The sequence below is a fragment of the Eleginops maclovinus genome, chromosome 3, assembly GCF_036324505.1.
Source record: "Eleginops maclovinus isolate JMC-PN-2008 ecotype Puerto Natales chromosome 3, JC_Emac_rtc_rv5, whole genome shotgun sequence".
Classification (NCBI taxonomy): Eukaryota; Metazoa; Chordata; class Actinopteri; order Perciformes; family Eleginopidae; genus Eleginops; species Eleginops maclovinus.
Window position 1 is genome coordinate 6,251,616 of NC_086351.1, and position 67,574 is coordinate 6,319,189.

The 67,574-nt window shown below is 43.1% G+C and overlaps 1 long non-coding RNA gene across 1 annotated transcript; it reads right to left on the minus strand.

The window, feature by feature from the left end:
* Positions 1-23,899: 23,899 nt before the first annotated feature.
* LOC134862427 (uncharacterized) lies at positions 23,900-59,440 on the minus strand. The gene is made up of 4 exons (XR_010165509.1): positions 59,378-59,440; positions 59,153-59,235; positions 24,135-24,190; positions 23,900-24,038 (listed from the first exon to the last, which is right to left on the minus strand). It is a non-coding gene; the product is annotated as an uncharacterized LOC134862427 (long non-coding RNA).
* Positions 59,441-67,574: the final 8,134 nt, after the last annotated feature.

Genomic DNA, 67,574 nt, shown 5'->3' on the forward strand with positions numbered 1-67,574 from the left:
AACATAGGAGGTCTCTTGCAAAAATATCTGCTCTATAAAAGGAAATGAGTAAAAAGGGAGCCCGGGGTGAGGGAGCAAGGAAATCATTTACAGTAGCATGATGAAGTGTCCTTTTCTTCTGGCAACAAACAACTTAACAGGTGCCTTAAGAGAAGCAGTTGTCCTATAATCGTAAAAGCTTTTTTGATCATTTAACCCGAACATCCAATCAATCAGGCCAGGAAGCAGACAAACAAGCACACATACAGATAAACTACACAGAACATGGGGAGGTATATTACACAAAAGGTTAATAGCCAAGAGAGACACCGGGGGAAGGTTGAAGAATAAGTGAAGATGTATAGAAGGTACATCGGCAGCAGGATTTCATAGAGACCAGGGCTCTACATACAATAATACCTTTTCTGTTTTCATTGAGAGTGTTTAAGATAAGAAGTAACCCATAATATGCGTGCCACATGCAGCATAAAATGACTGATACTCCTTTAAAACAACCTTTATTACTCCTGCATTTTATCTTACATTCCCACACAACTTGCTTCTGTCCACCAGTTGGTTTTAAATCAAAGCTCAATGGTTGATGTATGCCAACTCAAACTAGGTTCAACTTAATATTATTGCTTTCAATTAACCTCAAACAGTTCTGTGAAAACTGTTGACATAATACACTTAACTAAGTCAACGTTTCACTTTTCATTGCAGTGACAGTTTTATTAAACACTCATAGGTGGAGGGTGAGTCGTAGGAGTTTTGACAGATGAGCCTGATGGCCTTGAGAATGGCACACAGCCTCACCAGCTGGTAGTGGACCTGGCGCCAACTGCCCATCGAGGCTGGCAGCTTGCTCTAACATGCCAGTGGAGACCTGTGAGGGCTCAGCTCATGACCGGTGTAACGCCAGAGGGTATCAGCTGCCAAACCTTCACAGTCGCCGCTCAGACGGAGCAACTGAGGCATTAAATCTAATGAGAAAGAACTGCAAGTGAATACATAGATATTTTTACAAGAACTACATTCTAGAAACTTAAATAAACTGAAGCAACCGATTTCAAGCATTTTTAGGAGTTGGTCAACTTGGGTGAACATATTTGAGTTGGTTGAACCTACTTATGCCGTTTGCCTGAAAGTAAAGAAAATGATTAAAGCCTACAGGAAGGATATGTAAAAAATGTGTAACTTTAAAAAAAAAAGGCAAACATGGTTCCAGTGTAACCTATTTAAATGCACATAGAAACAAATATGTTTGTAGTAATATAGATGTACATAAAAGCATTTGGCCGGTACTGTTTTTTTGGATAAAATGAATCAAAAGAGATTTGCCATGTTAAACCTTTAAATGCTTTTTAAAAATCAAGTTAAGCTTTTCCCTACAACTTTAGTCTGGTTAAATAAAACACTCCTCAGTCCATCAACAATGAGAAAAATACTTGTGTGACTTCCAGTATTTTTTAAGTGCATTAAAAGTTTTTACAGAATCTTGTTCTACTCTCATGTCTGCAAATTAAAAATTAAACAATTTCTGCTTGAAATCCCACCGAACAGACGGCCTGTTGCATCACGGTGTGTCAAAAACATTAGTGGGAGTTGAAAGACATGGCATATGATTGCACGTTTTATAGTTGAGAAATGGATGGAAATGCCTTCTGCTGCACTTTGGTGATAATAGTTCAGTTAGTGTTGTCAATAAATGAAATTATTTTGTATTTATTATCTTTTAAATGATCATGCATTGCAGAAACTTTGATCGCTTTAATCTAAGGCCATTTCTGGAGACATTTTTCAAGAAGGTGGAAAGGAAATGACTTCTTAGACAAAAGAGAGGGCTACGTAAAAGTTTTAAGGTCTTCAAAATTAAGCACATTCAGGAAGGCATTGAGTTATATGTAGATGTAAAGGCCATCAACCACTTAGGCGAAAAACACATCTCATTTTGTTGCTGTAGATTGAATACAATCCACTGATATAAAATCTAGGTTAAATCAATTAAAAAGTAACTTATATTTCAAACAATTAAATGAATTTTTACGGTTTTTAAAACTCAACAGATAGCATTTTTACACTTTTTATGGTAGCCGCAGATATCCTGGAAACAGCGTGAGACTCGAGCTGACACACGCTGACAGATTCCCACTGAATTCCAGCTACACATGGAAAAGACAGACGGATCAGGAATATCGAAGGGGGCAGAGCAGCGGAGAAAAACTGAGACATGGAAAAAGAGAATGGGAGATCCAGAGACATGTCAGTCATGGCAATGAACACTGACAAGCCAACTCTGTGGATAATGTTTCTGTCACTGAGTGCTCTAATCACAGTGTTCTTAGTCAAAACCAGTCCGCTCCTATCTGCACCCTTGCAAAGTGCTGGGATGTTTATAGCAAACAGCTGAAAGAAGCATACAAAGAGAGGGTGTCAAGGCAGGCAGATCCACTCACATCTCTACCATTGTCACCCGCTAAGAGAAGCACATGGAGTATAAACTGCAGGGGGAGAGACAGAGAGGAGCTAGACGGTGTGCACCAAAGAGGAAGAAAGAAAAGAAGAAAAAGATGGCAGTTTTAAAACACACCCAACCAGGTACTGCCTGTCAGAACACATTGCCATCCTCTAATTGGGTCATTTTTGATACCCCGTACAACGCGGTGCCAGCGTATTGATGGGGAGGTGTCAGGGTGCCAAGAGCCTGCGAGGCCTCACTGGCACCGAATCAAAGCAGGCACAAATGCTGCCCGCAGACAATCTGGCAAGCCAGTGCACACACAGGCGCAAGAACATCCAAAAACATGGCCCCACAGCTCCCGCCTGTACCACCGGGGCGTAATTGGTACATGGGCATTCCGGCGCATTTTCAAAGGAGGGAACTTAATCCACATGTGTACTATGAAATTGGCTATTTTGTACCCCCACCCCCCCCCATTTTCCCCTCTTGCTCTGTTTTTCGCCTTCCCCCAGTTTGCAACCCTAACAGCGATTTAGCACTCGGAATACGTCTTGTTTCTCTCACATCCTCTCCGTCAACCATCAACTGCCAATCTATCTTTCTCTCTGAAACCGCCCCGGGTTTGACCACGACGTCTTGGGCTGTGAAGGCGGACAAGGATGCCTAATCTTCACTCGGTGCTCAGCTTGACAAGATTTCTCTCGTTTTCAGTTTGTTTGCGCCTGTACGTGTTTGTATGTTTGTCTGAACTGTAAGTATGTGAATCTGGAGAGCCTGAAAACAAATTGAATTTGTTTGTGGTGTGCTTGCGCATAAAGCTGGAGTTTGGTTTAAGGGTGTGGGTTGATGCTTACCGTTGGATGTGGGTGAGCTAAAGAGAGCACATCCCACTCCTCTCCTTAGAATCTTTACATCTTAATACTTCCAACCAGTAACATCCTCTCATGTGTCTTGTGTCGGTACATTCCTACGTAGAAGAACACTGTCGCATCTCCTCTTCCTTTGTGTGCTGGAGTGTGCCTTCCAGCCAGCCTGGCAATGACTGGCACATGGAGTAAACCGACTCCAGCTGCTTTCTGACCGAGGGGAACTTGTTTAATTAACCACGCTCTGGTTCCAATGAAAGGGGTTGCTTTGGCCCCCAGCTGTTGACCAGTCTGTGGCACCCCGGGGCCCTGATGGGGACTGGCATATCAACCCCTGGTCCGGTCCGATCCATGTTTCCCCAGACAAAGATGGACTCTTCCTGTCATGCCAGGATGTATCACGCCTGAGCCCTCCTTCATAAATTAAACATGAGATCTGGAGGAGTTCTTTTAAAAAAGGAAAAAGACCCAGAGGATGTTTCTCTGCTTAGATTCACCCACGCTGCTTTTCTTTCCTTTTTTTTTTCTTCCTATGACTCGGACTCACTCAGACATGGAAAAAAAGGAAGAATGGGGAAAAGGTATAAACAGGTGCAGAGGTGAATTAGAAAACAGTGGCCTCAAAGACTTTCTCAAGAGTGTGTTTGCGAGCACTTGTGTGTGGGCAATCCATGGTGGCCTGAAAGAGCACTTCAAAGAGCCTTCTGATGGTTGTCTGGCTGTTTCCATGTGCTTTTGGGGACGCACTCATATGTACGAAATGAACTCAGCTTTTAAGCATTACTCATCCTGCGTTAGGACTCTGCAGCGTTGGAGCAGGTGGATTAGTAAACAGAAAGTTTCACCTTGAAAATGTGTGAGTTTTTTTATCACGTATGGTACAAGAAAAATTGTTTCATATTACTGTCAGCACTCAATCCTGTTATCACCATATTTGGAATAGAATCTTAACTCACAATTTCAAAGCAGAACACTTGAAGTTATTTCCGTAGATCCTTTCTCTGACCGTATTTTTATAAACACAGAGAACTGCATGGTTCTGCATACTCAATTTGACCCTAGGGGGTAAATACATGCAGACGCACGTAAACACCACGTCACAACAACATCTTCTCAACATCTTAACCATACTATAACCCAACCCCCACCTTCCAGTCTTACTACAGGCATGAATCACAGGACTGGTCTTCCATGTGTTATGGAAGCAGGGTCTGATTGAATTAAGAAGTCAACATTGACAAAGTATTTCAGGACGTCATGAGCGAGATGGACCAAAAACAAACAATTTTAGTCACAAGGAGGGAACAAAAAGAGATTCAAACTAAATTGAAATTGTCTCAAACTCAAAGGCTGTGATGTCATTCGGCCCGGCCTTATTGGTGGAATTAAATATGTAATTGCAGATTCTGATCTCCTCCTTATTTCTACTTTGTTCTGCTACTCTTAAGTGCGGAGGCTCAACAGTGCTAATTGTTCTGTCTGTGTGTTTCCACTCTGTTCCCACTCTCACCCTAAATTAATCAGGCGTTGAGAGAAAAGTCGAACGCCAAAGTGACATTTTGATAGGTTACATCATCACCCCGACACTGTGGATGTCTACAGAAAGCCTAACTGCCACCACGAGAGTTTATCTCACCAGCATCTGGATGACAAGTCGTACCGTCAACAAGTACAATTGTCACCCTTACGAGTTGTCGGGTGTCCTTGATAATGCACACTGGAAGGGTGAAATGTCATCAACAAATCATGTGTGAACAGACAAACATATTAACACCAAGAGCAGATTAAATCAACCTCTCTTACTATATATTTTTTTCATTTTCCTGACATCAACTCCCACAAGAGCAATGTAATTTTTAAAGATCTTCGAATCAAATCTAGTCTGGATTTGTCTGCTCCGCTCTATCGTCCAACTCCTGCAGCCTCCAACCCTCATCCCCTATCCAGCTCCCCTTGTCAATTTTTTTCCCCAGCGAGTCCAAGGCAGAGTCCACGGGAGCCCCATTTGCCGTGACATATGGCGAACAAGGCAGGCACTGCGAGCGAGTGGCCCTGTCTGGAGCTGTGACTTAGTATCGTCCCTCAGTGCCTCTGGCAGCACAGGGACAGAGGGATGAAGGGGATGGAGGAAGAGGGAGAGAGGAAGTAGAGAGAGAGAGGTAGGGTGGGAGTTGGCGCAGAGGGAGGGGGGGATTCATGCAGGAGTTTTCGCCCTGGAGACACACTGGCAGTCCTAAGATTAGAGGGGTAATCAATCTCAGCGTGGGGCCGGCCAATCCCACCGCCCCACGGCCTGGCAACCTGGCCTCCTCATGTGGGGGGGGGGGGCAGGGCTGCGAGGAGCAAGGGGGACACTGACAGGAGGGACGGAGAGGAGGGAGAGATGAGGAGAAAGAATATGCTTTATTAAGAGTCATTTGTCCTTTAACAAGCCTTGGTGGCGGACAGGTGATGAAGCATAGCACCACAAACACATATGATTACTGTCACTGTTGTTTACTGGCTTAGCTGCCTCTGTCACCTCACTGGGGAAACCTTGTTTTGGGTGCTCCTAAAAACACACACACTCACACACACATGCCCCAAGCAGTGCGGCACCACTCATGGTCATAGTTAGGCCAGTGATGATTCAACAGTCAAGATATGTATCAGTCCAAATTTAGCAACAAACTGTGTTGGTCTTCCAAAACAACAAAGTAATAAGAGACAAACTTTTGTGAAATATCCACTTGAAAATCACCTTAGCTTAATTATGGCATAGGCACACTTAGTGACACATTGGCAAACAATGAGAAATAGCAACATGTCACATGTTAGTGACAGTAGCCAAAGCAGCCACCATTATGTCAGCTGTATTATTCTAAAGAAAGGGAGGGTGGGGGGGGGGCAGAAAGACAGTCGAGAGAGCAACATGTGAGTGTTAAAGGGACGCAATCAGTGTCGGGGGGCTTTAACACCAACGACTCAATAAAACATCATACAAGGGAATATGACATGAACAAAGGGCAAAAGAAGAAACCTTCCCCAGGAAAGCCGACATGGTGTTACTTAATGTAGTCGATGACAATCCTTTGTCATGGTTAAAAATATGAAGTAAATTCATGATAGGACGCAAAAACTGAACAATTAAAACACTAAACTGTGAGTTTTACAGCCAACATTTGAGCTCTAATTTGTTCCTTTTTACAAAGTCCGACACCACTGAATGTATTCTCAACCACTGGTCCTTTAGTTTCCAATAATGAATGGCTCCAAAGAAACATATTGACTATGATTATTTAAAGAATGAGATAAAAGATGAATAAATGAATACTGAATCTGTACATACTTATACTTCATGAGGTATTAGTTTTAGCGAGATACATCTTTATAGGGTAGCTGTTGGAGAGAATAAGCCTGCAGTCATGTTTTGCCATGACAGGTAATTTGGTCAGATGAGCTAATTTAAATATCAGCTAATTAATGTCAGGAAATATATTCATTAATGTATTTAAGAAAAACACTAATGTTAGTATTAAATCTGTGATCAAGGAGAGGGGTAGTCCCTTATCCTGCAAGAGGTTTAAGCACAGGTCTATAGAGCATAGCTTCAGATAATGAGTCACAGAGGACTAGTTTGAATTACTCAGTCACCTTTACTAATTACCATCAATATCTCCTAATGACTGCATGGACTTCAATTATTGTCCTCAATATGTACTGCGAAGATGAACTAGAGAAGGAGATGTAATATAATGTGAAGAAGAAGAATAAGAGTGCAAAAGGTGTAAAAAAGAGAAGAGACATTAAATAAAAGGAAGGAAACATCCCTTAGAGGCCTTTAATAGATAAATGAAATACTTAGACCCAACTCCCAAGTGGCCAATACCCTTTTATTTTATTTCTAAGGAAATAATTAGAGAGTTTTTTTTTTACAGCAAAGCCTCTTTTTTTATCTTTAATCTTTAATCAGGGTGGAACGGCTGCTCCATGTTAGGGTGATTATTCTGTGGTAATTCAGTGTTGCTTTGCATCTTGAGGAAGCAATGTATCACCCGGTGTAAACGCCTCACCGCCGTAAACCTCTTTATCAAACTAATGCACTTATATAGTATCTGTAACAAAGCAGGTAGTACTGAAGTAGGAAAACCTTATTTTAATTGGGCCAAGAGGTCTGAACTGAGTCCCATCTGTGCTGTAGTTGGGACTTAATTATAAGCAAACATGGCTACCTATCGATACAGCACGAAACCGCAGCAAGCAGGAGGGTTAAGAATAATCTCGGCGCCCCGCGGGTCATCGCACACTGTAAACAACATGGATTTATCCAAAAACAAGACAGAGAAGAAACAGAACATAACAAGTTGTATCAAATCAATATGAGCCAAAGCAAGAATCAAAGCTGGAATAAGGGAAATCAGGCTAAATTGGACTTTTTGTTGTGCTTGGTCAAATATTGCGCAGCTAGAGGAAAACCTTGGGAGAGAAAGGGCAATAACACAGTAATACTTAAGGAGGGATTGTGAGTCCGTATCTCCACAAAGTCAATTCAGGTCCTTATGACCCTACACTGTGGGCGAAGGCAAAGATTTGAGGCACAATCTCAGGTCCCTCTTATGAGCCATTTTAAAGTGGAGACGGTCTTGAGTGCTAAGCAAAGGGATCGAGGGAGAAATTCAGCATCGCGCTGTGTTGTTCGCCTACGGTTGTGGTCCACGGCATCTAAGGCTAGCTGCTCGGCTCATCTGTGATCTGCGCTCCCAGGCACTTGCATTAATTGAGCTCGTAATTGAATAGTTGTCTTCATTAGTTCTAGTCCCCTGCTCGCGAGTCTCGCTCACGGATTATAGGGGAAATGTTTGTGCTAGCATCCTCTTGGAAAGCTTATGTGGAGAGCCTTCTCCTCCTTCAGTGCTCATTATTGTAGCATTATGTCACTGATGAGAAACAACTGTCACTCATGGCTGACCAGTGACACAATGTGTGTTCTCGTAGCAACCAGGTTTTTTTTTTTTTAAGACACCAAAGACTAAACAGCCACGAGGAAACAATCGACTTAAGTCATTAATATTCTTGTGAAGATTCAAAAGCTCTACCTGCAGGAAGGCTTGTCCAGCAGATGCTCTACAGCTAACCCAACATTAATCTTATCACTTTTTTTAATAATTCACAAGATTTAAAATTAAAACTTCAGATTTGTGATTGGAATTCAACAACAACATACGGCTTAGAGAGGCATGAAAAAATGATCCAAACATCTCTGAGGCACGGGCCGAGTTCTGGCGAGAAAATTCCATCCCGTTTGATTGAGTAGGAAAAAAAAAACAGCTACACAAATAAACAGCCTGCATAGAGACAGGCCCGACATCAGCAGCGTGATGTGCTTGGGGTCGTGCAGCATGGTAGAAAAGATAAAGGGAAATTAAAGGAAAGGTCCCTGACCCTCTCCGATAGCTCTAAATGCCTTGCAATTTTCCACAGGAGACGAAAATCCTCCTCCACAAATGAAGGGCTGCGTCTGACCTCTTCCAAGAGCGCAGGAAGTTTAAGAGAGGTTGACAAAAAAAAAATAAAAGCCTCAAAGAGAGACGAAATGGTAATTTGACTTGCCAACAGACATTTCTAACCCCTTTAAGGTGCATTTTAATAAATCCAGGCCAATTTGCATCTCCTGCGCCAAGCCAATTATTATGGCATGCGTCAGATTGAGGCAACATCTATAGAAAGTCTAACACTGTCAAACAGGACAACAAAAATGAAGCCTAAAAAGGCAGCGTCACAGCAAGCGGGACTAGCTCTCACGCAAAGACTTAAGGACAGTTGTTCCCCTCATTAGAGCATCATTTGGAGATAATTATGTTTAAGTGCTCTCAAACATCTTGCAGAGGTGAAACAAACTGTGCAAAGAAAAATGATGACGGGTAACTACAAAAGAGCTACAAAAGTGCTCGTCAGACACGCACTGCATAGGCTGTCAGAGCAAATCAACATCGCTCTGGGGCTGGCACTGAAAGACATATCAAACCCATTTAATCAAATTAAAATGTGGGTGCAATTTGGGTATGAGTGGTGCTGGTGATCAAGCCACACTTGGAACATCTTGCACAGTCTGCCACAAACACCTCACATATGTCTACCTTGCAGCACAGACACCTTTCTCCTCTCACCAAATCGGATTCAGCCATTTCCTGGTACCTAACAGCTTCACAAATAGGAAGTGACTCCGTCGCCCTGGAACAAACAACGCCCGAAAGCATCAAAAATGGATTTTATATGAATATTCAACAAGGGAGCAGAAGAAACCTGGATTCCTCATTTTCACCTTCCTTTCTCTCCACCATTGCAGCTTTTTTCTCTAACTGCATAATTAATGTGTGACAGCAACGTGTGAATTTGTTTGTGTAGCAAAACACACAATGGTGGGAATTTATTAAAAAAATAGAAGACAGCTCTATTCTTTTCTACTCCTTAGAAGAACATTAGGATAATTTAGACAGAGGAGGTGTATTTTAAATCCACTGTGACGGAAATAAGGATATATACGTTTTATACATACATTTAATTACCTTATTTATTCATTTGATTAATTGTACAAGATAAAAAACAGTTTTGTTCCTCTGAATGGTGGCGTGCTGATGCTGGTTTTTTTAATATAAATTAAAACAAACTAAGATTTATTCATACATTTTCACTATTTTGGATTTTCTTAAATCAAATGTAGATGCATACAGTATAAATGTATAATTCCCAATACAATATTTTAACGCCTTATATTACTGGGTTGAAAAAACTGAATTTTTGGAGCAAATGCCTAACCTCCATCCCGTTTTGTTAGGCTCAGCACGTATAGTGTGACGTCGGCTCAGCATGACACACACACACACACACTCACACACTCTGTGTCCACCCACCAACATTATCTCCTCTGCTTGTTAATGGGGACAGCACACACAAACGCCCTAGCAGAAGTGAAAAATCTCCAGCCCCTTGCTCAGATTTGTTCCCCTGACATCAATCGTTGATCCTGTAATTTCTCCCACCTTTCGGGGGTTTAGCCCCAGTCGTTGATGTGCTTTTAAAATGTGTGTGTGCCATTTGCCTTCGAGTATACAATTGGGTATACACACATAAAACAGAGGGGGAAAAACATGTGGTAGTGAGGGGTTTTGCAAGCTAAAAGGATTTTTTTTTTTTCTAAGGTACACAGATACCCTGAGGAATAGATTTACTGGCCTAGAATCGTCTGTCAAGATGTGATACATTCAGAAGTTTTGCAGAGATGAATCTAGACAAATTAATGCATTTGTGATTCCTTCCATATATGTGTGTGTGTGTGTGTAAGAAGGGAGGAGGGAACTTGAGGGAGTTAGTATGCTGAAGGTAAGTCAGTGGGCCGGCAGGTAACAGAGCGGAGTAATCAGGCTGCCAGCCCAGTGGCACGCACGCACACACACACACACACACACACACACACACACACACACACACACACACACACACACACACACACACACACACACACACACACACACACACACACACACACACACACACACACACACACACACACACACACACACACACACACACACACACACACACACACACACACACACACACACACACACACACAGCTCCAATCATTCATTTTCCTAATGACCCGCAGAGCAGCAGGAGGCAGGAGACTGGGAGACCTCTGTCTTAACCCTCACTCAGAGCAGCAATGCTAATGATACTATGTTAGTCTTACTCTGTTCAGTGTGTTACTCAGTGTGTTAACTTCTTTTTGTTCTATGAGGCATGAATCTTTACATTGCAAACTACTTTCAAACTAAAAATATTTCCCATCTGGCTCAAACTCTTGTTATTTGATAATAAAACTTCAAACTGAACAGGTTAAATGTCCACTAATCTACCATACCACTCATTAACATCTGGTTAACCTTGGCTCAACAGGAGCTCCAAGCATGTGTAATACCATGTTTAACCTCTGACCCTCACCTCCACCTTTTTTTCTCCTATAGCATCATTTCTGCTGACCATAAATTCTGTGTAAATATTTCTGGAATGGATAAAAAAAAAAAAAAATTAAAAAAACTTTCACCCACGCGTTTAGGCAAATATCAGGACGGCCGCGGAGGCGAGGTGGCCCTGGGTGGCCATTAGGATGCAGCGAGCAGCGTTTCCATGCAGACACCATCTCCACATGGAAAGGTCACCTCCCTCCCTTTGCGGGTAAATACGCAGACGTATACAAATGCGGTTGCGTGCTGAAAAGGCTCACCTTAAGAAGGCATTAGGCTCTCTTCCACTGAACTTTACATCCCTCTCTTCCATTATCTTAACCAATGGCATTTCAACCTCTTCCAAAGTAGTGCAATGCTCCAAAACTAAGCAGAGCCATTAGTCTGCATCCTCCAAAAACCAAGAGTGATTCCCATTTGGCTGAAGAGAAGAGCAAAACAAAAAAAGGAATGGTTAAACTGGTTTATGGTAATAAGATTTTATGATTGGCATTGTTGTAGGTTTTCTACTTTAATAAGTCTTTATTAGGATCCCCATTAGTGATAGCATGAACTAATCTTCCTGGGATCCTCACACAGTTAAACACTAGAGCCACATAAACTAACAAACGTACGGAACATTTGACTTAAAAACATTATTTAGAATAGGTTTAAAAACATCAAATGTATTTTAACGTACACTGTGTCTACTAAGCTGTCCTATCTTTATGAAACAGCGGAGTGATAGGGAGTGACCCTGATTCATCCTGTTGGACTTGAGATGTGACTCAGTGCTGTTCGGCGCACTCTTCCCCCCCATTGAGTCCTAGGTGCTGTGGGCTCACTATAAGGCCCTCAGCACCCAACCTGCCTACCGGGCCCCGCAAGCCTCGCTGCTGTCAAGTCACATCGAGCCAGCAGACTAACCCACACTGTCAGCGCCCCGCGTCCACTACCAACACACCTGAGCTGGGGCGCGCCTTCCTCTGCAGCCCCGGGCTCAGCGGGCCGGGGGTGAGCACTGACTGCTGTGTGAAGGTGCAGCAGGGTAAGGTCATACTGAGGGAAGCTTTGGTTTAGAAAGGATGGGTTTGGCAGAGAGAGTGGAATATATTAGACAGGATTTGCTTGCTTCTCTTATAGTTTTCTTATTCTTTGCTTAAATAATATAAATGTGTATGTCTATTAGTATATTAATAGTAGAGTAATTACAATTCATTAGAAAGTTTAAATCATATTAGATTCAACGTTACGCATCTAGCGTCTAACATGAGAACATTTGCATTAAGATATGAATTTCTAGACTAGACTATTATTTGTTCTAATGGTGTAAAGCTGCTTTAACAGAGTGCTCCCTGGTGAACGTTTTTTGGGGTGGAGATGAGCGGAAGCTTAACTAGCTCTAGAGTCACACTGTTTTCTTACCGCTCTGTCACTTTTAGCTTTTTTTTTAAACTGTAGAGCAACAGAAACTCTGTGGATTCACCTGCTTGTGACACGTGGAATACATGTTTTTTCTTCAACCCTACGATGGACCTCAAGTGGATTTTGTAAAACTAGATCAGATAGACAGCTGTAGGCCATGACAAACAGCTAGCAGCATTTCTGTACTGTAGGTACAGGTTTGATTTCAATTCCAATTCGGATGTATTTCAGATTCGCTAGATCCTGACTTTAGTTTACTTCTTCGGTTACATCCCGTTTCTTTATTCTCTTTTTCCTCTCTCCAATGTGTTCTGGGTTTTTGTTTTTCACATTTCTAGCACTACTTCTGAGGGATTTTTTCTTTACCTTGAGTTCTCATTCCTGTGTGTTTGTCTTCTACTTTCATCCCTTGTCTGTCCCCCCTTTTCCCCTTTTGTTGTCTCTAGCTCGCCATATTTTCCGGTCCCAGGGGATGACCATCTTACTACTGGCATCAGATCCCAGTGGACGCACGAAGCCCCGTCAACGCTGTTCAAGCAGCTTTGCAGTTAGCTTTTTCGCGCCGTGCCGAGCCTTGTTCCCGTGGTGCTCTCTCCCAAAGGGAATTCCCGCCGAGACAATGGGCAGCTTACCAGGGTAAACAACAGCCTCCTCCATGCCAGCCTGCCACAAAGGCACAGACAGTGAAAGGGGAAGAAGAAGTGCAAATATAGTACAATACTGCACATTAGCAGAAAAGCAGAGCCAAGACAGACTCATCCCTCTATGTGCTTCAGACATTTAGAATCAATGGCAACACAATCACACTCACAATATGTAATTGTGGCTCCAGCTGCCTCTTTGATTTAGTCAAACAATTGGTTTAGTTTGCAGGGAGAATCTATAAGAACTAATTTTCAGTATCACCAATAGGAAAAAAAAAAAAAAAAATCTCATCAAGAAAATGCAATGAATCACGGCGCAGTTGGAAGCCAAGTGCAATGAAAAAAAGTAAGCCTCTCTGATGTCACAATTATGTCAAAGGGATTGTGAGAGAGGCTGATATGAAAGGATGGTTTCGTCTTGAAATTCATATCCACTTACTGCCAGAGGAGGCCTGTATACCTCTCCAAGTAATGGCTGTTTACAATATAAAAGAAGAGGAAAAATAGCCACTTTTCCCTGCTCAGACATGAAATCCTCTTATGAAATTAGGCTGATAAAAGGGCCTCGTGACGTCGGCCATTTTTCCAACCTTGCCTGTGAGCATTATTAATGGCATCCTTTTGGCATGTCATTTTTCTACATCTCCAACTTGCTCCCAACAACAACAGCAACAGTGGCTGGGCCTGCTCAGCGCTTTGTCAGAACAACAGGGGTGTCACCATGCAGCCCTGTCAGGTTCCCTGAAGCAGGTGCAACCCGAGGAAGAGACACAAAACACACTTTGCTATTTGCATATGAGCCAAGGGTTAATTTTTGTTGGTTCCCGGTCGCCTTCAGAGGGGGAAGAGTGGAAAAAATGAAGCGTCGTTGAAACAAATAGCAGCGTCGGGAGAGACGTGTGGCCTTCGCTTAAACAGAGCCATAAATCAGCAGACTGACATGGAGGGAGGGAGGGTGGGAGGAAGGAACAGAGAGGGAGAGAGAGTGCAAAACCAAAAGTGAGACAACAACAGCATAACATTACCAGTGTTTAGCCCGAACAACCTACAGGATTAACTCTTCCTATGACTGGAATATACTGTTCATTTCTATCGCCTTTTCTTCTATGTATTTACTACATGTCTCACTTCCATCTTTTGCACTTTAGTTAGGTCATATGGCCGTGAAGCCCTTCATCTATGAGGGCACGGTGACCCCCTACCCTTTACCTGTATTTATTCAAACATCTACCTCCAGCATTTCTTTAGAGATGCCCACGGGACGTATTTTTCAGAGAAAAGAAGCAGAACAAAAACTTCTTATGGTTAAATGACAGGACACACGCTTTACACGTGCTGTTATATTATATTCATATTTTCCATATCAAAAACTAAGGCCAAACCATGCATGCAGGTTTGATACAGCATACCAGAGTGTGTGTGCATGTTTCATACAGCGTGTATGTGCTCACCTGCCTGTGATTTCAGCATCAACCTCAACACAGGCGAGGATTAACAAGCCTCTTTGGAGTTGCGAGGCGGAAAGGGGGTGAAAATGCATGTGGATTACATATAGTGGGTATCATCTAGCAGTGATGCTTTTAATGAAGTCCTGTGTGTTTAAAGCTGCATGTGTGGACAGGCCCACATCGCGAAAGGCTCTCGCTTGCGGGGGGCCATAAGGCTTGCCAAGTCGCTAATACATTCCGAATCTGTCCGTAAACCCAGGTAGGGGCAGAATCTCGGAGATATCTTATGCGCGGCCGTGTGTGTTCAAGCTGCGACCCACCCTGTGTCACTCATTTTGTCCTGACTTGTGAGGGATTACCGCAGTGTGGGCTTGTGCTGAGGTGGCAAAATAGAAAAGGGATAAGAAGAGGAGAGGAACCGATACCAGGCTGAATGTGTGTGTGTTTTACATACAGGCCCGAGGCCACCTGTAGCAGTTTGATATGATCCCGCTGACGGAGACTTGAATGTGTGTCATCTATTGCTATTAAAGTGTATTGAAAAAAGTCAATAGAGTGAAATTTAGAAGGAAAGATTGAGCAAAGGTTTTATAGAAGTAACATAGCGGATGGGGTTTAGGTGAAGCTGGATAAATCAAATAGGAGCTATTTCAACAGGCTTTTGAAAGTGAGCCTAATACTGCAACAGAGTAACAGGAAAAAGGAGATTTGGTACGTTTGTGTGATATAGCAAAGCATGCAATTGCCTCCCGGATTTCCACAGTTTAGGCGCCAAAGTATGTGCAAATTATTTCATTCACCTGACACCAAAGAACAGCGGTCGCCTGGCACTTTCAGAGCAAATTAAATTAAGCGCCCAGAAAATGTTTGAGAAAAAACTTGGAGGATATAGAATGGATTTATGGCTTTAAATCTGATGGAGCTTGATACTAATGCGGTATAAATCCTCGCCTTTCATTATAGTATTATATGAAATGCATTGGAATGGAGCGATGGATCCTATTTGACATTCTGTTAACAGAGCAGTTGTGCACAGCTTCACACTTAAGCCCTTTAAAGCTAATACATAAATGTAACATTACATATAGCTGCAGCGCTCAATTTCTTTTCCTTTCTTCTGACTGAATCAGCAAACATGCGAGATGATTCTCCCAAATGGTTTAATTACTCAAACAGATTGAAGAGCGTAATGATGTTTTGCCTCTCCAATGGCAACAATGCTGCTAATCGGCTCAGCTATTATTCTGACAATGAAAATGAATCATAAGATGCTTGTTCCTTCTTTACAATATGTTAATGTTGCACTGTAATCGTCTGGGCTCATGGAACCATTTAGAGGCAAGAACTAAATTTCCCTGTGACACTTAGATCACAGACAGGAAGTCTTGTCCCTTTTTATCATTTCAAGAACTTTAGATTTAAAAAAAAGGAGCTAAAGTGACGCTAGTCTTTGTCTTAGGAACAGACATAGATACAAACTGATCTGCGTTGTCTAAATTATGTACAATTATGTATGTTTGTTTTAAAACTGTTACTTACCTGTATATCATTTTTATGATTTATAATTTGTATTTTTTTTTTCATATCGTTGTGTAAATCTGTCCTGTTTTGTTTTCTTCTCAACCTATTGCTGCATAAACTCTTGTTTTTCTCCAAGGGGATTAATACGTACATTTTATCTCATCTTACACCAAAAAATGTAAATATTGACTATAAGAGAAGAACGGTTTTTTTTGCCCATCTTTCAACGGACAAAAAAAAGTGACTTCAACACGAGAGCGTTTCTGAATGGGTTTTTTTTCTCGTGCAGGTGCATCACATCCGATTCCCATTCAACCCTCACTGGATCCACTGAAGGAGGACTGGGCCCTTACTGGCCTGCTTGTACTGAAGGTGTAGGGTGCTAGATGGGGTCCTTTTTGTCCGGTGTCATTTGGTGTTTGGGGGGGGGGGGGTGGCGGCGGTGCAGATGCATTGTGCCCTTTGGCGTGGCTGTGGCGGCAGCACGTATGGGCTCCATTGTGCTGCGATTATGTAGGACGAGCACGCCGTTTGCTAATCCGCCTGTGGGAGGGTGCATGCCTGTGAATTATTGCACTTTGGAAGAGAAAAAAGAGGGAGATGAGGAGCACAGGAAGAAGAAGGAGAAGACGCAGAAGGAAAAGAAGAAGAAGAGGAGGTGGAGCGAGAGACAGAGAGAGAGAGAAGCCCCCTTGGCTGTGATTATGAAATGGTCTGTCACAGATTAAGGCTACAGGGATGCAGGCAGAGATGAGCCAGAGCCTCCCACAGACACTCTGGCTAGTCAGGCTGCTTCATTGAGCTTACCTGAGGTTATACACGCCTCGCATCCATCGATGGATGTACGGCACACACACAAACACACACACACTCTGAGGGAAAAGAGGGAGGAGGGGAAGGCAGGAGAAAATGAGAGGGAGGGAGAGATTGAGAACGAGAGGACAAAGCGTGAAAACAAACATGCTCCAAATAGGCTTGCAATTGAAAGAGAAGGGAAGAAAGAGGAAGAGAGGAAGAGAACTGTGCCCAAGGAAAAACACAAGAAAATAAAGAGGGAAAAGGGAGAGAAGGAGCTTGAAAAAGCTGGCAGCCACAAAAGGCAGTGACTAAAATAAGACCTGTGTGGCTATTGTCTGTTTCCAGGAGGGCTTTGGTGATAAAAAGCCCACGCTATTTGTCTTTCTCTTGCCTTGCCCTCCTCGAGAGCATAGATACCTGGAGATGTTTTTGAAACCCGAGATAGAGGAGAGAGAGTGTCAGGAGGGAACTGTGTACACTATGTGTTCACTGGGCATCTTCTGCAGGTTGGTACAATTATACTGGGAGTCTTTAACCTAAGTATCTATTATTTTCACGCCTGGCAGCTTCAGAGGTGCGCAGCGTTGTGAAAAGGGTAAGAAATACTCAACTCTACGCTGATTGATTGACAGCTACAGCCTGCACTGTTCTGTCCAATCACACGCTCCACTGTCAGGTTGATTCTCCCCCGGCTTCAAGTGGGAAAGAAAAGCCGCCGCCAGAGTTTGTTACAGCAGAAACACTCACCTTTGATTGGCAGGCCGGCCCTCTTTCAGGACAGACAGAGCCAATCAGCTTAATTAGCCCAATGGTATCTCCAGGTTTTGTATCTACAAGGCTAGGATTTGTGAGTAAGGATTTAAGTTTCAGGCTTTTGTTGAAGGATTCACTGGGGCTTGCAAGTCTCTTTCACTGTAAGTCAGACAGGAAGTAGATATGCATCAGACAAGCATAGGTAACAGGTGTAGACAGGTGTTTTTTTTCCCTCCAGGTACAGTGCTAACTTATCTACGTGTTGAGAAGCCAGTAAAGAAGAGTCATGTGGTTCAGTCTGCAAGAGAAGTTCATCTGAAAAGTTGGCCTGAATAAATAAATTGTGCAGCATGATACTGAAGGAGTCATAGGTTCAAGTAGAGAGATTTACAGATCATCGTACAGCAACTAAAAATCCTTTCTCCTCATCTCTCAGGCATTGGAAATGTGGGGATTGTGTCCAATCATTTTTTGCACTTTTCAGAAATCCAAAAGGTCCAACCACTTTACACAGTGGCCAGGTGTGTTGAGCCCAGACACTACAGTTTTTTTAACTTCAAACTTGTTTTTAATTATCCTACAACTACATTCATGAACTTTTCTGTGTGCAACACCTCCTACCTTCCTATGATAGAATTTGTATCCACCTGTCTTTATGCCGGAAATTCGTAAAAAAGTCAAAATATATCAGAAATAACATTTCACTCTTGGCTAAGCTAATCTATAAATGCAATTGAAACGTATTCATTCAAATCCCACAGCCCCAGGTCATAAGACTTTTGAACTCTTTAGCTCTGAACCCATTAATGTGACCATATTTAACATTATTGAGTGGCTTTGCCTTATCTACGTTACTGTTTTACAAACTGTTCACACATGTGTGCATATATATGGTTTTATTTCTCATTATGCAAGGATTACATCCACTGTATTCATGTTTATGTCACATTATTTATTGGAAATCACTGTGTACCACAGATATATTTGACCTCTGTCAAATATATCTAAAATGTAGCCCTGTATTTTAACTGTGTTAGATTCTCCTTTTGCTATTACTTGTTGGATTTTTCTTTTTGTACATAATAATTTACAGTATATATACAAGGATTATCATTATTGTGCATATGATAGGCCTAATAAAACTGCAAACTAGACTAAACTATAGAAGCTCAGACCACAGTATCCTCGAGAAGGAAAAGCAGAAATAAATTCTGCTCCCAGTCAGGTGCTTCTTAAAGAGGAACAGGAAACAGGACAGAACTTTAAACAGGGAAGCAGCCATGTGACCTTACAGAGCTTCCAACAGCTCTTTACCCATCAGACCGTATTAGATGAGCGAGGATAACCCCTTAAAAGCGGTGAGTTATTACAACATCTCGGCCTGACGTGACTGTGACAACCTGAGCTGACGCCAGATAATTGCCCTGGTGCTCGCCGCTTAATGAACATAATTACTGCATTCTTCGGTGTTCACCCCGTGATTAATTGTTTCAACATTTCTTTGTTGAGTTCCGACAAATTACCCCCTCGTACCACCATTGCCATTTTCACATCAGGCAATCATAAAGTACGCAAGCAGGCACTCATAAAGACAGCCTAGAGCCACTTGAGAGCCATGTTGGGATTATTGAAGGAGGCAGAGGAAGTTAAGGACTCACCAATCAGTCAATTATAATCATTGGGGGAAAGGTTTTTGAATCTGTCATTCCTCTAGGAGAGGAGAAGAGGGGGATCTGATGAGCGCTGTTTCCGGCGTGTCAGTTAGCAGTTAGCTGTCGGAAATGCAGAGGCTCACACACACACACACACACAAATAATATGAAAGAGAGGGCCTAAATAACTATAAAAGTAATGAAGCGCACACACAATCACTTTGAGCTCCGTGACACCTGTGAACTCAAAGGAAAAACACGTCTACACAAGTCAAACGGAACAAGTTCTAATCTGATTCTTGGGCTGGTGTTTGGGGGCAATTAGCTTGGGCATATTTCAGACGACTTAATTGAGAAGCTGTCACCAAGTTAAGCAAGGCTTGTCTTAAGAGCATTTGCTTAATAAGCCATGGCCTAATACAATAAGGTGCCTATTCCCAATCAGCCATGACAAAGTCTAATTTATGCCAGGCCAAATGAGCGAGAGGAGAGGGAGCCTGGGGCCGGGTAACGATCGTGACCGTTGGAAAGTGCAATTAAAAAAAAAAAGAGTTGGGAGAGATGAGACCTTCCCCACCCAAAACACAGCCCCAGTGTGAGGAAGATGAAGTGTGTGTTCAGCGTGGCTTCCTGTTCGGAGGAACGTGCTTCTTTTCTTGACTCCGCTCCTCTGTGAACTTATATTCATGTATGTACACACACAAACACAGCTTCTCGCTCACAGACACATGTGTACAGTACACATAACCCACAGCGCTTCTGCGTGATTGATTCAGCCAAGCGTCAGATCGCTCACTGTGACAAATAGCTGGCTGACAGCCCAACACAAAAAAGCCCACACCCTAACACCTAACCTGTGAGGGGGACCCGGGCAGCGCGGGGGGGCTGACCTAGCAGCAGGCCTGCACAGCTGTCTCCATCATACCTGCTTTTTCTTTCCACCTTTTTCTACACCACTCCCTCCCTGCCTCCCTTCAGCTCACCTTTCTTACTTTTTTCCGTCCCTTACTCCTTCTGTATCCTCATCAGTATCTCTGTAAGGTATTCTGCCCCTCCCTCTATCTCTCTCTCCCTCTCCTTCTCGGGTAGTGATAGATTCCCCCTCAGTTCATTTATCCTGGAAGCGGAGGAGACGGCGGTGTGATGTGATCCATCTCGCCGGCGATGGAGGGAGCGCGGCGTCCCTGATCACAGGCCCTATCAATCTCACTCATAGGGGCCGAATCAGCGCTGCTGTCAGACAGCAGACACACATGGCCCGCTCGCCTGCCGAGGACTTCCTACTGTACCTAGCGCACTAGCACTCGCTGGGGATAGGACTGTAGCTGAGACAGGGAGACCCACAGAGGGGGATGTGGCTGTGTCTGAAAAGAGAGGGGGATACTTTAGTCCTGCTCTCACGCTGCCGGCAGCTGCTCTGGCAGGGGGAGTGAGTTAAAGACAAACACCTATTTACTGTACTCGCAAAATGTTTGGAAACTTTTAATAGTATTCAGATCTGCGTTTTTGCCTGTCAAGATAGTCTTTAGTTTCAGTTATTCAGTCCTGGAATAACTAATCCAATTGTCAATAGAAAGAGAATTCAACAAATCTATTAATCCCTCATATTTATCATAGCGACAATACCAAACATTTGCCTGCTTCAGCTACTCAAATGTAAGAATGCAATATTGTTCGGACCTTTTGGCCATTTTATAGAAGAAATATTCATAATTTCTGCACACTGTCAGCATTTTTCATTTAAAATGAAACATTTTTGGTTTTAGACCATTAGGAGTTTAACTCACAACATGAAACAACAACGACCTTACAGTAGAGCCACTGGCTACATCAGCCAATTAGAAAATGAGTCAAGTCACAAACATCTGAGACACGTACAACATCAATAATTGATTTGAAAATACATAAAATATGTCTAATAAGGCATTGTAAGATCTGGTATTGAGAAATGGAAATGCAAATGAATAGACGGGTAATGCAACATAAAGGATGTCTCTGAAGTTCAAATCCAGTTCATCTGGGGAGGAGGGGATCAGACAACAACCAGTCCAAATGACTTATTCAAACTGAAAATAAAACACAAAAATGGAATGAAAGCATACAATTAAAAACAAAAAACAGTTGGGAGAGATGATCTACTAATGATGAACCATCAACTCACCATGCAAGTCATATCAAAAGAACATAGTTAATCAGTTTACAACAATAAAGCTGATATTAAAGTACTGTTTTCGGACAGCACATTTCTGAGTTTTGTGAAATATTTGGGCTCGTATTTGAGTGGCAGCCTTTCCCTCCATGTCTGACCACGTCTCCCGTCACACTTGCCATATGCTGTATCAAAACACATCAAACTCTCCTTGACACTCAAGTACACAAAATCACGCTCGCCCGTGACATAAACCACCCTTTACACACACTCCCCTTTACACACTCTGACACCCCTCAAAAAACACTTCCCTGCTGACGTGTAACACTCTCATGCACTCATCCACAGACACTTCATAACCTGACATGCATCACCCTGACACGCACACACACACACACACACACATCCACACACACACATCAAAAGCAGTGGGCTGTAAAGCGCTGTCCCTATCCACCCCAGACAGCGTCGACCAATCAAATTAGGCCTGATCAAAACATGCCATTCAAAGCCAGGGTAGGGGTGAGGGTGGGGGGGGAGCGTTCAGGGGAGCGCAGCCGACGCTCTGACCTTGGGAGCAATTAGCATGACCAGAGAGGGAGAGAGACAGAGACGGAGAGAGGGAGAGAGAGAGAGTGGAGAGGGGGGGGGGGGGGGGGCTGAGCAGAATAAAGAAGGAGGTAATGCAAAAGCACCCCCACCTTACTGGATCTGCAAATAAGGGATGGAGCCCTCCGAGGGATCACTCAGCACAAGGCCCTGGTCTTACCAACCTCCTCCTCCCTCCCATTCGCAGCCTCTCCACCCAAGCTCCTCTTACTCCCCCGCTGCCTCCCACAGTTCCCCAGTGCACGGCCTGGGCCCAGGTCTCCCCCGAGGAGGCCGAGGCCTCAGCGCTGTGTCTTCTTCAGACTTGAACTCATTAGATCCCGCGTGTCATATTTGATTTTGTAGGTTGTTAGGTATCATGAGGTTGCTTTGAGTTTGAGGTAAAACTATACGGTGGATTTGACATATTTCAGAGTTCTTTGACTCATTTCAAACAGAGGATGAATTAAACAGTCTAACATAAATACTGTCGTTGAACTCCCTCGACATACAAAAAGGCTTTATGTACATATGTTCATTAATTATCCAGTCATTTATCAAAACATCAATTGCAATATAATATAATAAATATCTCAGTCAGTGCCCCTCTGTTTCCTTTTAAAGGAAAGCAGCTTTTTTAAAGGTTTGTTACATTCCTCTGCTGTGTTTACACAAGCATGTATTCTTCCTGCATAGAAACAGCGCTCCTGACAGTTCACCACAATCCCTCAACCCCCCCCAGCATCTACCTGGGAATCTAATTTCAATTGACTGCCAGACAGAGGAGGTTTGAGGTTAGACCCGTACAGTAGAAAGGCTGGGCTAGCCGAGGTGCGCAGGTTCAAATTGTTTTCTATAAGTCACCTCTGCGGGGATTTGTGTTTATCCCGCGCCATTGATTTGTTGCTGGGGTTCATTGGGTAAGAGGGAGAGCAGGGGGAAAGATTGGAGACCAAAGAGGGGAATCCAAGGGAGACCGAGAGAGGGACGACCGTCCTTCTCTTGGACCTCCAGAGAGGTGAGGGGAGGGAGGGAGAGGAGGAGACTGGGTCTGAGATGATATTCTTTTTTGTTGTTTTGATGGTATTATGGGATTGTTGTGGTAGGTTTGATGTAATTTGTTGGGATGAGCCACAAAAATGTAAGGATTTCTTAACTGAAAATGTTACATGTGGGTTTTGGACAGAAAACTAGCAGAAATTAAAAGGTTTCTTACAGTTATTTGGTATTTTCTGGACATATTAATCTATAGTAGTTAACATAACAATCAATAATCTTAATTGGGTCTACAGTATATTGTTGTGCGTTTATAAGAATTCTGTATTTAAAAGCTATATTTCTGATCAATAAAGACACAATTCAAAGCTTAATTACGACTTTCAATGACATGAAGTGTCACGTTATAGTGACTTATTCTCTACCTCATCTGTCTTTCCCATACAAACCTTCCAGGCCTATCTAGGTATATACTCAGAGTTCACATCCAGTACGCACCAACAAATGTCATTCTTTCATGCTAAACACTTTGGCATCCGTCCTACATTGTGGAATCATTTTCTTCCCGTGTTTTTGTCTTTTCTAGTTTTGTCTTTCTGTTACAATAGGATATTCCTGATGGGGGGGGGGGATTTCCATTCCCTGCATTGTTCCAACAAGCTCTTGTCATCCTGTGTCTGTTGTTCTCGTCTCATAATGCTGCTGTGGCACTCGCCCCATGACTCGCCCGTTTCAGATTCACTTAGTGGCTTAATTACCGCTGAGCGTCTTCAATCCTAACGACAGACAAATGGAAAACAAATACAATCAACACACTGTCTTATTAACCAGGTTGTCTGATCCTTCCCAATAAGTCTTCCGCTAGACAATACCTCGTCTCCGTGTGTGTTCTGTACTCCTCAATGTGCTGATGTGGAGAGACTGTGGACTGAATGCAAATACAGGTTAGCATACGCACACAACACAACATTGGTTTGTAATTATGAAAAGGTGAGGGGATAAAGGGACTAAGGCGCAAAGCATTATTAGGTCAATCACTTTAAAACAAAGTAAACAGAAGAGCAGAGAGATGCAAATTGAGGAGGCTTCTGTCTAACACTGTAATGCTGTGTGTAGTGTAGTGTTTAAGAAAAGGACAAATAATAAAGAAAAAGGAATAGCTTTAAATTTTAAAAAAAATTGATTGTGAAATCCGATAAAAGATGATCCAGGTCAACTTTGTCAACACTTAAATTAAAAAGTACAAGATAACATTGAAACTTTTTTTGACAACGTAAGGATTTAGGTACCAGTTATTTTCTGCATTAGTCTCACAATTAAGTGGCCTTTTTTGGTCAAAAATAGTAAAAAGAAATGCCAAATTGCTTGTTTTGTGCAACCAACTGTTGAACATTTAGTTTACTGTAACAGTAGTCTAAAGAAATAATCTGTAAATATTCAAATTTGAGAAGTGAGTTTGATAGTGTGTTGCTTGAAACGTGAGATAACCCATAAACTGTTTATCAAAATTAAACTGAACCGACTAATTGAACAACTGATCGCTTTGGCTTTAACCTCTGTTTTAGAACATTCAATAAATTGCATTAAATGTATTTGTTTTGTAAAAAAAGTCATTCCTAAGCTAAATGAACTGTTCATAGATTATTTACATAGAAGCATTTCTTCTTCAAACCTTAACCGTGAGAAGTTACAGTATGAAGCATCTATGGATGTGTTTTGGTGTATGCTTGATCACTCATGCATGCTGTGGATTTCATCAAGGAGTGTGTATTCATTTGTGTTTGTTTAGTTTGGGGAGCGAGCCTCAGCTTGACAGTCATCTTGAGGGGCTTGCTTGCTTTACCCATAAACAAGTCGGGTCCAAATTAGCCGCTCAGAAAGCCTGTGGCCTTGAGTGGTGCTGTCCTACCCCCCAGCTACAATATTGAGCAATGCTAATGATGCAGACTCTACTCATTTACTCCCTCTTCAACACCATTTCGCCGACTCTCGTATCAAATTTAGTCTGGCTGACTTTGCAGCAAGCTTTATCATTTTAGATTTCAACCCTTCCCTCTCCGGGAAAAAAAAAAAAACATATACCCAGTGGGAGCGGGACTCTTCACTCTGACTCTTGCTGACTGACTCTCTCTCTCTCTTTCTCTCTCTCTCTCAAGGTTTTGGTAAGCACTGCTGCTCCTCCAGGTTTTAATAAGCAGAGGAGCAGAGAGTGTGTGTGTGTGTGTGTGGTTTGTGTACATGCATGGCTGTTTGTATGTGTGCCAGTTTCAAACGGTGAGCCGGTAACGAGACATACGCCCCCTCTACCACCAGTACCACCACAACCGGTGCCGCACCACTGTTTACTCTAGCAAATCCTGAACGAGGCCGCGGCGCTCCGACAAGAGCTTTGCTCCTGTTAATTGGTCATTAAAAGTAGTGGTTTCTGGGCCTCACTAAATCTTTAAACAGGCCATGAAATAATAAAAGGGGAGGTTTGTCACCACTGTTAGCTCCCCAGAGCAAGCAGAGAGGAAAAGAGAAAAGAAGCGCAGGACTCGGCTTTTGATCATTATCTGCAGAATTAACATGACTGATAATAATTGCTCTGTTCATTTCGGGCCTTGTAAATACAGCGTGGATGTGGGGCTGCACGCTGGCAGATGAAAGGAGGTTGTCATTGATGTGTTAGGGATGTAGAAAGAGGTGGGCTGGAGGGGAAGATTGTGGCAGTAATCATGATTAGTGAGAAAAATACAAAGTCTTGTTAGACACAGGTTGTGGCAGCGATAGCGTGTTGTTCCTGCCGCTGAACCGTCAGCACACGTTTGCCGCCCGGCGCTCAGATATGTGCATTGTTGTCTCCAGCTCTGCGCAACTGGAGATGCCACAGAACCAGGCATGAATGTATCAGTCCTCTTGTCTTAATGATATCAAAGATCTTCAAAGATGAATCCAGCAGGATGGAGACAACAGGTGTCAAAGCACACACACTTTCTCACACACACAAACCATATTGTGCATTGTACCCTCCTAAGCCCTGTGAGAGTAATGATTCTGTTATACTTGCATGGCTTCTCATATATTGATTTGGACCAGGAGGAGGCCCCTCCCGCAGGGGCCCCATTCCTCGGCTTCCCACCCGGCTCCTATTGTGCCTGCGTGTGCATGTGTGCAAAATACCAGCAGTTGGTGTGTCAACAGAGGCTCTGTGTGTGTGTGTGTGTGTGTGTGTGTGTGTGTGTGTGTGTGTGTGTGTGAGAGAGGAAAGGGAAAGAACAAAATAAAGTGACGAGCCTGGCCTCTGGATCTCCCTGACATCTTTAAGAGGCCCGACCAATCCCCGCTCACCTTCACACACACACAAAGTGTGAGCACACACATACATGAATACAGGCACACACACAACACATGACCGTGCACACACTCATTGTTGGGGTATCAGTTCAAGCCATCAATAATGGTGCAGTGGACTGTGAAGGGACAGGCATGACCCAGACTGCCCGTGGTGTGGACTTCATGTGTTTGTGTGTGTGCATGTAAAGATCCATACGATGCTGCGAGACACAGACACACACACACAGATATAGAGAGGCTGATCACTGACCTATATGACCTTTCCCTCCTCACCAGCCTCCTGTCTGTGAGTTGTGTGTGTGTGTGTGTGTGTGTGTGTGTGTGTGTGTGTGTGTGTGTGTGTGTGTGTGTGTGTGTGTGTGTGTGTGTGTGCATGTGTCCTATACAGACCTTTTTCCTCCCCTAACCCCCCCCTTACGTCCATCCCCTCTCCTCACTCGTCCCCCCAAAACCTCCCATTGTTTCCTCTCCTCCCCTCCATTGTCTCAGCTGAGAATGGAGGGATGAGCAGCCGGTGAGAGGAGGATGCTGATGCTGCTTCATACACAACCAAGGAAACATTTTTTAAATGGTTTGCTGATGTGTTCTTTGCCAACACTCAACTTAAAAAAAAAAGTCAAACTGCAAACAGTGGGAGAAATCCATTTGGGAGCGAATTACCTGCATCATTTCCATTCACGTTTTATTTTTAATTGAAAACACTCTATTTAACTGAACATTTGCATGTATCTTTTGCCTTTTTATTTAATGGACAAAGACCTTGAATTCTCATGTTTTACGTCACTCCTCTCTTACACGCTTTATATTTTCAGTTCCCAAAGTGTTGATGAAACAGTAGACACTCTCAATTTATTTCCTGCGCAATCATACGATTTTTTTTCCCCTCCTGTTTTCAGAGTAGCAACTACTATACCGTGTTTTCTGAGAGTCATCCATCAAGCTTAACCTTCCTTTTATTGCAGAACATCGAAAATGTATCTCACTTAAAAGGTAACAAAGCTTAAATTTGTCTTATTGCTACTTTGACTGGTGTATTTCAAGTGAAATGAACCCATGCCGGTAAAAAATGATTTTACACAGAAGATACATTTGACCTATGAAGTAATATTAGGAATAAGGGCCTGTAAATCCACATGGCAGCTAACTGGGTTTTGGCTGCCATCTTCAGGCTGTTGTGAGTATTGTCCCCCACACCCCCCTCCCCCCAACACATGGATAGGGTTTACAAGCCCTAGAGCTAAACATGGTGATTGTTTCTTCATGAAAATTAGACATCCCCACCCCTAATCTCTTCTAATTTCATTCAAGGATTTGTAGAAGCCATAACCCTAAGACTTACATTACACATAATCATTAACTGTGGCAAACGTTTACATAAATTCACATCATCAGCTCGATTTCTTAGAGCTTTACACACATCTTAATCATTTTCCTCAAAAACCTGAATTGTTTATGTATGGGAAATTAACAGAAGGAGAGTCACCATATAAACAAATGACATGAGAAGGCAAAATAATTGCACATTGCTTTGAAGCACCACAGAGATAATGGCAGGAATAACGTCTCAATTCCCAGGTACCTTTAAGACCAATTCAGCCAAGTTTACTTTGGGAATCTGGACATATTTTTTTTAATGTACAAATCTATGTGGAGCTTTAGGTACAGTGGAGAGATGTGTGCTTCAAATCATGCTCTGCACCCTCGGGGAGTTGTGGTATTAAATAAGACCTACCTTTGGAGCATTAGTGGAATTCAATATGTGCAATGTAATTATTCTGCTCAATAAGCCACTGGAGGAGGATATTCCATTTACTACACGCTCCAAAGCAGGTGGATTCAGGAGCTGTTTTATGTTCACACAATATGAGCAAATATGCTAGTGGTTAAAGCGGGGAAATCACATGTGCATCAGTTTGCTGCTAGTTCACAATTAAGATGAGGTACCATTTATGCATTTTACAGCTGTTAGGGAAGATGAAGGACGTGATAAGTTGGACTTTTTCCAGTTATAGAAATGTTTTTTACATGGGCGACAAAGCCAATACTGCTGACATGCCTGAAAATTAGCAGACACCAATTTTAGAATGAAATGTATGTCGTTATGTGCTTCATTGAGCAAAACTAAAAATCATATGCTGGTTCGGACTTATCAAATATCAACATTTGGTGCTGTGTATTGAATATTCTTGAGTTTGACTGTAGGAAACAGAAGTCTTCAAATTTTACATTGAGATTTTAACAGAATTTTCTGCCATTAATTAAACTAAACAATTAATTGTGCAATAATAATGCACAAAGTTTAGAGCTTAACCGTTAGTTGCAGCATTGAAGTTTATCTCAGAAGCAATATTTGGAATCAGCATCTCAAAACACAGAGAATACCCGTCAGAAGGAGCTTAAGGAATATCAAAGTCATTTCCATACATAAGAAGCCGCTTTAACAATGACAATGCATACAAGCTGTCTGCAGAATCACCAAATCAAAACATAAAGAGCGCAAGTTTGAAAAAAGAAGGCAGGCGGGAGGGAGGGAGGGAGGGAGGAAGAGAGGGGGGTTTGGAGGAGGGGGGTTATGCGTTTCATGCTGTCCCAGTTGCCTAAAGTGATTCTCTCAATAATGTATTAGAGCACTTGTTTATTATTTACTGTTTACACAGCTCAACTCATGCTGCTTTTGTGGAGTGACATCCTCACCCGCGCCGTCTCTCACCCGCGCCGTCTGCGCAGAGCAGGCGGAACAAGACGCGGTGCAGACAGACGCACTGCCGGCTGAAGCAGGCAGCCGACCACACGCTCCACGCCATGCTCAGTCGATGCGGAGGCACTGGACTGAGAAATAAAAAGACATCTCGCTTCATAGGAGCCGCTGTACACGCATCCTGAGGTTGTCAAAGAAACACACACATGCACAGAGGGGGTTGGAAGAGGGTGGGAAAAGGTGGGGCACCGAGGGGGTACTGATATTAATATTTATGCAGAGACATAACTGGCCAACACCCCACTTATGTGTTTCTTCATTTTCTTTTTTTTAAAGAGGTCTGTGTGAATTAAAGGAAGGGTGTTTATCCCGCATTATAGCAGGTGCACAGTGTGTGAAAACTGGGGTTCGTCATGGGACATAACAGTGTTTTCTTAGTCTAAAAGTAAGATTGAAAAAACGGCTTCTCTTTTCATTAAGGTAATGCTATGGTAATAGCAAACAAAGAAAAATTCCCCACTTCTACTAAATGATTGAGAATTATTTAAATTCTTCCTCATGCAGGATGGGTTTATAGCTGAGAGCGAGATGATTTGAAAGCCTAATCCGAAATCTAGTGTTAACAAAATGTTCACCACGCCACCGAAATTCAAAACACAGGATTTGAAACTGCCACAAAGTAAAAGTTATTCATGTTTATATCCCTTAAAAGGTCTGTTTATATCATCAAAAGGGTGTAAATCCTACAGGAAGACATGGCAACATGTTCTATTGTGATCTTTCAAAATACACACATGATCATAATCATCTTCAACTCAAACATCTGTAATGGATAGGATCCAAAAGATAAGCCATGAGGTTTTTATAGACATACTACCCGCCTTGTTAAAGCAAATGTTCTAATGATTACCTGCCTCTTGGATTAAATAAGTTAACTGATGTTACATATAAAATAGAAACGATCCTCTCATTATTCTCTCGTAGACGAGCAGCAGAGTTTTCATCTCCTGACGGAACATGTGAAGTGTTTACTGGGGGAAGAAGCACAGCGATATGAGTCTGGTAATTACACATAAAAAAGTCTATCTCTGGTCATAGCAGGCGATAATTACATCCTCTTGTGCAGGCATTAAAGTAAATCAGTTCCCAGGCCAATTTCTTAGGGGAAAAAATCTAGAGGTAGACACTTGCGCACACACCCACACACTGTCCCCCAAAAACAAAAACAACCACACACACATGCAGCATTTTCAAAGTCATAAAGCGAGGGGACTTCAAATGCAGCTATTTGTTTGGGGCCTGTTGTCGTGGGAATAGGCAGAGCGACTGTGCTGGTTCATTAGAATTCCTTTCAAGTTGTGGAGTGCGGCCTCCCTGTGTTCCTCTCCCCATATTCCCTGACCCCGACGCATCTCCATGGGGCTGAGGTAGGGCGGGGCACAGGGAGATGGGGGGAGGTACGGTTTGGAAGTACATTACACTGCAAACACAGACAAACACACTTTGAGATGCACATGAGTGTGACAGCACACTGCAAACACACTCTCTCATAAACACACACCGGAAAGAGCACTTGAACTGGATGTGAAGTCACCAGAACAAAAAAGGAAGAGGGGGGGGAACACACACACTTGCTGCAACAGACACACACATTATTTTTAATGCGGATAAACAAACACACAGGCATACCCAGAGCTCTCCTCCCTAACGGTGTCACCTCGCTGCATCACCCTCTCAGGGATGCAGGGGGGAGGTTCGCCTCAGCAGGCACAGCTCAGCGCTCGGTCACAGGAGAGACGGCGGTGTTGTGTTTTTGCCACCAGAGATGGTGGCAGAGAACGTGTTTGCGGAACGCACCTGGATCTTTTCTGGCACACTAATAATTACTCCCCTCATCTGCGGCAAGAGCAGCTAAATGTTGCCTCGAAAGTCCTCAAAACGAGGAAAAGATTAGAAGTGTCTCTATTAAATCATGATTGAAAATGAGTGGCATACGTGACGAGGCTACCAGCGTGTGAGATCACTAAACCTCCTGACATCCAGGAACCATGGTACTGATGGATCAAAACATTTGATTTGTAAATGCAGCTGACACCATTTGATCTGCTTTCAATAAAAATAAAATCTTTCTAATTTAACTTCTCAATATGTTAATGGTTTTCCTGAACACAATAAGTGAAAATCAACCGAATTCATTACCAGAACCATTGACACCCAGTTTTTAATTTTCTTTAAGGACCAATGAAATGCTTAAGTAATATTAAAATGTCTTTACAAAATGGCAAACAGGACGGCATTACGACCCTTTATGAGAACTAGGAACTTAAGTTAAATGTTTTATTTCTAATTGGATAGAAAAAACGTTATGTGCTATATACTTTTCTGTAATGGAGAATCCAAAATGTATTTGTTGTGCTCTCTATGATCCCAGAACATTACCGGACCATTTTAGGATAAACTATGATAATGATCAAAAAGCACTAACACAGACATGATAATTCTGGCCTAAACACACTTTTGTGAAGGCCTATCAGTGAAGACTGAATGAGCAGCGACATATGAAAAACACCGGGTAAATTCTCCAGCAGGATGAGTCAGCATTTGTGTTGCAGTATTAAAAGAAGTGCTTATTATTGTGCGTATAAATTATGAATCTAAACTGCAGAGTGTTCGTTCATTTGTTTGCACCGCTTTGCAAAGTGGAATTGGTGTGAACCGTGGACCGTATGAGGGTGTTTTTCCCCCCTCCTCTCAGTTTGAGTGAGGTCACTTTGGCAGGCTGGGCTCCCGGACGAGACCCCAGCGGGCGCCAGACTGCAGGGAGAGGGACGTGGAGCTGCTGCCCGTCACAGCCCACTGGTCACCTGACGGGCCCCAAGGCCTGCCAGACTGACACCACCCCCGGCCGGGCAGGAGGCGGAGAGGGGGGCAGGGGAGGGGGCCAGGGAAGGGGTGTATGGAGGTGGAGGTTGGCATAGGGGACAATCAGTATCCAATGCATTTATCCATCTCATATAGCAGGGTGGAGGTGGAGAGGACACAGAGAGGGGTTGTGGCCGCTGTGCCCTGAGGTTGTGTGAGGTGGCACAGAGTGTGAAAGTCAGCCATTACTCAGCAATTATTAGATAGATAGCATTAATGCTAGCTGCAGTAGCAATGTAGTATCAGACTGATGAAAAGAAAAGGCATGTATTATCTGTGAGAGAAAAATAAAGAATGAGAGAAAGAAAAGGATAAAGGGAGAGTGAAAAAGTAGTTGTGTCCCAGCATGTGTCTGAGGCTGGCATGGAGAGGAGGAGGGGGGGGGGGGTAACACTCACAGAGTCTCTCAGGCGTGTCCAGAGCATGAGCCTAGTACCTTCACTACATTCAAGCAAACACACACGCCGCTATACATGCACACCTGTCTCCTCACACACCCATGCACACAGAGACACTGCAAGCCATGTAAATGCTCGACACACACACACACACACACACACATACACACACACACACACACACACACACACACACACCCTGCAATTATAAAGTTCATGCAAAGTCAAACTGGACCTGTGCATTTTTCCCTTTTAGGAGGATCCCTCTAAAAGGTTTTCTCCCACTCCTTTTTTCAACATTTTCCCCTCCCCTCTGCAATAAGATGTCTTCTCTCACCGAGGGAGGGAAACACAGACAGCTTTATTGTCTGTGTGTGTCTGTGTGATATTTTCCTGTGCTTATGTAAACATGACAGTTTCTGCATTCAGAGGAGCGCTTATCCTTCCACACAGAGCCAAGTTTGCAGCGCTCACTGCTTAGCTAGCGGCGAACAGGATATCACACGCAGCGAAATGCAACATACATATATATAGTAAATGTGATGTGTAAATGCAACACTTCCCCTTCAAGATATTCAAATTAAAACACACATTTCATGTACACTCTTGCCGGTACATATAATAAACACACTGAGTGCAGGAAGACATCCTCGCACATTGAATAGCGAGTAGTTGATGAGGAGCAAATTGAATCTTGTCAAAGAGGGGCTGGTGCTCTACGGCGGAGCGTACACTGTAACTTTGCAATTAAATAGTAAATGGATCAATGTTTGTATATGTTTGTGTGAGCATGTGTGTGTTTGGGGGGCCTCAGGGGCCCTTCCTAATGAGCTATCTGTGTGCATTTCTAACAAGAGCTCGGTGCAGCGCCCACGGCACTGTCATCCTGGGCCGCAGCTGACCTTGCTCGGCTGCTAGGCAGTGTCGTTTGCTATATTTATGGCAACACCACCATCTTGCCTGTGTGTGTGTGTGTGTGTGTGTGTGTGTGTGTGTGTGTGTGTGTGTGTGTGTGTGTGTGTGTGTGTGTGTGTGTGTGTGTGTACATTCACCAGTGTGTGCATTCCAGGAGGGCGGGAGTGCAGGGGGGCTCACTCAGGAAGCAAATACTGTGTATATCAGCATAATGAATCAAGTGAGAGTGTGAGAGAGAGAGAGAGTGAGAGAGAGAGAGAGAGAAGAGAGAGAGAGAGAGAGAGTGGAAGGGATGGAGAAAGCCATTTTCCCTCTGCTGTTTTCTCCCCTCTCTGCATCCAATCCCTGTGGTGTGTATTCCCTCTACTCTGCATTTGCCTTTTCCCTCCTCTTACTTCTTTGCTTTGCTCCCTCCTCGAGCACAGCATCCATTGCAGGTTGGGCCAGACCCTCATGGATGCCTTCTCCCTGTCACAGTGTAACATACAGTAATAACCCTCCCAATCAGAACTGGAGCTTTGAACGTTTACAGCTGAATGTAAGCCGCTGGCATGCATCAGTTCCCTGTGCATGCATCCAGTTCGGCCCAACCAAGCCAACTGAATCGCCACCAGAATATAACAATGAATAACAATGCATGTGGATGGAATCAACTGGACCCCCTGTTAGTTCCTGGGCAGGGGAGACAGGCTGCTGCACACACACTCACACACACACACACAGTGAGAAACATACACGGCCTCAATATGCAAAGCTCCCCTGTGCTGGGTTAAGGGATAGGGGCGTGCTGCTGTGAATACTCATCTGAGCCTGGCAGAGGGAGCTGTGTGTATCCCCCCATAACCTCGGGGCGAGGGGCAGGGGAGGGCGCTCCATTTGCGTGGGACACACATACACAAGTGGAAACACACACATCTTTACACAAACAGACACATGCTCATACGCCAACACACACACACACACACACACACACACACACACACACAATGTAACCGGAGCATACACACATGCAGGCGATAAGCGAAGGAGCACTATGGGGAGGGGGCGCCGTGACCAAAAGTAAAGTTTTAATTCGGTCCTCGGGGACACTGCTTACTCATCCAACTCCCCCAAGGACCGACTTCCTCTGAAATCTATTCAAATCACATCTCTCCTCCGCCTTTTATTGCATTTCTCATATCCCCCCATCACAAAGTGACAAATCACCGCACACTTCACAGAGCCAACATCACTTTCTCCGCATTTTGGGGGACGGATAGATTTGGGGATTTTTACTTTTAAAGTGATTAGAGAAACTCACTTCCTACTGGTTGTTCCATTATTCTCCGTGAGCGCTACTGTACATGAATTCTCACGAGTCCAGAGACACCTTTACTTGACAAAAAACAGCAGCTGAAACACAAAGATTATTTATCTGACGAATTGTAACTGAACTATAAACACACTAACACTCTATTCAAATCACACACCCCGTCCTAAGAAGCTCACACACTTCATGCCTCCTTCTCAAATACACATCTAGCACTAGTTACACACACTTCCTCTGAAACACACGTGTAGGAACACACTCTACTACTCCAGTCGCACACTTCCTGCCAGTGTTCTCCCCTCCATTCTCAATAAAGCAGGTGATGAGAGCGTCGGGGTCTAATGAGTTTATGCAGACGTATGAAGCTGGTGGGACGGGCGGCAGTGTTATTATTTCTCTGCCAGCCCACAGCACACACACACACACACACACAGAACAACAACAGCAACACTTACAACGTCGCCTGCCGCATCCCCGACCAGGCTCATCGAGGATGGTTGGTGGGGGGGGGTGAAATGGTGGGGCTGGATGAGAAAGGGGGTGTCAGAATGAGAGCCGGTGAACGTGAGAAGAGAGGGAGGGAAGCGCCACTTGATATATTCGTAATGTTCCTTAATATTTTCATTTTGATGTAATTTGTGGCCCCGGTTTTTTAAATATCCGCTCTGTAATAATGTTTAATTTCAAGGGTCAGTCTGCCAAGGAGTATATTAAAGCTGATAAAACTCATTTTCCACAGGCCCAATATCGCGCCCAGATCAGGTTAGGAGGCCAGCCTCCCTGAATATTTCATCTTTTATCATGCCGATAATGGGAAGATGACAGAGGCGCATTATTACAATGAGAGAATTGCTCATTTTCCTGACGGAGGGGGGGGGGGTGGCGGGGGGGCTGCGTGGCTGCGCGGCTGCCTGCTTCCCTGACTGCCTGCATCAATGACTGGCTCGGGCTGCCGAAAGCCGAGGGCTCCACAGAGTGTTTGTCGCAATAAAAGAAATTCTTCCCTGGGAGAGGTGAGGTGACGAGTGGAGCGGAGGAGAGGAGAGGAGGCGCAGGGGGGGGGGGGGGAGAGGTAGAGAGAATGAGAGGGAGGTGAAAAAGAAAGTGAGAGAGAGAAAAGCAACTTTCTTCAACCACCTCACTTATTTGATTGCGATGAATAATAAATGTGTGGGCTTGCAGTGGGGAGGGGGCAATGGAGAAATAGCAGTGTGTGTGTGTACGTGGTAGTGATGTGGCAGGGTAGGGGGCTAGGTGATAATCACAGATTTGAAGAGGGTCCCTATTCCGAATTAACCCATTTAATTGAGCCATTAGGAAAGAACAAAGCTGGGGCTATGAGGCGAGACGGGGGGGGGGGCAGAGTAGGTGGGGGGGGGCAGCCCATCAGCAGCATTGGGAATGAAACCTGCCCCCGCACGCAAATGACTAACTGGACCGTCTCTGGCGCCGCAGCAGCTTAATAAATGGACCCAATCAGGGCTGTTCGGGGGACCACCTGTGTCCCGTACAGGTCAGAACCATTAGACCCACATTAGAGGGCCGTGAGAGACGCAGGCGCCACTCCAGCCGCCCCAATAATGAGGATAATAAGAGTACCATAATGGCATATTTATAGCCTGGCTTGGAAAAGAAGAGACTGGCTGCAGTGCTTTGGGTTTGCATTTCTGATCCAGAGACAGGTGTGACTGTACGGCTCTAAGCAATGTACAACATCACAGCCGGCTATTTCAATTACCAACATGATTACAGGACTTAATCCTCCATGTGTAAAGGCTGTAATAAAGGAAGCCTGCCTACGAGTAAACCAGAAGTGATCAGAATAAAATGACTCACAGGAGACCTAGTTATGATATGTTTCCATTTCCAGTGGAAGAGATCTGTCACACACCAGGTGGGCCTATCTCAGCATTTAATATGTTAATCGGTAATCTTCCTCTTCATTCAACTATTCTACTAGAGGCTCCGCATTGAAGGAATTTTCTCCTTTTCTCTCTTTCTCTCCAGTACTCAAATCTTTACACTTCTCGCTGCACCACAGGCACTGGTTGCGAGAATGAATGCTGGGAACTTGGGAGGATGGGAATTTTTAACCAATTAGTCATTCAAACATCGTGCTCAACCTCAAAAACACTAGTCATTTAGAGTAAATTTTGTGTAGTCTTTCCTTTGAAAAGAGCTTTGTTTCCAAATTAGCAAAGAGTTGTGTGTGTGGGTTGGAGGGAGCGCACGAGTACCTGAAGCTAACGCAGATGGGCCAGCATCTTCTGTGCAACAAGCCCCATCTGTTTGGAAACGGCAAAGAACTAAAGTAAAAATGAAAGATAAGTGCCTACTCTGGAACTTATAACTGGATATATATTTCTTCGGTGAGAAGTCTACACCTTAGTATTGTTTATTTCTTCTTTTTATTAATAATTATTTGCTATGCCTTGTATCGTATAATGCTGCCTCAACACAAAAATGTCCCAGTTTGGGATTAATAAAGTTATTCTTATCTTATCTTACTCTTGGTCTAGCCCACTTGTGATCATTCTCTGTTACTTCTTGTCCCCTCTCATCCGTGTAATCCTGTTTCGGTCTTCATTAATATGCACAAATGTGACCTTCCAAGTGGTCTTCCAGTTCATGTTGACTCCTCACAATGAGTCGAACGCTTTGGGACAGTAGTGTGTCTACCTTAGCAGTGTTGGGTATAATCAGCATCATCTTGAGAGGAGTGTGATGGAAACTTCTGGAGAAATGGAGACGAAACTCAGGGACAGGAGAGCTGGAACTTTGACGGCTAACACTGAAGGTTTATTATGAAGTTAACGGCCGGAGAATTGACGAGACATGAGTTGACAGAGTGGTTGCCCGCCCAATTCTGAATATCTCCAGCTACAAAACGAGGTTTTAACTAGTTCCGAATGGACAATCAACATTCTTCAGTCGCCAGACTAAACAAATATGGATCCAAAATCCAATTAAAGCTGTCGTCCATGGGAAAAGAATGCACGCCAGGTAAGAAGGGTTTTTAGAAGTCGCTAAACAATAGACAATCTCAGGTCAGCTTTTGCTCTTTCAGAAACTGGCATCAACAAAGTGCCCAAGTTGCCCCTCCTTAAGGGAGATTACAACACCCAAATGCCAAAGAACTATGCCATGGGAATAGAGACAGAGCAAGGAGAAAATGATGAACTAGGTCAAAGGTTAAACACCTAAGCAAAATATTCCCTTACAAGGAAGGCTTGATAGTGACTGTCCTGTACCAGTGTTTGTCCTGCAAGTAGATCCTGTCACCATTACTTGCATATCCTCTTTGTGGTGGCTTAGTCTGATCAGATGATCAGCTGATCTGAGAGAACGACTACAGGAGGTTTAAGTTTCCCACAATGCTCCACGCTCCTGGTGATGAAAGCGCACTGGCAGGTGTGGGAAAAGGAGTATGCACTTCAGAGCAATGAATTATGTATTATGGTGAACTGAAGTAAGCGGAGTCATCCAGATGATGATGTCCTGGCAAGTGAGTGGTTACTGGTTGCTATGGAGCACCATGTTCAAAGAGGGTACAAGTGGGGGCTCTAAAGATTTGGCAACAACGGTTTGGACAGAACAACATCTTTACATGTTAAACAGCGAACCATTGTTAGCTGTTGTAGAAAAGCCTTGAAAGAAAGAACAACATCTCAAGCCACCCTCCAAAAAAGGTGCCAGACACTTTGGGTGCCACCCCGTGGAGAGGAAGAGGAAGTGATGAGTTCCCCAAAGGGCAACGGAGGTCACTGCTGACCAGCGTGACTGCCAATGACCCCAGGGAAGGATGGGATGGAGTCAATGTGTCTGGACCCCCACCCCAATCATAAAGAAATAAATACAAAATCTGTCACCGTGTAGGGAGGGGTAAGTGGGAGGTGGCAGTTTGGGCCTGGGCGGGGGCTTAGGGGGGAGTGGGTGATGGTGGGTACCAGACTGGGGCACCTCGGGGGACTTTTGGGGAGGAAGAGCCATGCACCATGTCTCCTGCTACCAACCGTAGTTCCCTCATTTGATTGTGAAGCCATGAATAATGCATGGCGGATGGGACTGAAGGAGGGGGAAGGATGGAGGGATGGGGGGGGGGGGGCCCTGAACCTTAAAGGGGCCCTGCCACAGTGGGAGTCATTACCGATGAACAACCACACTGATGAGCCACGGAGAGAGAGCGAAAGAGGGAGAAAGATGTGGAATGAGTGGAGGAGAAAAACAAACAAGATGTAAAAAAAGAAAGAAGGACGCCCGTGAAACCAGGCTGCGCAAACATTTCAAGCACGCCGCTTATTGAGTGTTTTTCCCTGCTCTGTTTTCATCACTCAGTAGATGTTTTGTTGTTGTTTTCATCTGTTCATTCATCTATTCATAATTCAAATTGGGAAAGTACTCGACATCCTTTTCCCGTTTGTTTGTATTTGTTGCCGAGCTTCTTTGTAATAATTTCATCTGTCGGCCTGATGTGCTGAGAAGGGATAAACGTAAATACTGCGGTGCAAATGACCTGCCTAACATCCCCCAGTTAAAGAACTACGGATGTTAATGACATCAATTATGGTTTGAAAAGCTTTAGGAATGAGATTCTTTAATAAAAAACATCTTATTGCACATTATTTTCACCTGCAAAGACATCCACTCCTATGCTGTTCAAAATGGCTGTACTGACACCCAATCTTCCCACAGATGGAACAACGGCTCCACGTGTAGCATGAACATCTGCTATCAGTGTGGCTTTCAGTAAGACAGCAACTGCCAGGTAAAAGTTTAATACCTTCATGACATGTTGGAGCTTTGAGGTTCACTCAAACCGCAGCGAGCACCTGTCGCCTGCAGCTTATATCCAGCCCGTTCTTTTACTCTTCCTTCTGTGCAAACCTGATCTGCCAGAGTTTTTCCAACATGGATTTACAGCGTCCTTACAATGTCCTTACAGTAAGTGACTAACTTCTGCCTGTGCAACTCTCCAGTGTAGAGACAGGCATCACAGTCAGGTAATGCAAGCTGACACCCATGTACTGCTGGGCATGATACAGAGATATCAGGACAGGAAGAAGAAATGCTACATGATGACATGTGACTGGGCTTCATATAGCCAATAACAATCAATAAAATTGACTGACCCGGAACTATTTGTTGACAATATGGCTCATGATGTAAATTATTTTTAATATTTAATATATTAACAGAGCAAAGTTACTGACGGATGAGGAGATGTTGACAATATTTTATGGCTGAATCAATTTGTACATTAATTAGTCGATCGACAGAAAAGTAATGAGGAACACTTCAAATACATTAGGCATGTCTGGATCCTACGGAAGCGTATTGCTGCCCCACTTAAAAAAGAACGTTGGAGACACATGCCATGTGAAAGACAGTCTAGGCTGAACATCTTATCATGTAATAACGTGAAAATGATCTCGCAAAAACATGAACAGTATCGTGTAAAAATGTGAAGCTTTTCACATAATTACTGAGCCTTTGAGTGTGTGGCAGCGATACGCTTCCGGAGGATCCAGCTTCTCCTATGTCTGGTTAATTCTTCTTCATTTAACATGATTGTAAAAAAAGAAATTGGATTAGAATAACTGTAAAAGATGCAACCATGAATTTTATCATAATTAATTATTTGAACTAGATACGTTGAACACACACCAACACCACACCAACACAGTCTTCAGAGATCAGACTCGGACAATAACAGAAAACAAAAAAACAGACTCACACTTGCAAATACATAGAAGCACAATTTCTTTTCGCATATGCAAGTGCAGGCGGTGGGTGGAAGAGGGAAACGAGCAGAGCCATCCAGCAGTATTGCTGCTGCTAGCAATGTGTGTGTGTGTGTGTGTGTGTGTGTGTGTGTGTGTGTGTGTGTGTGTGTGTGTGTGTGTGTGTGTGTGTGATATTGCTTGAGTGTGTATGTGTGCTTGAGAGCCATTCCTACGGCAGCAGCTAAGGCGCTGTAGCAGGACTAGGTGTTATCACTCATTCTGATTCCGTATTACAGCATGACGGATGGGCCCCCGCGGGCCGGTGAGCGTCGCCGCGCGCTTATTACCGCAGCTCTTAAGTGGGAGTTGATTTAGCTTAAATAGGTTGTTTCATAAGGAGAAGACACCAGCGCTGTCACCACTGCTCTGCGCCTCACTACAGCAAACTGCCACTCTAATTGAATAATGCCTCCTCTACATACCTATTAGGGTGCTTAGGTACATAGTGTGCCCCAATAATTGCTTATACAACCTGGCTAATTTGGCCTTCACCCCCTGCACACTTACACACTTACACACACTTTCCTCCTCCTCCCCGTTTGTGATATTCAAGTTGCTAATATAATCCACAGTGTTCTATGTTGGTGAGTATTTTACAGTGTTGAATGTTAAAAACCACTATTGCTCTGGTGTAATAGCAAAAACAATACAAATAAACCTACATTTGAGTCATAAAATCCGGATTGGAAACTCCGTATCTAATTCAATGTTCCTTTAACCTGAATCCAATGATATCAGAACGCTATAAAAGTGCAAATAGACCTCCACTATAAAGGATTAGCGTTTCATTACCATATCACAGGGAGGTATTTGAGCATGCATGTTCCAATAATACATTCCACGGTGTTTTAGCGTGGAGGTGGTTACGATGGGAGGAGGTTCGGATAAATGCATTTCGATTAACGAAACGTTGATCCGTTTCCCCGTCTCTGTTGGCTTTAAAAGATTATTGCTGATGCAACAGTGCGCTGGCATGTGAATTGTGCGCCGCTGTGGAGTGGAACCTGTGCCAACTCTCTGTAAGTGAACAAGGCTCCGTGGATTCCTGCCAGCAACAACATACTCCCGGGGAAGTCGAAGTTGGCCGTCAATCATGAGCCCTCGAATGGAAACGCACCAATTTCTATCACCCCCACTTCATTCAGTTGTCAGACAGACAGACGCAGCAATATTCACACAGACGCAAACACTATCAAACACAGAGACAAAGAGCAACTCGGATGTAAAATATAAAGAAAAGGGGAAGTTCTTTCAGGGGGAACTTTGATCAGCTCCCTGAATGTCTTGATTAATCCCCCTCAGCAGCTGCACTACATCTTAACTGTGATTTCAAGACCATGAAGAGCATGGAAATGTCTCTAGCTCTCTTGCCTTGGGTCAGAAATGATCAGGTTAGAATATCATTTCACTAACTGGACAGAATTTTAAATATAGGGAGTTGATATCTGCTAAGCATGCTGGGCAAGCACTTGAACCCATATATGGCAAGTCCCAGTGACGATCTTATATTAGCATTAATCATGTTTTCAACCAAAGATCTTTATCTTTAGTCCTCTCCGGCCGAGTACTTTTATTCTGATGTGTCATTCCCACTGCAGAGGGACTAACTACTGTGCAAGAAAAAGCAAAGACTAGAACAACAAAGCAACAAGTATGACAAGAGTATATTTTTGTTCTTTCAAGAATGGTCTCTATTATTTGTCGAATATAAAGATATCATAAAACTATATTGGTAAAATAATAATTTTCAGAAAAAGCAAACATGTCATTGCCCTAATATTGCAACAATTAGACTTATTCAGATGCAATGATGCCTGAATGTATTTCTATTACTATACAATACCTTAAGGGCTTCACTGGGCATTAGTTCATATGTGTGTGACTTAATAACTACAGAAAAATGAGAAAGCCTAGGCCAGACCAGTTGGTAACCACTGATTTAGATAAGGGACACATGACGGACCATCAGATGTCCTTAAAGAAGGGGATGTTAACCAAAACTGCATTGCAATAGTGGGAATTCACTGAAGGAATGTGTATGTTTCATATACTTACAATTAAATACACAAAAATGAACGCACATGAACACACAAAATACACTGCCCACATGAAAACATAACCAAACACACGTTAACCAAACACACGTTATCCCACAAGCACACTCATGTACACACACTCAGAGTATACGCTTGTTCATATGCTCCCGTGCCCACACACACACAGCGCTGTGGGTGCTGTGCTGTGCCACCCCGCTCTCTTTCCCATGCGTGCTTGCTGTGCCCTCTGGTTGGCGGTGATTGATGACGGCCATGGCGAGGCAGATCATTTGGGTGGCCCCGTCTACGCGGGACGTAAATCAAATCAGCTGCGCTAATGATTCTCAAACGCTCATCTGGCAGCCGCGGCCAGAGCGCTACCGGGTGTTGCACAGAGGGACAAAAGAAACATCAATAAGTCCCAGAATGATTTTAGTTGACCATCCGTTCCAGGAATTGATATACATTGTCTTAAAGATTTCTAGGTGAAAGAGAGGCACTTCTGTTTGGGAAAAATCAAGATCTCATCATCTGTGCTGCATCGCAAGTGAGAAATTGATGCATGTGGGGTGTGTGCAGCGCTCTGGATCTGCATCTGTTTATGTGATGCAAGGTGATGTAATAAAGCTGAGTAGAGAAGGATTGGAATATCTGACATCACCTCTGCCAGTTGGAAAATCTCAAAAAAGACAAAACAATCAAACAGGTAGTTGTGGTGATAAGAAACTCCAGAATAAAATCCATGGATCAGTCTGTGGATCTAACCCTGTTGCTAGCGGTGATGTGATGGATAACCCTGGCAGGTGAGACGACCTCAGCCCCCGGGCCTCCAGGGGTGACCCATTACAACTTTTCATTAAAACGTCTGTCTGATTCACCGCCTTGATTTGGCCATAATTTATGAAGCCATTACGAGCTAATTAGTGGCAGGATCCCTCTGCCCTGCTCGGCATGCCCGGCCCTTGGCAGTTAGGAGAGGGCACACACCGCTGGCTTCAGCTGCACCCGCACCAGCAGAGGCTGCTTTCACCAGACTGCGCTTAATTTCACTTTAAACTGTTGTTGTAAAGGTCGGTAAATACAGCACAATGATAGATCTCACTATTTGTGCCATTTAAAATGTTGTCTTTTATATAAATCTCAACATATGTTAGGTTAGCAGAGTGGAATTTACAAGATAATACAAGAATTGTTTAAGTAGCAATCTGTTTTTAATTAGTTTCATTTTCATAAGCAAACTGTGGATTAAGGACAATATTTACTATTTGTTAGCCATTGCCATTCAGTTTTTTTTTTGTAAAAGCTTCTTTAGCGCATTACTGGTCATCAATATAAATCACTACAGAGCAACATTTTTTTTTTAGATGTTTTATAGAAGTCTGATTCATGGTTTTCCGTTATAACACTGAATTTAAATCTGGTTTCCTTTGTCTTTACAGTTATTTGACCCCAGCAGAGGCTGTGTAAAATGCCAAATGTGCATCATCTGCATACAGAACAAATGTTTAACAGTAGCCTAGCAGAGCAGAGAGCGACTGTCCTCAGCAGCTTGTCTATAAGATTGGAGGGGGTGGGAATGGGGGGGGGGGGTCTCATCAAAGCCAGTGCACCCATGCATGAAAGTCAATGCCACTGCCTGTGTGTGTTTTATTTATTCATTAGTGACACGCGGCCTGAAAAGGAAGAAGAAAAAAAAAGACAAGAAAGTTCCATTCAAATAGGCATGGCATCCCTGGAGCGGCATTGTAAGGGAGAGAAACAAAGGGGGGGGGGGGATAAAGTGTGTGTGTGAGAAACAGGGTGCTGGAGGAAAAAAAGATGAGGGACGAGTGGGATGACTTCTTTTAATTTGGGGAACCCCTCGGGGGAAATCGAGCCCGTGAACACACAATTACGACAGTCATCAGTGAAGCGCGCACGAGAGGAAGTGGGGTGTCGAGCGCAAAAACAAAATATCAGGATGGAGAAGGAGGGAAATTATATTAAGTATTATTACCTAAAGTCTCAGCTGCCCCTCCCCCTCATAATCACTCTCGTACACATGCAAAGTGGACACACACACATCTCAATGTGCTTCATTTGTGGAATGAGAGATGTAACTAATACAGATAATCTATTACATATAGCAGTTTCAGGGGCGGAGGGAGGGGCAAGACCGTCATCATTGGCCAATTATCATCTTATTATGGGTGTTAAGTGGCCTCATATTAGGGTCAGTGCCCCTCATTTCAAGGGAAAAACAATTGTTAACCTCTGTAATAGCAATACATAGAAACTATTTAACACACCCCAGGGGGCTCTCTCTCTCTCTCCCACCGTACGCCACACTGTGTCAGCGCCCCGGCCTGAAGTCCAAATGATTTCCTATAAAAACATTTCCACTCTGTTGCAGGTTGTTCTTACCTTCCATTTATCAGACAGATCAGATGCATAAATGTCTAATTGACTACGAGAGACACATACTGTATCTTATGACATAATACAAATGAGTATTCAATTATTAAAACCGTTGAATTTTGACATAGATGTTAAGCTTATGGTGCGCACATCTACAGTCAACTGCACTCTTGCATCCTGCTCTACCCACTTCCACTTTTTTAGATCTTTGAGTGTAAAATCACAATAAAACGCGTTTCAAAGTAGATTTTTATTTTTACTTTTATAAACATTTACCTATTTCTATCTTCTATGCACTTTAAATCTACTATAGATTTTAATTCCTACTAATTGTATCAATTATGTAATTAGCTGCTACTGTAATTGACAAAAGGCCAGCAGAGAGAAAGGAACCTTCATCCGCTTTAACAACAAAGTTCAGCCTTTAAATCTGACGGGATCTAGAGAGACACATTGTCGATAGCAGAGGGATATTCAATTAACTTTTTGGGTTGAGAATTCAATATTGCAAAACACATGACTAAGCCAAAATTCTTATTAGACTGAATCAGGAAGTCTTTATCTGTAAAAGTTGATTCCCTTTCAAAACAGTGTGATGAAAAGAGGAAACCCTCTGAGGGGAATATCCAGCGCTGCACCGTCCACAGGAAGAGACACGAGACTTGGTTAAGTGTGTTTTCCAATAACTTTTTCTTTTGAGTCAGGTAAAACCAAATCCATTTAGTTTGTAGATAACCGTCGATCTCATATGAATGACTCTCCTAAGTGAACCTGGGGTCTATGACTTTAGGATATCACTTTTTGCAAATAACTTTCAATTTCTTTCCGGCTTCAATCAAGTTTTTCTGGAAATTCTTTTTGCAAGATATTGCATCTGGCTGAGTGGCCTTTATTGTGCTGCCTCTCAGGTGGGCTGTTATATGGGAAGGCCGGACCCTTGGGTCCTGTGTCGCCTCTGGCTTATATTGAGACAGACACCGAAGTGACGCTCTCCCCCAATAGCCTGACTCCCTCACTCAGCGAATCCTCTAAGTGAGTTACCTGTCTGGGAGGGTGGCTTAGATAGAATGAAACACTCACTTGTCACTTTTATTAACCCTCTTATACCCCCTTTTCCCCTCCCACCCCCCTACCGAACCCCACAACCTCCTTCTATCTCTCTAACCCCCTCTTCCCACCCAGCAAAACCCCATCTTTCTTTTCTTTTCTCCCCTACATTAACCCGCAGTTCTCCCCATCACACCCCCTGAAGCCAAAATCATCTCGTTTTGCATAATGCTCCGTTTAAACTGATAGTGGTGACACGGGCGGCAGGGCAGTCGGAGGGAGATGGAGAGAATGGGGAAGTGATGAAGCTTTGTCCTCTCTTTCTAACTCCCTCTCTCCCTTTGCGGCTGGCTGTGACCCCTGGTGGCAGTTATTATCCACAAGGTCGCAGCCGGTCCCTTGTCCCATGAGCAGGACATAACCCCGTCTTAATGTAGTCCCCCACTAGGCCTGCTCCTGTGAAGCCATATACTCACTGCAACACCACTCCCCTTCAGCACACATACAAACACACACACACACACACATACCGTGCACATCCATCTAGGAAGCTTTGCTCCCTTCTACCACTGCCTTGTGCTAGTGGAGTGTGGTTCCTGGAGGCAGGAGGAGATGTGATGTAAGGCGGGGAGGAGGTCTATTATGTCGTCAATGTGATACTGATTCATGACACAAGGCATTATGCATGTGTCACGAGGTAGTGTTTCATTTTTATTGAACACTTAGGGGTTATTTCAACATGGAATAGACATCCATAAAGCTAAAGTGTTGAGAAAAATAGATCTGTGTGGTGCTGAAATGGTTAGACGATTAAATAATCGTTCAATAGAAAATTGATCTACTTTAGTTGTTCAAAGCTTTCATACATTTTGTATCAGCGTAAACTGAAAACGGTTGGATTTTGGATTATTGCTTCGAGAAAACAAGCAACATGAAGATGATAACTCTGGATACTATGATGGTTAATATGTGCTATATCTAAATAAAATATTAATCAAAATTGTTATTTACAGGTTAGTTTATTGTGAACAGAATCATTATCTTAAGCCTTAAAGCTAAAGATAGAATTACAGAAATGAATTACACACCCCTAAGACTGTACTTTCCCTTAAAAGAAAACACTTTGGCAATCTACTTTAATGTCATTTACTAATAGAAATAGTTAAGTGGGATAAGGAAAGAAGAAATAAAAACATCTCAAGTTTTTTTATAACGCGTTTGTTTTCTCCTCTGAAAAACAGGAAGTTGTTGGATATGTTTTTTTGTAAAACATTTGCAAAAGTCCCTCTTTGGCGAAACTGGTGATAACATTAACTGGTGCAACCTGGAATAAGGGCTCACATGTTGTAAATGCTTTGGGATTAAAAGACATTAAGTTTTAAAACGCTGTAATTAAAGATTCAGAAGCTCCCGTTTACTTTTTGAATAGTTTTAAACACTTTAAGCAACTAAATACAGTTAATAAGATCTAAAAGAAACGTCTGATCAAAAATGATATATTATGTAAGTTTCCCTGTATGAGATTGTTTGCCAGATGTCATAAATGTTAATATAAAGAAATATAAATATTGGCATGTTTGTAGATCGGCTGCTTCCTTTTATAAGTCTGCAGACTTCCCCATAGATATTAAATGAACTCATTCTAGCTGTCATCACTGATTTATTAATCAGATATAAACAACAAAGTACTGTAAAAACCCAAAAGGGTTCACACAGAAAACAATGACAGAACCAAGCGCTGTCGACATCTCTATCCATCTTTTCTCGTGTGACACATTTTTAAATATTCCAATGGTGGGCAGAGACGAAACACAACCTCATGAATTCAAATGGGCGATGCCCGGAATGCCAATGGTTTCACTCTTTCCTGCTGCTACCAATTTATATTTTCCATATGGGTCCTTAAACGGCAAATGGAAGTCAGTCTGTGCCCTTCCATCCCTCCTTGCCTCCCCCCTGGGGACAAAGGCGGTCAAAAGTCAAGGAAATTCTGATTCCTCAGCAAAGCACACCAAGGGCACCTAAACACAAACCAAACAGCTCCCACAATGCCTCACTGTTGGCAAACTTGGGTTCCCTCCCTCAGAGATCTGCTAGTATTCTAAATGGTAATTATCACACACACACTTGCAGGCGTGCATACACACTACCTGGACTGTACAGATGAAATGCAAAAGACAAAGAGGAGAGAGGGAGGAGTTCAGGGAGAGAAAATGAGGTGCAATAAGCTGGAGGAAGTGTAGCAGAAAATAGAGAGAATGTAGGGGAAGAAAGTGGTGGGTATGTAAATGTGGAGTCAGAGAGTTCAGGAGGAGAGAGGAGGTATAATGTGCTGAGCTGACCTGGGGGCCGCGGGGCTGAGTGTCCAGGGGCCAGTGGGGGACCGTGGCCAGATCTCAGTGGTTATCATTATGTTGAAGGGGATGTGTTCCCCGTCCTTCTCTCAATCCCTCCACCCTCCTGTCTCACACTCCATTTCTCTCCCAGGGCAAAGGTGAGGCGGCCTGGGGGAATGAGGAAGGTGAAGGGCGAGTCAGGGCGCGCTCGGGGTCGGCGGCCGTCCTTAGCGGAGCAGCTTGACCTGCTCACCTATATCTTAAAGTCTGACTCCCAAAGTTTTTTTTGTCACTCATTGTCTCGTTGTGCCGCCAGACCGAGCTGGGATAGATGGAATGTCCTGTCCTGAATCTTAATAGGTCAAATGTTTCATTGAGGGAAATTTTATAGTGAAGTTTTCAAAAAAGAAACTCAGATAAGATCAATAAAGAAAAAATGAAGTCTTTAATCTGTTACTTCCTCTTATGTCTTAAGTATATTTAATGTTGCATCGTTAGAAAAGCCTGGGACTTCCATTACCAACAACTGCAATGTATAGTGGTTGTGCAAATGATAATGAAGCCTTTAAATCTCTTTACATTTCTGCAATAAAGAGAATATACAAATACAGAACAGCCTCCTCTTTGCACATATGATGCATGTAAAGGTTGCTGCAGTATCAGAACTAAAGGATCCTAGCATTTCTATAACGTTTAAAGAAAATGAAAGGAGGGGCAGAAATGAGAGAAAGGAGTTCAAGTGGGAGATGAGAAGCTAGAAGGACCCTTACACCTCAGATCTAGGAGATCACAGAGACACACACGCCTGTTTGAAACACATGGCCCTTTCCACACATTAGAAATCATCTCAGTTTACAAAAGCCTCGCTGCACCAAAGGTGTTCTTTTGACGAAGACAAGGCCGCCGGCGCAAGAAGAGCCCCCGGCCCTTTCATTGTCAAGCTCCCTCGTTTCTTTTCTTTGCCGCCAACAACATTGCCCTCTTTATCAGTGCAATTACAGCACAAACAGACTCATCATGGGCCCAACTGTCCTCTGCTATCGCCTCCATTTCAACGAGCAACCTAATTAGTCCTAAAGAGAGAAGAGCCGATGAGCGGAGGAGTGTGGAGAGGCGGAGAGAGAAAAGACCAGCTATCATGTCCATTTGTGTGGGTTTGGAACAGCGATTGTATGTGTTTGTGTGTGTCTGTGTGAGGGTGTATTTTACCCCCTTTCTGTTTTTTCCTTTCTTTTTGTTGTTGTACTCACTCTTTCTACCTCCTTTTTTTCCACAGAAAGAAAGCCTTCAAAGGAGCGATTGTGCAGAGCGGCTGAAGTGGTCTGTTGGTAAGCGGACAGCGGAGCAACACAACAAACATGGCTGGCACTAATCAGGGCCCCGGCTAATGTAAACAATGTCATTTTTTGCCCTTAATGAGCCAATTTTCCGCAGATACGAGAGGGCTAACAATTGGGGCAGCGCCTTTGATGTGATTCATCTGAAGGTTTGTTTGTGATCGCTTGGCACTTTTTGTTGGAAGCCCTGCGCCCAGCTGCTTTCATCTACCCCTGAAAAGGGAGAGCCACGGCTCACTTGGGTGCAGAGGGAGGGGGGAATAAAAATAATAATTTTCTTTTCTTTCCTTTTTTTTTTTAAAGACAACCACCCTCCTCCTCTTATTATAAACTAATCCTAATCAGCTGACCGCCCCCCTCCTTCTTGTCTCCCCCCCTTTAGCCCCACGCACACAAACACAAAAGCGAAGGCGCATCGTCCATGAGGGATAAAAAAAGCAGCAACGTGCGTGCCGGGTGTCTATAGCGATCAAATAGCGCACTCATTAAAAGGCGCCCCGGTGTGCAGGCGGTGGACACTGACAGGGCTTCATTAACATGGTGCTGACAAAAGGTGAGGCAGACCAAAGAGGCAGCCGGCAGGCCAGGTGTGTGTGCCGCGGCACCTTTCAAGATGGCACTATAGCCAGAGGCAGGCAGGCAGGCAGGCTGGCAAACATACTCCATCAAATGGCATCCTGACCAAGAACACGCTGGTTCTGGTGAGGGAGAAATAAAGAGAGGCAAAGCCAGAGAGAGGGATAAAAAGTTTCAGTGTTCACTAAATCCTCCAAACTTCCATCTGCAGTTTGTTCCGGGGTAGCTGATCTGCCATTTATGCTTACTGGTCATTTAATAAAGCAGAAAGCGTTTCCATGGAGCTGCTGAGCAGGAATCCAGGTTTATGCTGATTATCATAATAAAGTGAACTCTTCAAAGTTCAGTGCAAGGCCACACGAACGCACAAACAACAAAAACAAACAGGAAGCAGAGAGAGTGATATTGATGTAATGAAGGTAGTCAAAGGTATAGTGACCAAAGGCGATACATCGCCCCGTGTCCAGCCCGGTTCCAATCAATCACCCGAGCTGAAGTGAAGTCAACTCCAGGCTAGCCAGTCAGCCAGACCCCCTTACACACACACACACACACACACACACACACACACACACACACACACACACACACACACACACACACACACACACACACACACACACACACACACACACACACACACACACACACACACACACACACACACACACACACACACACACACACACACACACACACACACACACACACACACACACACACACACACACACACACACACACACACCTCTCTGGCCATGAGTCAGGGGCCCTCTGGGGCCAAGCACACACACACATACACTGCACCTGCTGGGCCCTGCAGTTACCAGCTGTCAACTCCACGTGTTCTGTGCCGTCTGGTGTGTGTGTGTGTGTGTGTGTGTGTGTGTGTGTGTGTGTGTGTGTGTGTGTGTGTGTGTGTGTGTGTGTGTGTGTGTGTGTTGCAGCAAAGTTACGAGCCTCAGAGAGACAGAGAGGGGAAAAGTGAAGAAGTGAAGAGGGACCTTCAAGGACATTTATCTGAATTCAACAAATGTTCAAACTAAACGTTGCATGCTCTTTGACTGACAGTTTGGGACATGTCTCAGGGTGAAGGAAAGTTCCCAAAGATCGGGGGAGAAATGTCCTTATCCTGTCTTGCTTGAACTCTTAATATAATAATGAATTAGTTGTCTATTGAATTAGTCAACCTGATCACCAGAAAACTGTCAACAATTCTAGTAATTTAATATTTGTTTAGGTAACTTACAAAACTCTTGCTGAATTTCGCTCATATTCCCCATCTTAAAAACATAGTTATTTGAATATCTTTGACTGTTTTGAGGTGCGTTTTTGCCCTTTTCAGGTATTTTAAAGACAGATTACCTCATTCATTAAAGATAATTGGAAGAAGAATCCTCCTCGCTGTCACTACATGCTGTACAACAAAAAGTGCAAAGTCGCAAGTGATAGCCCCAGAAGCAGCGACAGTATAAGAAACTACTACTCAGTGAAATGGATAGTTTGGGTGGAAAAATACAAGACGCATTACAGTGTTTACCTTGAGGGCATGACCTTAATCCAGCTCCCTCCCCACCTCTGTAAGGGACACAGAGATAGGAAACCAGGCTCAGGCAACAATGAATAACATGTCTGTTTTGGCGGGGGGGAAATCAATAATGTGTTGTGATGTGAAACTGATTCCCCACTGGATTTGGCTGTGCTCTGTGCCTGTTCTCCGTGTGGCCCGAGGTAAAGAGTGTACTTTGTTACAGTGTGTAGCAGGAAGCCTGGGAGACCTGTGCAGCGATTAAGCCGTACTGGAGCACATTAGCCCGGGCCATGTCATGGCGGGCTGAAACAGGCCCGGCATGGAAGGGAAAAGGATGAAGAGAGCGGCTACACCAGAGGGGAGGAAGAGGAAAATATGGGATCAGAAGAGAATAAAATGAGGGAAAATACAAAAAGGAGGGCAGGGAGAGAGAATGCTGTGAGGGAAGAGTAGAAAGAGTGAGAGATAGCATAAAGTAAAATATGACGTGACATAGGCATAGCATTTGTGAGGTTACATCGTCACACAAGGTGTTTATGTCCAGAGGAAGACAAGATGTACGCTCCATGGTGTCACTGACAGTAAAGAGAAAGACAGCGGAGACAGAAAGGTGGAGCCAGGATAGAGAGAGGACAGGGGTGGAGAGAGTGACAAATTCCCAGCTGATGGCTATTTACAGGCTATTTCCCCCCCATCGCAGAAGCCCAAGGCCTCCCCTCTCCATCTCTTCCTCTTTATGTATCCCTCTCCGTCCCTCGGTGGTGGATTTGTCACCTCTGCATAATGGTGCTGTAGCTGGTGGAGCTGCTGGAGGTGGGATGGAGAGAGTAGGGAAGGTAATGGAGGTGAGGATGGAGAGAAGTTGATGGCAGCAATTCCATCCTCAATCTCTTAGAGGAGGGGGGGGATCTCTGACCATCTTGCTAAACCCCCAACCCCCCTCTCTTGTTTCGGTCCCCCTTTGCCCCCACCGTCACCCACCTCTCCCCTCCATCCCTGCTTCTTGTACACCACCCCTCCTCTTTCACTTTCTCCTCCCCTCTGCCTTCCCCCCCACTTGTCTCTCCAGGAGGCAGTTGTCAATCAAGTGCGTCTCCCACAATCCCTCTGGAGCTCATTGTGCCCGCGGTCGCTGGCGGAGGCAGGCGTTGTGAGGCGGCAGCGAGCCGCAGATGGAGGGAGCGCTGTCAATCATTGTCACTAATTATTAATTTCTGTCACTCAGGGCCCCATGGCAGCCACGTAGCGGGGGCCTCTCTGTCTCTCCCTCCTTCCCTACTCCATCCTCTCCAATCATTCAGGGAGACTGTCTCCATCCCTCTGTCCCTCCCATGTTCCGTCCCTCTCTACCTCCCTTGTCCCTCGTTAAAGTCTCCCTCTCCCTCTCATTTGCCTCTGTCGTTCGGGTCGCCTGTTGTTTCCATTTCTCCTCCCTCCCTCTCTCACCCTGCCTTCCCCTTTTCCCTTCCCCGCTCTCAACACTCCCAGGATGAGTTGATTTGGTATGCCACCCCGGCCACAAAAAGTTCAACCTTTCATTATGTGGTGCACGTGCACTAAGAACTGCCCCCCTCACCCCTCCTCTCCCCTCTCATCACCAGGTCAGTCCCCTTGACTCTCTGCTCCTTTTTTAATTGTATTCTGCCCTCCATCCCTCTCATTCCCCCCATCTGACCCTCCTCTCCCCCCTCCCAAAACACCACCTCCAACTCCTCCTCTAATTCCACAGGATCCTCAAAAAGCTTTTAAAAAAGACCTGCTTGTCTTGCTTTCTTTTTTTTTTTTAAAGCTCAGCCCTCGCCGGGTCTTCGTCGAGGTTCTGATTTGATTCGGTGAACTTGGTGTTTTCAATTTGCACAGCGGCGCATCGGCCTGTGATGTCACTGTGATGGCGGCTAATGAGGGAGGCCTGACCCGCGTGTTTCTGCCAGAGAGAGCGGGGCCGGTCCACTCTGCTAAGGGTTCTGATCCCATCCCCTCATTACCAAAGGTGGTGGGCTGGGAGGCAAAGAAGAGAGGGAGTAAGAGAAAGAGAGAGCCAGGGTGAGGGAGTTGGTGATTAGGAGTTAGGGCGCACAGACACACACACACACACACACACACACACACAGTCCTCCACATATATTCATGAATACACACTGCACACACAAGCTCACATCTAAATATTCCCATGTCATCGGCTCACACACTGAATCACAGTGCCATACACACACCTCCACTACCTCATTATACTACGCACACACACACACACACTCAGGTGCATAGTAAAAAAAAACACACACATATTTCACCACACTGCACATTTACACAGTCATCTTATAATATGCCCACACAAGCATTTTTGGTCACACACAAGCATGCGTAAACACACACATACACACTCATTCACACACATGTAGTAGGACAGTGGCATTATATAACAAATACACTCATGTTTCAGCTGAATTCTTTTGTCACCATGTTTTTAAATATCCAACTGCAAAGTTTCTGACTGATTTTAAATGATTAGCTAGATCATTTCTAGGTCATTTTTTCTAATTTTCAATAAAAATCTAAATGTTTATTCAGCTTTTTTATGTTTATATTTATAGTATGTGAAGACCTGTTCTGAACCTATCAACCATGTTTTCTTTAGAATATGATGTGTTGGCCAGGGTATCGCCTGAGCCCCAGTATATTTATATATATATTTTTTTATTAACAAATATTGTGCTTCCTGTGATTTGATAATTGCAGTACGCCATAATCACGATTTCTTTAAAATGTCGATGAATTGTTCAGCTCATGCAGTCGCAGTTACACTCACATAAACACACAAATGAATTCATCCATCCTCACAATCATCTGAAAATGTACACACACACACACACACACACAGTAGTCAAGTGAACCCACTTTTTTTTTAGAAAACAAACAGCAACTGTGTACATGGTCTCCTCCAGGATTACTATTCCCGACAGACCTTTGCTGCTCTAATGAGGGGCCGAGGAGGAGGCCAGCTGGACTCCACTGATCCTTCACCTCCCTCCATCACTCCATCTACACCTCTGTTTCTTCCTTCGTCTTTCCACCCACGCATACAATCTCTCTTCCCCCCACAACCCCGTGCATGCCCCACAGTCCTGCTCTGCATACAGCCATTAGCACCCCTCTACCCCTAACCTTCTGTCTCTATGCAGCACCCACCGCCCTCCCCGTCTGCCTCCTTTCCACCGTGTCCTCTATTTCCTGTCGCTCTCCTTTCCTCGGCACCTGTCACTTTTCCCTGTCTTCCCATCTCTGTTGTTTTTTTTTCCCTTTCTCTTCTTGCGTCTCCTCTTTCTCATCTCCTCTTACCTGTCACTGTCTTTCTCATCCAATCTGATTGTCTCTTTACTACCTTCATCTATCCATCCCTCTCTCTCTGTCACCAACCTGCTTTCTCTCCATTCCTCAGTGTGTGTGTGTGTGTGTGTGTGTGTGTGTGTGTGTGTGTGTGTGTGTGTGTGTGTGTGTGTTTGTCAGCATTCAGCACCTCAGTGGAGACAGGGTTTATTGGGGTAATGCATTTATCACTGCTGCAAGCCAGGGCTTCACCTCTTTCTTTGAGCCAGTGAGTAATGAAAATGGGATCAGTTCTGACAACACTCGTCGACACACACACACACGCACACAAAACACTACCAAAAAAAAACGCATATTCGTGCTTGCTGCAACAAAATGCTCAGATATAAACACACAGACTGATATACAACAACACCTACGAAACCAAACCCCAAACTAAACAGACGAGCACACATTCACACTCTTTCACATGACTTGGCCATTTCTAATGAGCTGGCCTTCTGTTGCATCTATTGCATAATATAACTGATTCTTTGTCTTTGATACATTGAAGGGAGAGCAGTTGCTTTGTAGTGAATTGATTACTCGGAGCAGCTAATTAACAGGGTGGCTTTAATTACACGAGATGAGAGGCACAGCAGAGGAGACCATCCGCTAAACTGTGAGGAAGAGGAGCGGTAATAAAAACCTAAATCTCAATAAATAGGAGCTAAAGGGTAAAGCCTGAGTTACACTATACTTGCATTTACTAGGAAGTGTTTCATATTGTTTACTTTACTATGTCTTTGGGGGGGGGGGGGGGGGAGTTGAAAATTGGAGCTGTAATGGACAATTTTTTAACCGGGTTGGAAATACGCTTAACATTTCGACATACATAATCATCATTAAGTTTGGACTAATGAATGGGAGTTGTAAAAAGACGTAAGAAAAACACTTGCTCTGACTATAGGCAAGTTTATTTATATAGCACCTTTCAGCACACGGCAATTCAAAGTTAACAAAATAAAATACTAAACATTTAGAAACAAATGCAGCAGGAACACATCATAAAAATGGCATTTAAAAACAGACATTAAAAAGCAAAGATAATAAGATAAACACAACAGGTATAAAATACATGAATAAAAACCACACTGCAGTGTGACATATGAACAGCTCAATCAAAAGCAGCCGTAAAAACATACGTTTTCTACTTCTCCATGTTTAGTTTTGACTCCGGGGACAGAGAGCAGACCCGTCCCAGAAGACCTGAGACTCCTGGATGGTTGATAATTTAGCAGGAGATCGTTAATATATTTTGGGCCTAAAAAACCAGCCCGCAGTATTTTTAACTCTTCTGGAGTACATCACTTTAATGCCATCAGCACTCAGCTATGCCTTAAATGAACACTTTTTGCAACAGGAATCACTTTTAACAATATATTACTCCTACATATTGTTCCTATAAGATTTTCGAGTTGGGAATAAAATGATTCCCTCTTGTTGGACTGCTTGTAATACAAATTAGGCCTTATGAGCCAAATCTAAATGCTTTTGAGCTACAATATGAATGACCTTTTCTTCTGTCCGTGAATTACAGTTGACTAAACTGTTAAATTCAAGCAGGATTGAAAGGCAACATGTCCAACTATTTCAGCCATGGTTTTCCAGGGAGAAAGCAGGTAGAGATCAAGTGTTAATGGCCAGGGGTGCCTGTCTAATCCCATTTGGTCTGGCAGTGTCGGGAAGGTGGGGGAGGTCTCCGCCAGTTTAAAACAATACCATCACCACAGGTATTCCAGCCAGGCTCTGATTGGCCTTGACAGAACAAAACATCGCCGCAGCAAACGACTCAAGCACCTCCCACTCCATCAAACTCAAGAGGGCAAGGTCGGATCAGCAGCGACATAAAGTTTAATCCTAGAAAACAAACTTCTCTTCAAAATGCACCCTTAAACGCAGTGTATCGAGGCTGAGGGGAGCGTTGCTAATACACCAAGCGGTGCGTGGAGAGCCCAAGTCAAAGGACTGCTGACTAATGTGCCGAAATGGTTGGAAATACCCTGTGGTATTGCAGATGGCAGAGGAATTTGTTATTCATATGGCCCTCAAGGTGCTTCCATAACGCTTGCGTGAAAGTGTGTGTCCGCACGTGCATGTGTTGGATGTCTATGTGTGTATACTTTTGTGTGTGCAGGTGTGTGTATCTTGTGGTTCATCCACAGTGCTGAGGATGCCATTAATGCTTGCTGCTGATCGCCCTCCCACATTTAAATAACAATAGTGCAGTCAGAGAAAGCATCGGTGTGAATCCAACCCGCAAAACACCCAGGAGCTGCAGGCCCCGCTCCCGCTGTGTGTGTGTGTGTGTGCGTGCGTTTGTGTATATGCAAGTTACGTGCCCAACATCCACATACATGTGAGTCTGAGAAAAGATAGTAAGAGAGGACAGCAGGGAGAGAGAGCGAGGAGGTCACAGCAGAGTCTAAAATACACATAGTTACTGTGTTGTGCAGATAGGTTGCATTATGGGAAACTGCAGGGCCATGGAGCTGCCACATTAGCATTCACAGGTGGCCCCGGTCCCTCAGGATGAGCTACCTGGACCAGAGATGGACAGAGGACTGACTGTAGGATTATTTTTGGCCTAGAAAAGAGACATTTCAAACTTTCCCTTTTTTTTTAATTGGCTTCATTAAATAAATTGAAAGGCACAAAAATACTATTTTCTCCCCAAAATTATCATGTATATGAAGGGTTTTGTAAACACAGGAAACCTTACTAAATATAGGTAAAAGACTAGTTTCTTTAAGGTGTATTTTTTTTCCTCTGGTATTACGTTCAACTTTGCAGAGCAGGATTAGAAATAGCAGATAAATAGCAAGTCAGTGTAGCAGGAGTTACTTCCTTTTAATTAAAACGCATAGCAGTCTCTCTTTTGCACATGCAAAACAGAGCTGGAGTTTAATGACTTTTTTGTTTCTGTCTAATTTCATTATTATATTCACTTTAAACATATTATAGCATTGTGGCGTAAAAAAAGGGGAATGTTGTTAAAGACAAAAGGCAGCTGTAACTGGGTTACTAAAGGGCTAATGTGAGTCAAAAATCTCTCAGGAATTCTGTCATTACAAAGTCATTTGGAAGACACATTATGAGCATCACCAAGCACACAAAGATGCATGCAGTGAGCTCACACAAATGAGACGAATGATCCCCTTTACTTGACTGGCCCAAAGGTATTTCAGTATTAACACACACACACACACACACACACACACACACACACACACTTCAAATAAGCAACACAAGAGCAATAATTCATACATCCATGATCTAAATTCACTCAACCTGAGCAGACCAGCATGGGCTAATAACTAGTAAAGCCCCACAGTAAAAAGAAATATACACGAAAAACACACCTACTAGACGTCTCAGCTGCCACATAAAATAAACAACCCGTCTCCAAACTGTAAAGCAAAAAACTCACATTCAAACACAGGGAGAAAAAAAGCCTTCATACAGGAAGGCTTAAGCAGAGCCCAAGCAAACTGGTGATACTAACATTCAATAAAATAACAACAAATTCAATACCCCAATCTATAAAAACACATACCTATGATTCAAAGGCACATTCATTAGCATCAAAATAGCATTTACAAAAGCCCTTTTTCCCAGCAGACAGTTAGACTTGTCAGATAACCACAGGTGTTATAAATGACATTAATGGCTTCATTGTATTCAGGTGTGGCCTACCACCAGAAAGTCATGACAGTGAGCCAGTACGCACAAAAATGTGACATATAACTATATAACATACACTTGTACTGACAAAACAATAACCGACGTCATGGACACCTCATACGCAAACTGCACCGGTATTTGCATTGAAAGTGACGGATAAAACAACAGCGATGATGACATAGGCATTTACTAAACACGTGTAAAGCCATTTAAGGGTACTTACCACAGCTGTATCATGTCGCCTCTTTACAGGCGAATTCGGCCCATCTCTTCTTCAAGTGACAGTGGTGTTGTATGTCCACCGGGCTGATGGAAAGATAGGAAATTATCACACCAAGAAATGTAACTTGTTGTGCAGGTATTAGCTAGCTCAGGGTTCTGCACTGTGCTCTCTTTTAGCTAACTGTCAAAAACAAACAGCTAATAAAGTTGCAAACTTCAAACTCACACGTTGGTAATGTAATGTGTTTCCCAGCAACGGTTTTAACATCCATTTCCGCCGTGATAAAAAGTAGAACACAACGTCTGTGGCGTGCATGTGACGTCCGTTAAACTACAGAAAGTGAAGGTGACAGCAACCTGTGTCCAAGATGGCGCAGATTTGTCGTCTTTGCTTGTGATGAAGCTGGGCTTTTTCATATTCCTTCTTCTGCTTTTCTGAAATGGTTATACAGTACACTGTCCTTCAGGTGATTCCTTGTCCATACTCCAAGCCACATATCTACCGCTGTGGCCTACATGTTTGTAAAAAGTAAACCCAATTAATAATAACACTAAGGCCTACATAAAAACTGTAATTATTGTTTGAAAACAGCAATTTATCGAAGTCAATACTAGCCTATATTAAAAAAGGCAACAAATACAAACTACAAATACAAGTCATGCCATTTAAGAGAAGTTTTAGCCATTAAAAAAAGTAAATGAAAATCACTTTCGACCTTCAATCTCTGTTAAATAGCCATTGTTGTATAAGACAAGAAACATATGATACTAGACTTACTTTAGTGTTTATCATTTATTTTGTTCTAGTATGTGTCCAGCAGCACCTGTGAAAAACTGCTCACCCATGTCTTTTTATTTGCTTAACGTTTGTGACCAATGACACACACAATACCTTACCATTACAATAAACATAACTTCTAGATTATGAACCTTGTTTTTTTGTGACCTTTAGATTAGATGAACGGCAACTGCACCTCATGCATCTTCCTTTTATAGCTGTGTTTGTAATTTTTGTGCATAGGGAGGATAGTGCATCTGATAAAATGGGTAGATGCTAGAGATGTATACTTGTTTATGTTTTAAAATCTCTTTGCATCCTGTATTCACTGCAAAGCATATCCTAAAATAGAATACAAAAGCTCTAGAAGTCATCGCCCTTACATTCAACTACTTTCTCTGTTTAAAATCAGTTAAACCATTTTGCATCTTTCCAACAACTTGTCATCTTCCATACATTTTACACACTTGCCTCGAAGCACACATACACCCAGACACACACACTTTTTCAGATTTACAGCTACAACATATAGTGACTCTATTCTTACACTTTCTAAAAATATTCACTGACATACGTATACACACACGCAGAAATACACATTCTACCGTACAATATTTTGCACGTATAAGAATACCCACGTCTGACTGATCCCATTAAGATTTTTTCAAGTATAAGTCAGTGTGAAATAAAAGATACATAGATAAAGGACTGGACATTCTCAGATGTCTCTTTGACGGCTGATAGTAATTAAATGAAGAATACCTAAAAACTTTTTCTCCACATCCATCTCTTTTATTCCCCTTGTTATGTGCCACAAATGGATGCCTAACAGTCACACGAGCACAGCACACAAGTAGAGTAGAGAAGTATAGAGAGGAGGGAGGCAACGTATAAGTGGGATACCTCGAGTGTAGGGAGTTGTGAGAGACTTTTGGGGGAAATAAGACAGAGACAAAAAGAGTGAGAGGCTGACTCTAATAAGAACCAAGAGACGGCGTGCTGGAGTGTTGTGGAGCCATTTGAATACAGGGAAGCTGCAGCTGTGTCGAACAGCTCTGCACTTCACACAGCATCACCATCAGGAGAGCGCAGTGTTGGTAGTACTCTGCTGGAGACTTACGCTGCTTCACACACTCCCACAGACCGGCCTGTGTGAGAGCATGTGTGTGTGGGAATGACTTGGAGCTCCATGGTTCTCATTACTCAGCCAATGAAATGTGCTCGCCTTTTCTAGCTTACCGTATAGGAGCTGGTGTTCCCACTGTTGGCTTATAGAAAAAGAGAGGACTGGCCTCACCTGTGTTCTGAATGCATTAGCACACATCACATTTTCAATCCGGACCCTAGCACAGGTTCCCAGCAAGTCTACTGAATAGTAACAGAGTGTATGCATGCAAGTGTGTGTGCAAGAGAGAGAGTTTAAAAATGCCCCTGTTCGGTGCTGATAAGTTTTGTTATGAGAACAGCAGACAGCAGGGTCATTAGTATGGCTGCCACGTGGAGAGGTAGAGAGGGAGGAAACAGGGAAGGAAGGAGAGAAGGAAGGGAGTAAGAAGAGAATCAAATCACACCCAATTTTCCCAAAGTTTTTTTGGGAACAAGTGAGCATCCGGGCTTGAGAGTGCACATAAATATCATCCAATGCCAATCATGATCCCCGACCTTACCCTTCCTTGCTCAGCCACTTCCACATGTGATGATTGTCACCCTTACAGTCTGTAAATTAAAGAGAATAAATGTTTGGTTTACATTTATATAAATTCCATTATTTGTATAAATGTAAAATGTATTTTCACTTTATGTTTTCTGTTGTTGAAAGATGAGACTTTACTCTAGTACTATCTAAAGTCTTGAGGTACTTACGTTTAACATCAACTTTAACCTATTATTGTAGTATTGTAACTAAGACCAATTACTTTAGAAAAAGAGAAAGAAAGATACAAAACATGTGGTAAAATGAGCAAATAATGTACTTAATAAAACCTTCAATTAATATAACTATATTTTCCAGATCAATTCAAAAACATTTTGCTTTTTTTAATTGATTCACTTTTGAGTTGCAGAACTTTTTTCTTCTTTTTGAAGACCTCAGGTAACTTGGGAACCTCTATCAGGACCTGACCCGTTATTTGGAAACCACTTGACCCAATTACCATTAAACATTAACAAAATATATAAAACAATAAAAATGCAAAATGTTTATTCATAAATCTCACAAATACCATTTCAATCACAGATGGGGCATTTTTCTCTATAATTAATCCTTTTTGACACTTGTGTTATTACTTATATGACCTGCAGACTACCACAGTGTATCAGTGTTATAATGCGTGAAGTGCTTTTAAAACACAAACCTTTGTTTTTTATGTGCAGGGGGACCTGGGAATTGTATATGACCTGAGGATCATTGTCTCTAATGTTCTGTAACATTACAATCCCCCTCAGTACCTATGCACAAGTCCACTCCATCATCTTTAAGTCCACTTGAGCTAAAAAATTCTCAGAGGCCTTTTTGACAGCTATTACAAGACTATTCTGCTGCCTCCCGCCGTTCAACACCAAGGAGCCTGTTTATTGTTTTAATAGCAGCTACTTCAGTATTCTTTGTGCTCTTTTTGCCTCCTTTAGGAACAACAAATCAAGAAAAATAAAACTCAGATGGCTAAAGGACATGACTGGATTATAAAGAGAAGAAATAAAAAAGCCAAACATTAATGGAAAGGCTAATAAAGTCTGTTTATCCAACAGTGTCTTGAAAAACGTATTGCTGAAATATCACCACATTTTTAAGGAAGCATCTTTTCAATCTTATTGACCCACTTGTTGACCCTCTCTTCTACTTATGGAATTAAGTATTTTAGTATTTTGACAGCCCGGAAATATGCTACTAGTGATTTCAGTTTCTGCTTGTTATGATTGGCGAAATGGTCAATGGTGAATGAGGTATTTATGTGATCGTGTGTCCTCTGTTGAAAAGGTTAAAATTGCTAAAAGATGTTTAAACCCCTCGTTCTGTATCTAACTAACATTAGTTTTTCCTCCAGTTTTGAAAATGCTATTCATTCTCATCAAATCCTTTTCTTTATGTAGTGTTGACAATTTATGTAAGGTCTACATCTAAACTTGATCAGAGTTGGTTTTAGGTTATTGAACTTCGCTCTGTGACGGTCTGCTTGATTATCCTACTTTTGTGTCATTCTTTTAAATCCATATTGAAGCTCCTAAAAGCAAGCTACGTTATGTCTGTGTAATAAAGTTAGCTCGTTAGTTTTGATCTAGAAAAGCAGCAGAATTTAGTAAACCGCTGCTAAGAAAAACTGAACATATTTTCATGTGGGGATCAGAAGTAGGACATTGACCTGTTTCTGGTGCCATAAAAACTAAACATTTACAACCCAAACTCTCCCATCAAACACGGGTACAACAGCAACACACAACGTCACTACAACGTCACAACTGTCTGGTTTATTCTCTAACACTAATGAGCAAGAGAGAGAGAGAGAGAGAGAACTCTGATTAGTCTGGCAGCATCAGTGTCAGACACTCAGCGGGGCGTCCACAGCTCGGTGTGTGTATCTGTGTGTGTGTGTTATATGTATACTCAAGCATTTGTATGTCTGCCAGTATTTGCTCTCGCCTTTTTTTCCCCCTCGCCATTCCTTTCTTTCTCACTTTCTTCATCTATTCTCTCTCGTTCTCTAAGCTCCAAAAACTCTGATCCCTGCATTCGCTCAGTCTGGCAAATGACTGCAGGGGCTGACAATCCACTGTCAGCATGCGCCGCCACAGTCAATAACACTGTCCCATGTCACTGCACCACACTGGCTAAAGCTCACATTTCTTATCCCTCCAAAAAACTGCTGCTTAACAGCCCATCTCTGCTTTTTGCCAATCCTGCTAACCGCATCGCCACATGCCCCTTATTCCCCACCATCTGAAACCCCACCCTGACACGTTTTTTGGTTCTCCAAATGACCAGAACATCCTTGGGGGAAGTGAACGCTGCTGCATATTTTAAGGTCAAGAGTAGCACCCAGTGAAATTTGGGCCCAAATGTGATGTGTGTTTCACGATGCCCCTGAATTTTAAGCAAGTGACGGGTGACTGATCTGGCTGTCTTACTGTAACAAGACAGGGTCATGTAGGCTGTATTCAATACACACTTCAATTGCATACGCACATATACACGCTTGCTTGCATGCATGGGGTGCAGAAAAGCTCAGACAAGTGTTACCAAAAAATGTGAGTCTCCACTATAATCCACTTCTCCTCTATCGTGTTCCATTAACCTCACAGTGTACACACACTTGTTCCCTCTCTTAGCCCACGCAGGCCCTACACACACACACACACACACACACACACACACACACACACACACACACACACACACACATGCACGTCTGTCAGTGTCAGGCCCTGTGTCGTCCAGCTCCATTGTATCTGCATGAGGCTGAGATAATGGCATCTGTCGCTGCTCCTTTTGTCAGCCATGTCCCCGGCCCCTGCTCACTGCTGGTCCCCATTAGCTGGCTGCTGGCCCGCTGGCCTCTCCGCTCCACGCTCTGCTGCCTGAGCAAGAAAATACAGGAGACGCCTGTCCCTTCCTCTAACTCCCACTTGCGTTATCCTTTCCCGTCTCCAGTCAATACCCAGCTCCTCCCTCTGCTGCGGATTTAGGGTATGAGAGGAGTTTGGTAAACTCGAAAGGTGTGCAGTTAAAAAGGAGAATATTTAAAGGCAGGTATGTTTTGGTTGCAGTTCAATCACAACAATCACACACTAGGGTTTAGGTTAGTGTAAAGGCTAAATGGTAACACTTGAGAAATTGGGTGTTGCAGGCTGAATACACACCTCAATATGCCTTGAAATGTACTACTTTTAATCTATGAGGTTTTCTGACAAAGGTTTAAAATGTTTTGTGAAAATAAACCAACCATATAGACGTTAGATAAATAGAAACTCCATTATTGATTAATCTGAAAATCAATTTATCATTTGGTCTGAACAAGGGAAAGATTGTTATTGAAAAATGGCTTTAGTGATTATTGATAGATGCTTATTCTTCTGTCGATCAGCTTATCATATCAGTTTTAATAGATTCCAATTAATTTGAAAAAAAACCTATTTAAAAAACATTATAAACAGTTGAAGTGTAGTGGAATTCCCCTTCTACAAATGGAAATAGCAACACATCAAAATGAATCAGAAACACAAGTAGGTTTAGCCCACAGTATCTCATTATTTGTGTTTCTGCTTTTAAGAATATCCAAATCCTTCCAAATTCAGCAGCTAAATATGAATATCTGGCTGCCACTGTAACGTCGACTAACATGTAAGTGGTACATCTCATCATCTTTACCCATGGGTCTATTCCTGGGTGGTTTGGGAATAAAATATCAAAGATACATTGAAAATATCACAGAAACCGTTTTTAAATCACAGTGTGTCATCCCTGCACTATGTCCCTTTCATTTAAACTAGACACTTTATCATTTTCCCTTTTTTCCAGCAGTAAAGAAGGAAAGAAATGGCATTAACGTGTCTGAAACATGCTGTTGAGGGCTCTCTAAACTGTCCATCTCAGCACCATCACTCCTTGTCCCTGCTACATAATTACACTCTGAAGCTGCATTGCCTTACAGTATAACAAATGAAGCCTGTATTACATCCGTCACCTATCTAAGACGTCTCACTTACTCTCATCATTTTCCCCCTCGTCATTCATAAGCATGCCTAATAAAATGTAAAGATGAGAGATAATGCACCAAGTTTTATTAAGAACGTAATGGCAATATCATTGTTGTAATGATACCAAGACATCTAAGATGAAGGGGTGGACCGGCGAGCGGAAGTGAGCGTGACATCACAGGCAAAAGTGTATTCTGCTGGATTTATTTCATTATTGGTTAAGTTTCCTTATTAGGGGGACAGGGGGCGAAGCAGCGTTGCCTTTGATAAAGCAAAGCAATTTCACCAGCTGCTACGGTGCCAAATTACAGTTGTATATCATGCAGTTCTCTCTCTACTGCTTCCTCAACTTCTCCTTCGTCTTCCTCTTCCTCTAGCTCTATATCTATGTGTGATGTTGATCTCCATTTGGCCTGCACTGTGGAGCAGAAACACTGAGAAAGGAGTGAGGAACAAGGGCTGAAACTGCAGACAACAGCCCCATCTAGAGATAGCATTGAGTCACTGTGTACGTGAGAAGTAAATAAAGGATGCAGGTGCTCCTGAAGTCCATGACTTATGTTTTCTTAACAATTTCTTGATTAGAAACAGGACGTACCTCATGTTGGACATTCTGACTCATTGTCTGAAGAGTTCATTTTATAAATGGTTTTAAATTCAGCCATGCCTGCGGGTGTTATTGTATTAAAGACATTAAATAAATGCTTTTATTACGAATGAACAGGAGACAATGCTCAAAGATGTGCTAGATAATGTTAAAATTGTATATTTAATCTAGCATTGGATTATATATTGCTATCTGTATTATTTTTAGCAATCACCTTGCCTTATAAAACTCAAACTTTGAAGATTTTTCTGAGCAATGACAGTTTTTTGATACTTAAACAACCAATTCCATGGATTTAAGTGTTTTATTTGCAAATGGAGCGATTCTTTTCTGTCTTAACACAGTATTATATTCAACACCTTATTTTATTCCTTCACTTGTATGTTGTAAATGTATTTATATGTAAAAACAATACTTATTTATGCATCTGTTGTTTTACTTCTACTGCTGTTACACTTATTTTTCATCATCATTTAAAGGATAATAAAGAAAATAGTTGAACAGTTTTGGAGTAACTTCATTTAAAGCCCAGTGCACTGAGCCTAAATGACCTTCAACACATCACAAACATGACCTCTCTGAACAGGAAGTGACTGGCAGATCAACAAAGCATCAGTCTGACAGGTCTAACCTATCTGCCATTAGGCCGTCGAGATATCACACTTTGCTTTAATTCACCATCTTTCAGAGTGTCACACTTTATATTCCTTGGCATGGGTAGTCTACATGCGGATGCATAATTTATCTCAAATTAGCGCCTATTTGAGTAAGCATCAAAGCAAGGCGGCTAAGGTTGGAGGAGAGCTTAAGGAACCGCCGGGAAACCATGGCCAGGATTAATGCGGGAGATTTTTATAAGAAATTACTGGCTTAATGAAGTGGATAAAAAAGCTGTCAGTGTTTTATTGCATCTAAATTGTGTGGAAGTGGTGTTTAGCTGTCTCGCCTGCTCCCCACATAATGGGTCGTGACAGTAGCTTTGAGGCTTATTTAACTTAACTGGTGAATAACTTGCATGGCGAAGCTATTCAGAGTTGTTTTTATAAACCAGGGAGCGGATTTTTTTTTTTCACTCCCTATTCTAACTCAATAGAACAACAGCAAACACAACAAAACTCATAATAAACAATGCACTTCACATAAAAGAAGCACTGAAACATAGTGTTTGAGCATTTTGGCAAAGGTTTAAAAGGCTTATTTTGACTGTTACCATAATGATAATATCCAGGAAATATAAAACTAACTTCTTTACAAATCCTATGCCAGCCAAAGCCTATGTTACATCAATACAGAATAATCCAATTTGCTTTATTGTTATGGTCCTACTCTAGGGCCAATAAATGAAAT